Below are 72,089 nucleotides of genomic sequence, written 5' to 3'. Positions count from 1 at the left end.
AGTAGTTCAAGTTTAAGAGTTAATACATAAGATACCTATTCGATTCTCATTTAAAAAAATATTAAGTTAAAAGGCGATAACCATTCATATATGGATTACCTCTTAAAGTTTTTATTTATTTTAAATTTTAACACTTGTCAATATCACTCAAATATAAATATAAATATAAATATATATTTATTTTATAAATAATATATATATATATAGATAGGAAAACTAGAATCACATCACACCATCATGATTCTTTCATTTTTATTCAAAGTGGGTGGTTATCAAACTTTTATTTCAATGGGATAAACTATTTGATGGAGGAGATTACATCACTGAGACACTGACATCGCCTTTAATTTAATTTTTATTTTATTAAATAATTAAATATTAATATAATATATATAATAATAATATTTTAAGGTAACAAACACCACATTAATTCATGTTATCAAGTATATAATTCACATCATTAAATATTTTCATTTTCATACTCTCTTGATTTCTTAATTAAATTTTATTTTCTATTAATATATATAAATATATATATTTATCCTATATCATTTAAAAAATTATCTATATTAATATTAATTCAAATTATAAACAATTTTTTTCTTTATAAATGCTCATACTTTCATAATTTATATATATAATATATATATATATATATATATATATATATATATATATATATATAAACAATTTTATATGGTTATAAATGCGTCTACCTTCACAATTTTATATTTATTTGTTACATTATATATATATATTATATTATTTTTCATCATTAATTTTATATAAATACATTTTATCTTTTATCATACATTTTTTCTCTCAATATATATATATATATATATATATATATATATATATATATATATATATATATATATATATATATATAATATTTTGTTTATGAGTATAAATAATTTTTATATTAATATAAAAAATAACTAAATGATAAATATTAAATATACATACACAAAACAATAAAATTATTTCAACAATCATAAGTGGTCTAGTGGTTTAAGTGTTCAAATTTCATGCTTAAGACTAGGATTCGAATATCAAAACATGCAAATTTATATTTTCAAGAATATATTCTTAACTATAATATATGGTGGTGCAACTTTTAAACAAATGATAGACATCTGAAAGTGTGAGGTCGAAATTAATGGTTGGTTTGGCGAGCATTTGAAAGTAAGGTCACGAGATGAAGGTTGGGTGGTAGGTAGTTTGTCGAGTGTGATGTCAGAATTAGTGGTTAGTATGACGATCATTTGAAAGTATGAGGTCATGAGATGGAGGTCGGGTGGTCGGTTATTTGTATAGTTTGAGGTCGGGGATTAGTGGTTGGTTTAGAGAACATTTGAATGTGTGAGGTCACGAGATGGAGGTCGGGTGGTGGGTTGATTGTTGAGTGTGAGGTTAGAATTAATGGTTGTTTTGACAAACATTTGAAAGTGTGAGGTCACGAGATGAATGTCGGGTGGTGGTACTTTATATATATTATATTATTTTTCATCATTAAATATATATAATAATGCTTAAAATTAACAAAACCATATTAATCCACGTCGACAGGTATATAATCCACATCTAAGGGTGGGTAAAATTACCGATATTATAAGTATATCGAAAATACTGTACCACAATTTATCGAAAATATCGATTTTTAAGATATACTGAAAAAGGTAAGGTATGGTACCGATAGGGGTGAGCATAATTTGGGTTTACCCAAACTCAACCCTAACCCAAACCCAAAATATTAATTTGGGTTGGTTAATTGGGTTGGGTTGAGTATGAGTTGGGTTTAGTTTGAGCTGGGTTAAGGTTACCCAAATTACCCAAATTATATAAATTTAATTTGATTCTCTATTATTAATAAACTAATCATTTTCTAACTTTAAGTCGAACACGTTTTTCACATTTGTAACACATTTTTTCACATGTTTAACACGTTTTTAATATTTTTAACACGTTTTCACAATTATAACACGTTTTCACACATTTTTAACATTTTCACGTTTTTAGCACGTTTAATACGTTTTTGACATGTTTAACACGTTTTCACACTAATAACATGTTCTTCACGTTTTGTCACGTTTAACACGTTTTTGATATGTTTAACATGTTTTTGACAAGTTTAACATGTTTTTCACGTTTTGGCACGTTTAAAACGTGTATGACATATTTAACACGTTTTTTGATAAGTTTAACACGGTTTTCACGTTTTTGGCACGTTTAACACATTTTGACATTTTAACACGTTTAACACGTTTTTGATATGTTTAACACGTTTGACATGTTTTTCACATGTTTAACATGTTTTTCAGGTTTTTGATATGTTTAACACATTTTTAACATATTTGACACGTTTTTCACATGTTAACATGTTTACACATTTTGGCACGTTTAACACGTTTTTGACATGTTTAACATGTTTTTGGCTCATGTTAAACGTGCCAAAAACGTGAAAACGTGTAAAAAAACGTGTTAAATATGTTAAAAACGTGTTAAACGTGTCAATAATATGAAAAACGTGAAAACATGTTAAACGTGCCAAAAATATGAAAATGTGTCCAAATATGTTAAATGTGTCATAATCGTGAAAAATATGTCAAACGTGTTAAAAACATGTTAAACATGCTCAAAACATGAAAAACGTATTCAATGTGTCAAAAATGTGTTAAACATGCCAAAAACGTGTTAAACATGTGAAAACATATTAATCGTGTCAAAAACGTGTTAAACGTGCCAAAAACGTGAAAAATATGGAAAACATGTTAAACATGTCAAAAACGTGTTAAACGAATAAAAAATTATTAAATGAGTCAAATACATATTAAATGAAAAAATAAAATAAAAATAATTTGGGTTACCCAACCCAATACCTAACACAATCCATATCCAACCCATATTAGTAAATAATATGGGTTGGTTATGGATTGGGTAAATTTAATTTGGGTTGAATATGAGTTAGGTAATACGGGTTGGGTTTACCCGTTTGTTCACCCCTAGGTACCGATACCAAAATTATTGGTACGGTAAAGGTATGGGATTTTTAAAATTTCGGTATATCGAGATATACCGAAATACCGAAATAGTATTTATAAATTAAAATATAATATATATATATATAATATTTATAAGGAAATAATTAAATAGATTTGATATTAATTTAATTATAAAATATATTTTTTTTTTGAATAATATCAAAATATAATTATACTAAAATATTATTCAATATATACAATTTCTATCTTACCATGAGATTGATTTTTTTTTAATTTAATATGTTTTTTAGGTATCAAAGATATAATACCGATACCATACCGAAATTAAGGTATACCGAAATCAAGTTATACCAAAATGAAGGTAAGGTAAAGGTATGGATTTTTTGTATACCAAAATTTTCGGTAAGGTATAAGGTATGAATAAAACATTAAGGTATATCGTACCGACCCACCCATATCCACATCATTAGGTATTTTATCTCTCTTCTCTCCTACTCTCTCTTTCTTAATTAAAATTTGTTTTCCATTAATATATATATATATATATATCCTTACGATATATCATCTAAAAAAATTATCTATATTAATATTAAATCAAGATATAAACAATTTTTTTTGGGTTATAAATGCATATACTTTTGAAAGAGATGAAGGTCGGGTGGTGGGTGGTTTGTCGAGTGTGAAATTGGAATTATTGGTTAGTATTACAAGCATTTGAAAGTGTGAGGTCATGAGATGGAGGTCGGGTGGTAGGTGGTTTGTCTAGTGTGAAGTCAAAATTAGTGGTTGGTTTGACGAACATTTGAAAGTGTGAGGTCACGAGATGGAGGTCGAGTGGTGGATGGTTTGTCGAGTGTGAGGTTAGAATTAATGGTTGGTTTGACAAACATTTGAAAGTGTGAGGTCACGAGATGAATGTCGGGTGGTGGTACTTTATATATATTATATTATTTTTTATCATTAATTTTATATAAATATATTTTATCTTGTATGATACATTTTTATCTCATCATATATATATATACATATATAATATTTTCTTGATGAGGATAAATAATTTTCATGTTAATATAAAAATTAAGTAATTGGTAATAAATATTAAATACAAAGTATATATACATACACAAAATAATAAAATTATATCAACAATCATAAGTGGTGTAGCGGTTTAAATGTTCATATTTAATGCTTAAGCCAAGGTTCGAATCCCAAAACATGCACATTTATATTTTTAAGAATGTATTCTTGACTATAATATATGGTGACGCAACTTTTAAACAAATGATAGCCATCTGAAAGCGTGAGGTCAGAATTAGTGGTTAATTTGACGAGCATTTGAAATTGTGAGGTCACGAGATAAAGATCGAGTGGTGGGTGGTTTGTCGAGTGTGAGGTCGAATTACTGGTTGGTATGACGAACATTTGAAAGTGTCAGGTCACGAGATGGACATCGGGTGGTGGGTGGTTTGTCAAGTAAAATGTCGGAATTAGTGGTTGGTTTGACGAGCATTTGAAAGTGTGAGGTCATAAGATGGATGATCACGTGATGGAGGTCAGGTGATGGGTGGTTTGTCGAGTGTGAGGTCAAAATTACTGGTTGGTATGATGAGCATTTGAAAGTGTGAGGTCACGAGATGGAGGTCGGGTGGTGGTTGGTTTGTCGAGTGTGAGGTCAGAATTAGTGGTTGGTTTGACGAGCATTTGAAAGTGTGAGTTCATAAGATGGAGGTCGGGTGTCGGATGGTTTGACGAGTGTGAAGTTGGAATTAATGGTTGGTTTGACGAGCATTTGAAAGTGTGAGGTCATGAAATGGAAGTATGTTGGTGGTTAGTGATTTATTTGACGTTGGATATGAGATATGTGATCAATTGATATTGGTTGTTGATTTATTGAAATGAGAGTAAAAGAGAGGTTGACTAAGATTGACCAGTGGTTTATCTGTGATCATCTCTTAGGATTTTTGTAATAACTTTGTTCTATTACTCTGTTTGTGTCTTCATGGGAAAGGGAAAGAATAAAAGTAATAAATATAAAGAAGTCAGGTTGTTTGTACTGAAATGAATTAATAAATCAATAATCAAAGAAATTGAAAGAATTGTTGAAGAATTCAACAAAGAACAGTAGGATAACAACATAAGTAAGCTATTGGAAAAATTATTGTAGAAAATATTACAGAAAAATATGGGAATTGGGGATAATGAAAGAGCTTGGAAGATACGCTATAATGAAAGAGTTAATCTGTTTGGGCTTAAGAATCAGATTACAAAGCTCCTTATGCATGCCAAAAGGGGAGAAATTTTCATTAATAAGGAGAAATCACGACAGATTACAATTCAACTCAACATCCACTATCTTCAAGACTAGAATCTACTGAAAAATAAGAATATGAAGAAATCGTTCAATGGTCAGTTGCTACAATGAAGGAGCTGACGAAGGCTCCCAAATCTATGTCATATACTATCAGGAGCAACTAAATATGGAAAACTAATGTAATATGAAAAAACAACAATGCAAAAAAGAAAGAAGATTATGCCTATTAAAGGAAAATCTACTTGGGCAATACATAGACAAAAGTGGAGGTATTGAATTCTTTATTTGAATTTAAATTGTCTATTGAAGTAGAGTAAAACTGTATAAAGGAATGAGAAAATGTAGTTGTGTAAAATTACACAGAAAAAATAGAATATCATTCACAATTACTAAAGAGGCACTGTTGAAACAATGGGAAGGAAAATAGTAAGAGAAGATTTCAGCAAATGTCCATGATCTACATTTCCTTAAATTCAAGAAGGGATATAATCTGGAGAAAATTTTAGGAAATGGGCATACATATATAGGATTCAACTGAAGTTGGAAAAATGGTTTGAAAACTCGAACCTATTGAGTAACACAAATGAAACTACACAGATATGATTTAAGTTCTAGAATATACCTGTACATATGTATAATTCTGAAGCTCTTAGTTATTTTGTAGGTTTATTGAGTAGATCATTATACATGGACACAATTACTAAAGGAGGAGAGCACATATCATTTGCTAGAATTAGTATTGAGGTGCATTATAGAAATACACTACCGAAAAGTATGACAGTAGTAGACAAAAAAGAAAAACCTACTATCATGGAAATCAATTATGAGTGGTGGTCATACAAATGCTCTTTCTGCAATACCTTCCAACATGCAAGCTCAAAATGTGATTTGTCTAAGGAAGAAAATCAAAAAATTCATAAAGTTCAGAAAATAAATATGTAGGAAAATGAAATAGAGATGCCTATAATTAAAGAGCAAAATGTTGTTAAAGAACATGAAATATAAGATAAAAAACTCTGTATAAGAAGAAAACAGTGCGAAGAAGGAGGTGGAACCTCAACCTAATCATAGTGAATAGATAGTTGAGAATCACAATCAAATCAAGTTGAAGTGGTTGTTGATAAAAACAAAGAAGAAGATACTCATGATAATTAAGAGGAAGAAGGGAATTTCAAGGTTAATACAGAGGAATCCAAAGTTGTTGAGGATTTCAAAGTTGAAGATGAAGGAAATAAAGACAATGATCTAGAAATTCAAATTTAGAACAACAATGTGAAGAGCCCGGAAATCTTGAAGAATAATTTTTTCTATTAAATCAGAATGGGTTCATATAAAAAAGAAATCAAAATGAGAATAAACAATATCTATCAACCTATTCAGTTCATCCCCTTTCATTGCAAATGAAAGGGGAAGAGTGTTGGGAAAAACCTCGACAGAAACACAAAAGAAGAAAAACAAACTGAAAGAATACTAACAGAATTTGATAACGGAGTTCGTCCAAAATGTTGTCTACATATCCGAGCACTAAGGCTATCAATTAATAAGAAAGAAGAGATACAAATTTGGGTGCAATAAACCAAAGAGGGGAGAGTTTCTTTTATACACTAAGAAACTTCCCCAACTCTCATCATCTTCCGATGTGGGATTTATTCTAATTGTGAATATAATTTCTTTTATATGCTAAGAAACTTCTTTCACTCCCATCATCTTCCGATGTGGGATTCTAATTGTGCCAAAAACAACAAATCTCCACCTTGGCACAATATCCAAATACTAATCTTCAATATTAAAAATAAACCTTCAGTGCTTCCAATTGGCGCTCTTCAGCGCCGACTCAAACGCGGAAGATGTTTACCAAATCTAAACAATTAGATTTGGTTTTCCCCATGTCTTTCATCTCGAACTCTCTACTCAATTGAGCCTTCAATTTATCAACTTTATAATGGCTCTTTGATGCTATCAACATATCATCAACGTACAAGAGTAGATAGATGTAAGACTCATCTTGCAATTTCCGCAAATACACACATGAACTGAATATGCTTCTTGTGTGCTTGTGCTCCATCATAAACTTGTCAAGTTGCTTGTACCATTGTCTCGACGATTGCTTCAACTTGTACAATGATTTGTTCAACTTGCAAACCCAATTTTTATTTATCAGCAACTTTGAATCCATTTTGTTGATAAATGTAGATTTCCTCGTTCAAATGACCGTGTATGTCTGCGGTCTTCACATCTGGTTGAGCTAGCTCCAAATTCATCTGCGCTACCAAGGCCAACAAAATTCCAATGGAAGAGTGTTTAAAAATAGGAGAAAGTACCTCATTATAATCACCTCCTTCCTTCTGAGCATAGTCTTTAGCTACCAATTTTGCCTTGTAGCGAACATCAAACTTTTCAGGAAATCCTTCTTTCTTAGCAGAGATTCATTTACAACCAATAGATTTCTTCCCTTTTCGTAGATGCGTCAACTTGCATGTCTCATTCTTCTGAAGAGATTGCATCTCATCTTCCATAACACCTCTCATTTTTCTATTTTCAGTACTTCGACTGACATCTGAAAAGGTGGATGGAACATCATCTACGACTAGAAGTGCATAGGTCGCCATGTCAATAAACCGACCTGGTTTTTGAGTAACTCGTCTTGGCCTGTTTACAGCAATTGATTCACGTTGTTCTGAAGGTTCTTGGGTCAGAAACTCTTCCACATTTAACTCTTCGTCTATCGCCGGAGAGTCACTTCTAGTTGGGCTTATCTTTATCTTCTCAAACTCCATCTGTTGCGGAGTACAATCAATCTTGTCTGGTATTACCTTATTCAACATTGAATAATCATCAAAAGTAACATCTTTTCTGATAATGGTTTTCTTTGCATCCAAACACCAAAGGCGATATTCTTTAACTCTGGTATTAAATCCCATAAAAATAGCCTTCTTTTCTCGTGGATCCAACTTTGATTCAACTACATGATAATATGCAGTAGAATCAAAAATATGCAAAAAATCGTAATCAGTTGCAGGTTTTCCAGACCATACCTCTAATGGAGTCTTGCCACCAAGTGTAGATGATGGTAGGCGATTTACCAAATGTTGAGCGTATGACACAACTTCTGCCCAAAATTTCCTATCTAACCCAGCATTAGACAACATACATTGAACTTTCTCCACCAATGTCATGTTCATACGTTCCGATACTCCATTTTGTTGTGGTGTTTTTCTAACTATGAAGTGTCGAACTATGTCACACTCTTGGCATAACTTCTGGAATGGATCATTCTTGTATTCTCCACCGTTATCAATCTGGAGAATTTTGATCTTTCTTCCTGTCTCGTCTTCAACTTGAGTTTTCCATTTAAGAAAAATCTCAAACACTTCACATTTGTTCTTCATCGTAAACACCCATACTCTTCTGGAAAAATCGTCAACAAAAGTAACAAAGTAATGTCTACCTCCAAGAGAAGGAGTCTTGGCAGGTCCCAGACATCTGAGTGCACATAGTCCAAAATACCCTTGGTATTATGCATAGCAGTGCCAAATTTTACTCGCCTTTGTTTTCCCAGAATACAATGTTCACAAAAATCTAACTTACAAACTTTTGTACCTTTCAACAATCCTTTATTGACAAGAGTTTGCATAGATTTCTCACCAGCATGCCCCAATCGCATATGCCATAATTTTGTTGCCTCTAATTCCTTACTGCTCCCGGAAGTTGATACACATGATGTCCCATTAATTGTACTACCTTGATAATAATACAAGTTATTATTACTCTTCCTGATAGCTTTTAACATCACTAGCGCTCCAGATATTACCCTAAGAACTCCATTTTCCAATTTCACATGTAAGCCTTTCGACTCAAAGGCCCCCAAAGAAATGAGATTCTTTTTCATATTCGGTATGTACCGAACATTTCTAATAATTCTGGTGGATCCGTCATCATTCCTCAGCTTGATTGAACCTATCCCCTTTATTTTACATGTATTAGCATCTCCCATGTAAACAACTCCACCATCTAGCTCCTTAAAGTCAAAGAACCACTTTCGAACTGGTGTCATATGATAAGTGCAGACTGAGTCCAATATCCACGCATCAGGATGTGATGTTGTGTGTGACATCGATAAAGAGTATTCTAAATCTACATCACATTTGTTTTCTGTAACATTCGCATCTTCAGAATCTTTCTCTTTCTTCTTCAACTTTGGGCAGTTAATCTTCCAATGTCCTTTCTCACGACAGAAAGCACATTCATCTTTGGCAACTCTACTTTCAGATCTTCTTCCTTTACCTTTTGATTTGCTCCGCTGACGGCCCCTGACCATCAATGCTTCATTTACTGTACCTACTTTGCTTTTCCTTTTATCTTGCTTTCTCAATTCATGACTATATAAAGCAGAACTTACAGCATCAAGAGAAATATTTCCTTTCCCATTAAGTAACGTTGTTTCTAAGTGTTCAAATTCATCAGGAAGGGACGATAGCAACATCAACGCAAGATCTTCATCCTCAAACTTAACGTCAAGATTTAACAGATCTGCTACTAATTCATTAAACTTAGTTATATGCTCATTCATAGTAGTACATAATTGGTAATCAAACCGGAACAGTTGCTTCTTCATAAGGAGCTTATTTTGACCACTCTTCTTTATAAATTTATCTTCCAATGCTTGCCACAGTTTCTGTGCAAAAGTTTCAATCTTCATAACATACTTCTGTTCTCTAGACAGGCATGATCGAATTGTTCCGCACGCCAACCGATTCATGATACTCCACTCTTTTTCTTCTATACCATCTGCCTTTCCGACCTCAATAGTAACATCTAGACCCTGCTGAAAAAGACAATCTAAAACCTCACCTTGCCACATGCCGAAATGCCTAGTTCCATCAAAGATCTCCACCGAAAACTTCAAATTCGACATCGGTGCCCTCGTCCAAGATGACGAAGGAGTTGACGCCCCTTTTGAAGACTCCACCATGCCAAGGACGAACCTTCGGCTCTGATACCACTTGTTGGGAAAAACTCTGACAGAAACACAAAAGAATAAAAACAAACTGAAAGAATACTAACAGAATTAGATAACGAAGTTCGGCCAAAATGTTGCCTACATCTCCGAGCACTAAGGCTATCAATTAATAAGGAAGAAGATACAAATTTGGGTGCAATAAACTAAAGAGGGGAGAGTTTCTTTTATACACTAAGAAACTTCCCCAACTCTCATCATCTTCCATTGTGGGATTTATTCTAATTGTGAATATAATTTCTTTTATATGCTAAGAAACTTCTTTCACTCTCATCATCTTCCGATGTGGGATTCTAATTGTGCCAAAAACAACAAAGAGGAGGACAACCCATTGAAACAACATGTTGGTATGGAAATAAAAATTATGATTGAGATAATTACGATTTGATACAATTTGTAATCTCTATTTCTTGTATGTTTGATTGTTACTCATCAAATATTTAGGTTCGATTGATTGTCATCCTTTAATCATAGCTAGAGTTTGTCTATTTTTTATTTTTTACCCTCCCACTTTTGGAATTTTAATGAAATAGTTTTAACCGTTTTTCTAAAAAATAATAATATTTATTTATTGATAATTTAATCACGATAACATTGAAAAAAAATAAAAACTTACATAATAATAACTCAAAAAAAAAATTATTTGGACCACATTGTCAGCCAACTATTAACATATAAATGACATAATAATTTTCTTGTGCATACACCTAACAACCTTAGTTATATATAATTTTCAATTAACAATTTTGACCTTAATTCAATACTTTCCAAAAGTTATACAAATCTCAAATTAACCATCATATGAGTAGTAAATCTAATGAGCTCATTTGCTCACTTTTTTTTTTCCTTTTTTTATTCAATAATTTAAATCATTAATTACAGTATTTTATAAAATTTAAATTCAATCAATTTAAAAAAAACTCAAATAACTTTTTTTTTCTTTATCAAATAATTGTTTTTTCAAAGAAGCCCAATAAAAATCTAAAATAATTAAACATCAAACAAACTCTAAGATTCTGGTATCTTAAACAAATTTAATTTCATTTTATTTTAATACACTTATGTTTTTTTTTTTCTAGTATTAGTTAAAGAGATTTTCAACCCACTCCAATGACAACTTACCAATTCAATATTGGGTCATTCTATTTATGACTTATGAGTTCCATCTCAGAGCTTTGGTTTCAGTTTATTTGAAAACAATTAAAATTATTCAAACAATTTGATTCTAATCTTTTCTGATATTAATTTAATTATTTAAAAAATGTACCAGTTAGAAATACTATTTTCTCATTCTCTTCAGTCCTATTTTCTTTTCACTTTTTTTCCCTCTTTCTTTAATAGCCTCAATTATCCCTCCTCCTTTGTCTTTTTCTGTTGTGGATAAGATGGGTTTAGTATAGAGTATAAAAGGGTATAATATTTTTTTAAAATGGTATTTTATTAGAATTTTATATGTTCATGTGCCTTACGCTGTTGGGTTTCTTAGTGGTTATACCAGATTCTTCAGAGGCGGGATATGGGATTGAAACATATTTCAGTGAAGATTACCCTATTTCTGTTTTTGAAACCTTTGAAGACAGGAGCAGTAAGATGATGTTCGACTTTGTAGAACGTTTAGCTGTTGTTGTTAGAGATCTTCACCATTGGCCAGTCCTCGATTTATTTACTTGAGTCACGACTGAGCAAATTTCTTGATCTTTGTGGTCGCGAACGATCTTTCCCAAGGAAGACTCTCTTTTTTTTATAGAGGCTATTTTGATACCTTTATATAATTTATATATCATATTTGGTATAAAATTATAACTAGAGTATAACACTTTTCTTATATCAATTAATTTTTAATTTCTCATTATAACCTTTTTTAATATTATATATAACTTATTATTATATAATATATTAAATATATTTTATTTAATTTTATTATTATTATATTTAATTATTTTTAATATATATATTTTTAAATAGTTTATTATTTTAATTAAAAAATATTTATTTATTTTTATAATAATAATTTTATATATTTACTTATATTATAAATAATTATTTTATTTTATTACAATTATCAATAATATTTAAATTAAATAATCATCATTTATAATAATAAACAATATTATTTATAATATAAATAAATATAAAATAATAATAATAATAATTAAAATTTTAAATTAATATTTATATAACTTATACTATATACAACTTATATCATTTCTTATAATTTATACCAAACATCAATAACATATACAATTTATACTATCATATATTATTTATACCAAGTTACAATTTATACATCTATACAACTTATACATTATATAACTTATACCACGTACTACATAAGAAGAGATACAAAATAGATACATTTAAATTACAAAAATAATATTATTTTGTATTAAATTTAATTTTAGGCTAGATTTGATTTTAATTTGATGTATTGTTTATATATACAGAAAAAATCTAATTAGAGTTGAAAAAAAGAAAAAAAACATTTAAATTAAAAAAATTTTAAAATAATAAATTTTATAAAAATATAGAACAAACTAGTGCTAAAAAAAATAAATTGAATTAGAAAAAAATGAGTGACTGGGAAAGAGAAATTGGAGGTTGGAATGTGAGAGTGTTCCATCAAATTATTGGTTGAGAAATTTTATTCTTTTTTAGTCAATGACTTCGTCACGTTATTTTTTACTCATTGTCTCTCTCAAATTCTCTATAAATCATTTCTTTAAAAAAAATAATTATGAATAATAAGTTGATATTGAAAAATATATTTTTTGAAAGTAAATTTAAAATTAATAGAATATTTTAATTAAGAAATGTAATAGATAAAAATAAATTGTTGATAAGAATGTTTGATTGATAGATGATTTAAAGAGGATATATGGAATGGAACAAGTCCTTATGAAATGAAAAAACTCATTTATTAGTGTCACAAATTCTCAAAATCTGGTGAACTGTCAACATTGAAAAGTTTGGTTCCAATGCATTGAATTTTTTGTTGACAAAAGTTAAGATTATTGAGTTCTAGAAAATTGCGATGTTTTACTTTATTTTAAATGGTTTAGAAGTTGGAATTAAAGTCGACCATATTTAGGGGTTTTCCTTTTTATGTATCTAACAAAAAGCCTATTTTTATAATTATAAAAATTCATTAGTCAATCTTTAATTTTTATTTTTTTTTGTTGAACCACTCAATTTTCTCTCCTAAAATACGAAAAATAATATTTTTGCATCCGAATGCAAATGAAATAATCATATACGAGTTCAGTGATTGACTATATATTATTTTGCACTGTTATGAGAGTCTCTATTATAAATTATCGCTATTATTAAATACAATATTTTATATTTTTATTTAAAATCTTACATCCACCCATCATTCATCTAAGCTAAAAGAAATTCATATCCTAACATATGTCTAGGCTTAGATAATCTTCATTCCTATAATGTGACTCAAATAATATTCATTTAGGTATTCCTTTCATTTATTTAGGTATGACATATGTGTCTGGACCTCATCTAAGTCTACATCAAGTAAAATGTGCATAGGATAAAACATGAAATTCCAATTTTAAATGATAGTTCTCAAATAGAAATAGTATTTATTTTCGAGATTGGAATTCATATAATAAATCTTATTTTATTTAGGTGATATAAATATATTACTTTTATTTATGGATCTTCGAAATAAACACATTTCTTATTTTTTAATACCATTTATATTTATCTAAGATTTATTTTTTTATTTTATTTTTGTTATTTTTGGAGAGTAAGTGGTAAAAAAAGAATGAAATAAATAGAAAAGTCTTTTTATTTTTATTTTTTTCGGGTTGAAAAGATAATGTTTGGTAAGTTGGTTCGGATTAATGAACGAATACAGAGGAACATCGAACCATTTCTCAAACTAACCTGATTTAACATTCAACTTCTAAAATTAATCCATTTATTCGTGCATTCTCAAATTAACTTAATTTAATATTCAAACTCATTTTTTTTTATTAAATTTAAAATTCATTATATATATATATATATTTAAAATTATTATTTTTATAAATTTCATATATTTAAATTATAATTTGTATAAACTAAATTTTTGTTATATATTTTAAATTATTATTTTTAAAAATTTGATTATTTATACTTGGGTATATAATTTAAATTATTATTTGTTTTTTTTATAAATTTGATTATTTATATTTTAATATATATATATATTTATATTTATATTTATATTTATATTTATATTTATATTTATATTTATATTTATATTTACATTTCAATTATTTTTGTAAAATTTTCAACTTTGTTTTGTCTTGTCTTTTATTATAATAAGTAGTTTTATCAATTTTTTAATTGAGATATCTTTTCAAAATAATTTTTTTTATCAACTTTTAATGTGTTATTTTTTATTAGAATAGTTTTGAACTTTTTCATTGTGATATAATTTCACAACAAAATTTTATCAACCTTTAATGTGTTGTCTTTTATTAGAGTAGTTTTGTCAATTTTTTTTATTGTGATATCTTTTCATAACAATTTTTTTATCAACTTTTAATATGTTGTCTTTTATTGAGTAGTTTTGTCAACTTTTTCATTGTGATATTTTTTCACAACAAATTTTTATCACTTTGTCATGTGTTATCTTTTATTATGAATAGTTTTGTCAACTTTTAATTATTATATATTTTCACAATAAATTTTTATCAACTTTGTCATGTATTGTCTTGAGTAATTTTGTCAACTTTTTCATTATTGTTTTGTCTTTTTATAATAATTTTTTTTATCATGAATAGTTTAGTCAAAAAATTTTAATGTTTGTCTTTTTACAATATTGAATAGTTTTGTAAAAAAATTTATTATGTTGTCTTTTCAATATTTTTTGATAAATAATAAAAATAATGTGTGAGACTGTCTATATATATCTTCATTATGATCCTAATCAAACAAACGAGGCAATTACTCTAATTATGGTGATTATTATCTTTTTCAAATACAATATACTAATGCTGGTCCTAATCAAACTAATGAAACAAGAATTGACTTCTCGTCAAGTTTTCATGAGTCAAAACAAATTCAGATGGAAGAAATTATTAATGATGGAGTGACAAAATTTAATGCACTTTGCAATTTAAGTGAAGCTAATGGATTTAATTCAAACCCAGAGATGGAAAGCGATGGAAGTGATATTGATTATAATGCAGAGGACTCGGATTCAACAAGTAATAGTGACGGTGAAAAAGATAATATTCAGACTAATGACCCAACAAATATGGATGGACATATTCCTAATGTACCATGGTTTACAACAGAGGAGATCCTCAACAACGATGCCATGGATAATTCAGGTCATTTTCCTAATTTTTAATGTATTACAATAAATAATATTAAAATATATGTTTTAATGGTATGAAAGAACTGTTTTTTTTTTTATAATATGGTATAGCGGTGCCTCACGAAGATTCCTTGAAACCAAACGGGGACGGGAATGGTAGTAAAAAATCAAAATAGGTTAAGACGAGAATGATAAAAACATTCCTGCTCCATTGTGAACTAAAGAGAAAGTTACTACAGATAATTGATTTATCAAAATAAAATAAAATTATAATAAAAAAAGTGAAGAATAAAATGAGGTAGCTAAATTAAAGCACTTAAATTAAGTGGGCATAAGTTGGCTGGCATTATCAGGTGTAACCATAAATATTTAATAAAATAATGGCAGCATTTATATCATCCCACAAAAAAGATTAATGATTGTGTAAGAAATTGTGGAAGGGCAACAACTAAGAAAGTGAGCATAATAATATATATATGCTTCTAGGATGACAACTGTGTCCATACTCATTGAGTTTCAGTGTCATAACTGGAGCTTGTTCATTTGTAGGAAAATTAAAAATCATACAAAAACAACAATTAAAATGGAAGAGGAACTCACAAACCAATCATGTATATATAAAAAATTCAAAGATAACATCATAAAAAATAAAATAGAATTCGGTTTCCAATTGACGCTGATTTTGATGTCATCCTCTTGTGCATTCGTAGAACTATGCTCCTCTCGCGTGGACTCGCGTGGACTCGCGTGGTCATATTCAAATTTAAAGTTTACGCACTTTTATTTCATTATTAAAAAAAATCAATAACATCCAACCACTTAACATTATAATTAACATTAGCATTTTCACTCCACAAAGTGACCATTTTCACGATTTCATGAACATTCCTCAATAAACGTGTGTTTCTTCAATTCTCTCTATGAACAAATACCTCTATTGTTCTCCATCATGCTAAGTAAGAGAAATTGTCAACCAATACTCTTTAAATTTGAATCATATACCAAATATACATAATTTTAACTTTCAATTTTGTTTTTAAGTTATAAGGGATATTGTTGACAATACTCAATTACACATAAAAAAAAGTACCACAATAATGAATTTGATCCTTTTCTAAAAGACTATTACCGAAGGGACATCCTTCCCATCGCCATTGAGAAGAGAATATAGATTGATACATCGATAATAATCTAGGCTTTACCAAGGGTTAAAATGACCTGTGTCAATAATCTAGACTTTATCAACTGAAAAACAATATGACGGTAATAATTGATTATCACCTAAGTTTTAACCATCAATACTATTGTGGTTCATAAATGTCTTGTAAAAGTGGGAGGTGACGACAGTTTTGAGAGTATTATACATATTGTTTACAATTACTTTAAGCATCTTAATTCATAGATACACAAAAAAAAATTTAAAATTATTTGTGAAATTTAATTATCGAATTCAATGCTATTCTAATTTGACTTTTACTGAAAGAAAAAATAGGTTTACAATTGAAAATTAAGAGCTTTGAAATGTGTCACTAAATATGTAATATCATAAAATTTCTTAACAAATAATAATTTAAATTTAAGTAAAAAGAGTAAATTCAAAATTTTAGTTTAATTACAGTAGAAACTCAATAAATTAATACTTGATTATTTAATAAATTCTCTAAGATAATATTTTTGGTTGGTCCCAACTCGGGGATAGAGTGCTAAATTAATAATTCGCTAAAATTATAAGATAATACATTTTTGATAATTTCTTTAGACCCCATATAAAATATAAATTAATAATTCATTATATATATCATATTACATGAATGATTTATGGAGGTTTCTTGAAAAATGACTCAATTGTCTTTTGTTTTTTTGTTAAAATCAATTTCCCCTTGAATGTCGTCTCTAATTTTCTTTAGCATGGTAAGAACTTGTGGTGTTGTTTCTCATAGCTCAACAAGCAATTGTCCAATGTGATTGTCGCTTTAATAGCTTCGTTTCGCGAAGGGGGCTCCATTATAGAACTTTCAATCTTCTTCATCGATATCATCTTTATTAATTCCAATAACGCTTTCAATAATTTCTTCATCAGTCAATAACTGTGCAACTACATTTTCTTCTGGGTAAGTCAGAACATCTTCGGCATCTATTGCATTGCGATAACCCAACTCTTTGATCAAATTCTGGAGTTCTTGAGTGCTTTCACCACCTTCATCTGAGTTCTCAAAAGTCACATTATCTGTTGATCGAAGTTTACAATGACGAAAGCAGTTTGCAATTGTATATGCACGAACATCCATAGTCCATGCTGAAATTGCAAGATTCATTGCATCTAACACATTTATTTTTGTTGGATTTGGAACTCCTAATTCATAACCCTCTAAAGACTTCTATAAAATCGACGACGATAATGCATCTTAAAAGCTCGTATGATCCCCGCGTCACAAGGTTGAATTTTTGAAGTTGTGTTTGGTGGCAAAAAAAATAATTCAACATTTCGTAATCCTTCAATAATTTTTGGATGAGCAGGGCAATTATCCATAATCAAGAGAATTTTTCTTCCAACCATTTTTTTTATCAAGTTGGCGAACATATTCTTCAAATAACACACCAGTCATCCAAGCTCATTTGTTAGCACGGTACTCACAGTTCAGACTGTTCAAGTTTACATTCTTCAAGCACCTTGCTTTAGCATATTTCCCTATAATCCATAAAGGAAGTTTTTCTGAACCGTCCTCATTACAGTAAATAACAACAATTAGTCTTTCCTTGTCTTGTTTTTTCCCTTCAAGCTGCATTGTTGTAATGGAATGATCTAGTTGAAGTCTAAAAAACAAACATGTTTAAGATCAAAACATGTAAATAATTATATCCTAAAGTACAAAATATAAAATAAAATATAGGGCTGGTTTTTTTAATAAAAAAACAAACATGTTTCATCCATATTAAAGATGTCTTTCATTTCAAACTGATCAACTTTGTCTCTTATGGATTTTAATTTTTCCTCCATGCCCTCCATTTCAACAGATCCACTCTCTCTGAAACGCCGGAAACTTTTAATTCCATATCTTGCTTTGAACTTTCCAAGCCAACTAATAGAAAAGGTAAAGTCTGGAGCATCCACTGGATACATATCTTTCATGAACTTTTTCGCCTTCTCGATGATTAGTTAACCTGTCATATTCACATGTTCTTGATATTGAAGAATCCATTCATAGAGAGATTTTTCTAGGTCAGGAAATTTTGTCGGTTTGTGTCGCTTAACATCGCCTCTTTCGGGAGCAGGTGAGAGATACTCTAAAGACCGCTTAACTGTATTCGATATTGTCGCTTGACTCACCTGCAAACCATAGTTACTATGAACCCATTCTTGCAATTGATTTTGAGTGAGACTTGGATTATCCTTGTTGTGCTTGCATGATGCTCTTCGAATCTCGTCTGTCATTGTTGTTTTTTTCACACTTTTAAGATGGGAAGCCATGTTGTGTGTATGATTTGTTTGTGTTAACCTACAGTATTTTGATCTTGTTTATATAGAAAATATTTTTAATGTCCATAAAGTGATACATTGAACACAAGAAGCATGATAAGGTGGGAGATTGAAGGTTTCTTTCAAATTGGGCCATTAATTTGATATTACAGTACATGCATTGAATACAATAATTAAGTGGAAGTTTAAAGGTGTTTGTAAACTAAGTATTTTATTATAAATTAATAAAATATTAATTAATATATAAATTAATAATTATTAATTTATCGATTAATTAATAATTCTTTTAATTAATAAATTTGGATAGTCCAAAATGTATTATTTTATAGAGTTTCTATTGTATATATATTAAAACTATATTTATATTTGCACGTTTGTACTTCTTGAGTTGTGATTAATTTACATATTACCATATTATTGACAAAATTATATGATTAATTTTAATGTTAATCTATATTATTGTTTCATCTTTTAAATTTAAACATTATACTTTATTTTTATAAATGTATATAAGTTAGGATTATAATAACAAAAATAATGTAATAATATACAGTTATCATGTCAAAATAATAAGGTTCTCTACTCTCATCTTCTCATGCTCCTTCTCACAAGTGAGGAAAAAAACATAAATAATTTTTTTAATTTTTTTTTAAAAGGACTGTTTTTCATCTTTTCTTGTGAGAGGGACATAAAACAAAGGGAAACGGTGAAATTTGAGAGCAGATGATATGGCCCACTCCCCCAAACTATTTAAGCTATTTTGAGAATCATATAAAACATATTGATACAATATAAATTCTTTCCTTATCCTTGTGAGAGTTACTTGTGAGCATTTTTCAAGTTTTTGACTCGATTATTTATCTTGAAATTAGGTGATTGTGGTTCATATATTTTTGTCTAGTTCGATGTTATAGTTGTTTTTCTGTACTAAACTATTGTAGGTTTTGTTGTACCATGGAAAACATTCATCGTTGAAACTCTCCAACATAAACGTGAGACGGTGAAACAATTTTAAAGGAACTGTGATTTTCACGGGCCTTCAAAGCAAACATGGAGATTTTTCTTCATTTTATTTAATAATCTATTGTATTCTTCTATTATCATTTTATTGTATTGATATAATATTTTGTTTTTTTGGGAAAAACGACTTAGCGTCATTTCATTAAAAATTCCAAAAAATGGAGAAAAAAAATCACTAGTTTAAGTGATCATTCTAGACATATTGATATAATATTTATGTGTAATTGTTACGAAATAAGATCTCCAACAATCTTAAAACATTTATAATATTACTTATCTTGAGTTTTTACACGTTTTTGTTTTGTTTCAGAAATGAATACCGAAACAGTCGTTTCCAACATGATGATGCCTATTCCTACTAGTCATCTAGATAAACGAAAAATTTGACGGCTCAAACTTTAAGAGATGGCAGTAGAAAATGTTTTTCTACCTCATAATTTGAGTCTCACACGATTCCTCATGGAGGATCCTCCCACTCCTAAAATTGATGAGTCAAATGTTACACATTAACTTTTGGATGCACGTTTGCATCCAATGATAAATTCACATTTGGCTCATCAATTTTAGGAGTGAGAGGATCCTCCGTGAGGAATCGTGCGAGACACAAAATTGTGAGGTAGAAAAACATTTTCTATTGTCATCTCATAAAGTTTGAGGCGTCAAACTTTTCCGTTTATGTAGATGGTTAGTAGGAATAGGCATCATCATGTTGGAAGTAGGTGTTTCGGTAGTCATTTCTAAAACAAAACAAAAACGTGTAAAAATCATCGATAAGTAATATTATAACTATTTTAAGATTGTTGGAAATCTTATCTCGTAACAATTACACATAAATATTATATCAATAAAAAATGATAATAGAATAAATAAAATAGATTATTAAATAAAATGAAGAAAAATGTTCTCGTTTTTTTAGGCCAGTGAAAATAAAAGTACCCTTAAAAGTGTTTCACCATCTCACGTTTGTGTTGAAGAGTTTCTTCGGTGACTGCTTTTCAGGGTACAACAGAACCTGCAATAGTTTAGCACACAAAAACCACTACAACAATAAATTAGACAAAAATATATGAATCACAATCACACCGAATTTAAAGAAAAATAATCGAGTCAAGAGCTCGAAAACGCTTACAAGGATAAAGAAAGAAGTTTTGGAATTCTAGATTGAGAAATAATAAGATGATGTGTAGAAAGAAATTAGAGTGAAGAGAATATATATAGCTGGAATTTAAACACTAAAATCATTCATAAATTTTTAATCAACGACCACTAATTCATCCATCCAATGGTTAACCTTACTTGTCTCTTCCTTACATTGACATTTTCTCTTAATTAAGAGAATACAAGTTACATAAGTTATAACAATAAGTATTTTGCAGTTACAATATCAATTAACAACATTGGTTAATTGCTTAATTATAGGTATTTATGTTAATTGTAACAATTAACAAATTTATTTTTATTTGATATTTTCTCTTAACTAAGAAAATAGAAGTTACATAAGTTATAACAATAAGTATTTTGCAGTTATAATAGTAATTAGCAACATTTGTTAATGGCTTAATTCAAGGCACTAATGTTAATTATAACCATTAACAAATTCATTTTTTATTTGGATTCAATTTTACTTTAATTCATAATTGAATTTGGCGTGAATTTTATTTATATTAAATTTCACAATTATTTTTTATTTGTATTTGATGTGAATTTATTTAGATTAAATTTTTATTTTTCTATTTAATTAGTGGAATTTATTAATTTTAACATATGAACTATAATATAGCAAAAACCTGTTAGTGTAAATCTTTTAAAGTTCTGTACCTAATTATTATAACAAAAGGTTACAATTGATATTAGGAAAAAAAAGCTTATTTAAATGTATATAATTGTACAATTTACTTAAAAAATTGTAAAACTAATAAAAGTTTATTTAAACGCATGTAGTATCAAAAATTGGCTTATTTAGACACAATTTTTTTTTTAAATCTATATATTTATTAATTAAATATTTTTTTTCTCTCTCTTTCTTTTTATTAATAAATTAATCAATCTCTCTATTTTTTTAATTAATTAATTATTTATTTTCTTTTCATTTATCTATTTTTCTTCATTCCTTTCATATGTTAGTATTTGATATTTGATTATTTTAAATTTATTTATTTCTATTTTTTCTTGCATGTTCTTCCTATAAGAAATGATTATTTTAAAATTGTTTGATCTATTTAAGGAGCTAATACTTAATATTACAATGACTTATCCTTTTAACAATAAAAAACCATTGAATTTGGGATATTAATTCATCCAACACCAAAAGTGTAATAATCAAAATTATAAAAAAAATAAAAAATAAATAGTAACTCACTGATTTTGTTTACTATTATTATAAACATAAATAAAATATTAAATATAAAGACTATTAATTTTATTTTTGTTTATATTAACGAAAATAAAAAAATCACGAAAATATTACAAAGAAAAAAAATAATTAATTAATAAATAAAAAATAAGAGAGAAATTGATTATTTAATTAATAAAAATAAAGGAAAAAGAGATAAAAAAAAATGAATATTTAATTAATAAATATATAAATTTAGAAAAAATAACTTTATTTACTAATAAAGGCTAAATGAACCAATTTTGATAATACATTTAAATGAGCTTTAATTAGTTTATACAATTATACGTCTAATTAAGCTAGTTTTATAAGTACGCACATACGTCTAAATAAGTTTTTATTCCTTGATACTATGTCACTTATATAATTTCATATTTAGATTAACATCTACATATATTTTATACTTATGAATGATTTCTACATTATTAATATTTCATGTGAAAGTTTGGAGAACAAAAATAAAAGTTATTAGCTTGATTATTTGATTTGAATGTACATAAAATTTATATGTTTATGCTATATACTTAGTTGAACTAGAATTAACTTCTTTTTTTTTTGTCTTAACCTATTATTAACTCCATTTGATATACATAAAAAAATTTATTTGAGCCTGTCCATACAAATTAGAAAGGAAATTGGTGAGAATAGTTGTCTACAATTAATAAACAAACTTAATGTATACATAACCTAACTACCAATCAACTTTAAAGAATACAATACTTAATTTTTCTCATTAAGTAATCTACTTAATTGAAGAAGATTGTAAGGTCATATCCCGTTTATGTCTTGTTCCATAGCTTAGCACGTGTCTCTTGACACGTGGAAATATGAGAGACTACCATGAGGTTTGATGTATTTCAACCTTGGTTTACATTCTAGTCATCTTTTAAAATGAAATATTTAGTTTTTAAATGATTTTTTGAAAATACTTGGAGCGATAAGAAATTAATTATATAAAAATAAGTAATTCTTTGTTCAAATTTTAATAATTTGGGAGGCTAAACAACAATTTAGCCTAAACCCGATTTAAATTAATTAAACATAATCAATTTAAAGATTATTTATTTAAAAATCAGAGTCGCCAAGAGATTTTATGAAAATCAATAAATGATACGTGTACAAACGTATTTATACTAGAGTTTCTGGAAAAAAGGTGGTTCGTTGTTTGTTTACGCTCGGGAAAGGGCTTTCGTGCTATGTCTTCCGCGCCCGCCTAAGGACGGTTTTCAAAATTCTTTAAAATAAACAAAGTATGACTTTCATAAATATAATTATAACATTTCTTATCTTTAATTAGTAGTTCAGGTGTCCTAAATGAGGATAACCTTTAAATAATTGTACAAAATTATTTAAAGAATATGTGTGTACATGTTGCGTCAACGTTCAGATTTAACAAAACCAAAAGCTGGAGAACACTCTTGTAAGGTGTTGGAAGCTATCTAGTAACCCGGATTGAAGTTTGGATCACTAGAGAAAGTTTTGACAAAAACTGTTCTTGGTCGTAATCTTCAAATCTCCTTTTAGAGTGAATTGATGTGTAATTATTGGATATTGTTTGATAGATTGGTCTACAGACCTTGGGGGAGTATTTATAGGATGGATAAGTCGGTCAAAGAGGGTTAATTTGGAACAAATTTAACATATGGTGAACTTATCTCTAATATCCTATCTGGTAGCTGACAACCTTATCTATAGCGAGATAAGGCTGAAAGATAAGGGGAAAACGTAAGCGCTGACAAGAGGGTCACGTGGTCGAAAAAAATTAAGGGATTTGATCGCCCGTAGAGGAACCCGAGCTTTTGGAAAGTTGGACGCCGATAAGGTCGCAATTCCGGAGAGGTCGCGATTCCAGCGAACAAGAAAAGCCAAACATCATCGTTTCTTGTAATGGGAGGCCGAGTTCCGTTTGTTTCCGTCCATGGTCTGCCTGGTTTACTAACGGGGTTAGTATGTCCCGTTAGTTGATTAAGCGTGGGCGCGCGTGCGTGAGTTTTTATATCTGGCTGCGTGGGAGCGTCTAGATTGTTGGATGAGATCTAGGCACTCATCTGATGGTCCAGAATCCTGCTGCAGAGATTAAACATAATTTCAGCTACACGAGATTATTAGATTTTTTTTATTTAAAAGGTTATTAAAAATCGGTTTTTAATCTCTTTTAAATCCATATCTTCATCAAAAATTTCAAAAAAATATTTCAGGAATCATTATAACAATTATGATCATATTTTTTTTTTTGGAATATATGGGAATTTTTGAGTATTTTATTTAATTATTTTAAGTAATTAATTAAACATAAATAATGAATAAATCATAGTTATATATTTTTAGAGTAGTGATAGAGGGAGGGAATTTAATGAGGGAATTTGGTGAGGGAATGACGTGGCATCACCTTCATTGGTTGGAAAATGTAAAAGTCGGAGGAAAGAGAGAAAAAAGAGAAATTATTTGATTTTTTTAGCGAATAAGATTATGCCACGTCATTCCCTCACCAAATTCCCTCACCTAATCATTTCTCATATTTTTAACCCCTTCCTTGATCTAATTTGGGTAAAATAAATACAATATTTTATCCTCAAATTATTTTTGGAATGTTGGAAAATTTTCTTAATTAGGGTTTAATTATCACAATAGTTAAACCTTAATTATGTTTTAATTCCTTTCTTAAGTTATTTTAAATATAAAAATCCAAAATATTATTTTAATATTATTAAACATAATAATATTATTTGAAAATAGGGTTAGTCAAATTTTCATGTTTACAGAATGCCCCTCTCGAACCGAGTTTGAATAAAACTAACTTAATTTTTGGAAAATGTGGGTTCGATGTTTGATAATAAAAATTTGTACCCTAACCTACAGTGAGGTAAAAAGATAACACTTGGATGATACCGATGCTGGTGAGGAGTCATCACAATGGCTCATGGTTGGGAGATTAGTTGATATTCTTTTACATGTTGTCTTCTGTCGAGGATAGACTATCACAATAGTCTTATCATGCGCTGGAAAGACGATATGATGTTGATGGGGATGAGTCGTGACAATGACTCATTCTCTTCTTTGTTAAATCTTATTGAGGGTAAACTATTTCAATAGTCTTACCACTCTATGGAGTAAGAGGGACTCCAATTGGGGATGGATTACTACAATAATCTTGTCATAACAATGACTGATGGTGCCTATCAACAAATAGGATTCACCTGGGGATTTAAAAAAAACTCTTTATGGGGAAGAGTCTCATGTCAGTAAGACTACCTATCGAGAAGTAGGACTCTCATGAGGAATGCTCTCCTAGGAATAAAATCCTATAGGGATAGAGGTAAAACTTTCGGGGATAGTGATAATAATCATACCACGTCCATCAATAGATTAAAACCACTATTGGATATTAGTCATTACAATGACTCTCAAAGATGTATGTAATGCGATAGGACTTACTATAAGAGATGGTATCCACAACTAAGACTTTTCCGGGGATGAAGAGAATTCTCTACTAAGGATGAAGGGATCTCTTTTAGGTGACGTGACAACAATTCTGTGGGATGGTGATAACAATCACGATGTTTTGGGGAATGTAGCAACCGTCGCTCTGTGGGGATGATCACAATCGTGCTGAGGTTATAACAATGACCTATGGACAAGATGAGTGACAACAATCACTCTAGTGGGAATTGGTCATATCAGTTACCGGTATAAATACCTATAAAGAGATATGGATTAATCTTGTAGGGGATAGAGGAGAATACCCACTCTAAGGGGAATATGTTATAACAATAAACCTTATAGTCTCCAATCTATTGGGGATATGTTATATAAATAACCCATATAGATGCCTATCGAAATAGGGCTTTAAGAATCATAAAACGATTTTCTGTGCCTATTAAATAGGGCTCTAGAGAGGTCCTGTACGAAGTGACCTTCACAGCTGACTGAGGAATCTTGCTTCCGCTAGGGATTGTTCACGAGAATGGCCGCCCTGATTGGCAGCTTATCTTTTTTGAACCTGACAAAATTTCTTTCACAACTAAGTTAAAATCGTCGACTTTGTGGAGATTTTAACACTCAGGAAACTTTCCTACAGAGTTTTTTTCCCTTGCAAAATGTCATTCACATCTAGGTGAAGTTGTTGACTCTTTAGGGATTTAGGGAATAATTCAACAGAAATTCTTCCCTTTGGCTTTACAAAGTGTTATTCACATCTTGGTTGACACATCGACCAATTGTTTTATTACTTTGTAAGGTGGGGAGCTTTAACAAAATCTACTTGGGGAAGGGACTATTCCGAATTCTGTCTCGGACAAGTTTTTAAAGAAGAAGAAACCCTAGTTTTATTCATGTAATAGGGTGACTTGGATTCTAAACATGTTTGGGGTTAGGACACGAGCATTCCTAGGTTGATAGGGATCGTCTAATTTTTGAAAGATCCCGAGCTCCTTATTCTCTTATGTTAAGATATGGATGATAAATTCGATCTTGTGTAGACGATTATCAAAGATATTAACTCGCGGAGAAGGTGACCATATAATGTTCAGCTAAATTTTTGGGATTTTTAACTTTCCGGCTGCGGAAATTTTCTCTTTTTGTTTTTTTGACTTCCGGGGTATATCTGATAGAATCGATATGTTTTACTCTTGCGATAGTCATCGGGACAACCGCCCGAGTGAGCATAAACAGTGATTTCAACACCTCAACTTATATGAGAGTGTTTTATATTTGGTCCTTAGGGCATATCGGGAGGGATCAATACATTCTACTCTTGCGATAGTCATTGGTACAACCACCCGAGTGAGTATGAACGATGACTTCACCTCGACATGCATGGAATTTTTGTAGATATATATTTTTGGAGCCTTAAGTCTAGTTCACTATGTTCTCTTATACAAAGGGGAATGAGACGTCTTTTCTCAAATTGCGGCTTTGCCTAGCTTTTGGGGGTTTATTCTAATTCTTTTTCAAAAACCTTCCCTTGAGGGTTAATTTTCTAGATAAACTTGTAGCACAAAAATGAGCTTATTGAGGATATCCATCAATAGGAGTTTTGCGGAAACTCGGGGTTTTGATTAGGGAAATCAATCGTCATTTGATTGTAAGAGATGCTCTTGACTTTCGCCCTTACTTGTTTCTTAAAATCTTTATCACCGGTTCCCACTGTCCTAAGACCTTGTGGGGGTAGAACTAGAAATAGTTCAGTCATTTTGAGTTTGAGCTCATTGAGACCAGACCTATATAAAGGCTGCTTACGTATATTCCATTTTCCCTTGATATATTATTTCGTTTTCTTTGGAAGAATCAGACCTCACGTAGTTCTCCCATGTTCATGATGACGTAATTATACAAAACTAGAGGTTCGACTAGTCCTTTAGAGGCTAGGGACTAATCCTTGTGAATGTTGACATAGTCGTACAAGACTAGGTGGGCAATTAGTCCACTCCTAGTTAGGGACTAAGTGTCGGGAGTCATGTCATAGACACATACCATTGGAGGTCGATTTGTCCATACAAAGCTGAGGACTAAACTTGTCTTAATCCTAGTAAGGCTGGATTGGGATCCGTTGTAATCTTACTAAGGCTATATTAGAGTTGTCATAATCCTCCTAAGGCTAGATTAGAGCTGTCGTAATCTCACTAAGGCTAGATTAGAGTCGTCGTAATCCTACTAAGGCTAGATTAGAGTCTTCGTAATCTTGTTAAGGCTAGATTAGAGTATTCGTAATCTTGTTAAGGCTAGATTAGAGCCGTAGTAGTCCTACTAAGGCTAGATTAGAGTCGTAGTAATCCTGGTAAGGCTAAATTGGAACTGTTGTAATCTTGCTAAGGCTAGATTAGAGTCGTCATAATCCTGCTAAGGCTAGATTAAAGTTGTCGTAATCCTGATAAGGCTAGATTAGAGTCGTAGTAATCCTACTAAGGCTAGATTAGATTCGTAGTAATTATGGTAAGGCTAGATTGGAGCTGTTGTAATTCTACTAAGGCTAGATTATTGTCGTCGTAATCCTATTAAGGCTAGATTAGAGCTGTTATTTTTCATATTAGACATAATATCATTTAAACGCGTCTAGATTGCTTGGATCAATAAATTCTTCGTCTTCAATTGTTGAAAGGTGAATTGCACCTCCAAAGAGGATTTTCTTGATGAGGAAGGGACTTTCCCATCATGGTCGGGACTTACCACTAAGGTCTAAAAGTTCTTGGGTTACTTTGAGCACCAGGTCACCTTCTTTTAGGCTTCTGGGCTTGACCATTATATTAAAGGTATCGGCAATTCGTTTCTAGTAAGCCTTAGTTTTACATAACGCATCCAACCTATGGTCTTCCATCAACGTCAACTAGTTGTATCGAGCTTTTACCTAATCTTCTTCAACGAAGTGAGATTCCAACAGGACTCTTAGTGTGGGGATTTCAATCTCGATATGTTGTACATCGTCCATACCGTATAACAGAGAATAGGAAGTCTCGTCTGTCGATGCTCGAGCAGTCGTACGATATCCCTATAAGGAGAATGATAGCTTTTCATGCCAATCCTTATATGTGATGGTCATCTTCTTGATGATCCTGATCACATTCATGTTTGTCACTTCAATGCGCCATTAGTTTGGGGTCGATAGGGTGAAGATTTGTGATGTTCAATCTTGAACTTTGAGAATGGATAAAACTTTTCCTTGAAAGTGTCTTTGATTATCCGAGATAATAGTATGAGGTACTCTATACCTAGCTATGATGTTAACGGAGGATTTTTTCTACCTGAATAGACTTGAGAATCTTATAAGATGCTACCTCGACCCATTTAGAGAAATGGTCGATGACTATGAGTATGAACTCATGTCCATTGGAAGCATGGGGATAGATTTTCCCAATGACATTGATGCCCCATATCGAAAAGGGTCATGGTTATGTCATGTAGTACAATAAAGATGTTGGAGTATGCTTTAGATTAGCATAGATTTGGCATTGGTGACAACTTTTGACATAGTTGACACACTCTTGCTCGATTTTTTTCCAATAATATTCAAGACGGAGTATTTTATTTTCAAGGGCTAGTTCATTCATGTGTGGACCGCACACACATGCGTGCACTTCTTCTACGATCCGTTGTGTTCTGGGACCATCGACGCAAAGCATATTTTGACCATCAAAAGATCGTGTGTATAACTTGTTATCTATCCAAGTATAGTTGGTGGAATACTAGTGTGGGGCTCTTCATTCCTTAGCTTGGAAACAAGACGGATACTCTCCATACATGATGTAATTTTGAAGGACATCGAACAATGGTTTGGCGGGCACTTGAACGGAGGCTACAACTCCAACTTTGAAGTCGTATTTCCGTTTCTGACGGATCTTTAGAGATTTAACCTTAATTCCAACAGAAATTTGGGTTATAGATACTAGATTAGCCAAAGCATCGACAAATCGATTTTGGCTTCTTGGCGCGTGTACAAAAGACACATGATCGAATTTGTCGATAAACAGAGTAGGCAAGTGTGATAGGGTTTGAGAATTACCTGTTTGGAGTACAGGGTTTCGAGTACCTATCTTAAGCGATAGGGTTTGAGAATTACCTATTTGGAGGATAGGGTTTCGAGTACCTATCGACAAATAGGGTTTTAGAATTACCTATTTGGAGGACAAGGTTTTAAGAAGCTCGAGGTTCGATGCGTTTCAACCTTGGTTTGCGTGTTAGGCATCTTTTAAAATAAAACATTTAGTTTTTAGAAGATTTTGAAAATATCTGAAGCGGTAAGAAATTAATCATGTAAAAATAATTAAACATTTGTTCAAATTTTAAATAATATGGGAGGTTAAACAACAATTAACCTATAACCGATTTCAATTAATTATATATAATCAATTTTAAGATTATTTATTTGAAAATTAGGAGGAAACGTAAGCGCTGACGAGAGGGTCATGTGAACGAAAAATCAAGGGATTTGACTGCCTACGGAGGAAGCTAGAGCTTCTGGAAGGTTGGACACCAGTGAGGTCGCCATTCTAGCGAGATCGCGATTCCAGTGAAGAAGACGAGCCAAACAATGTCATTTCGTGTAATGGGACGCCGAGTTACGTCTAGTTTCGTCCGCGGTCAGCTTGGTTGACCAACGGGGTTAGTCTGTCCCGTTAGTTGATTAAGCGCGGGCACGCGTGCATGGCTTCTTAACATTCGACTAGGTGGGAGCGTATGAGCTGTTGGATGAGATCTGGGAGTTCATTTGATGGTTCAGAATCCAGATGTAAAGATTAAACATAATTTCAACTACATAGGATTATCAAATTTTATTTTTATTTAAAAGGTTAATAAAAATTGGTTTTTAATCCATTTTAAATTCATTATTTCAAAAAAAAATTTGGAATCATAATAACAATTATGTTCATATTTTATTTTTTTTTGGAAATTTTGGGGTATTTTATTTAATTGGTTTAAATAATGAATTAAACATAAATCATGAATATAGTTAAATATTTTTAACCACTTCCTTCGTCTAATTTGAGTAAAATAAATACAATATTTTATTCTCAAATTAATTTTGGAATTTTGGAAAATTTCCTTAATTAGGGTTTAATTATCACAAAAATTAACCCTTAATTATGTTTTAATTCTTTCTTTAAGTTATTTTGAATATAAAAATCCAAAATATTATTTTAATATTATTAAACATAATAATATTATTTGAAAATAGGGTAAGTCAAATTTTCATTTTACAAAGATCACAAAATCTTATGAAAATTATATATTAATTACATATTTATCATCAACAACTTAAAAATGAGTTCATTTTGAAAATAATTCATTTCTACTTAGGTTTTATGATTATTTATATATTTTTTAAAAAGTTCATTTTGAAGTTACAATTTTGACGGGAATTAGAGACAATTCATCTTTCGTTCTTTTGACAGAACAACAGAATAATTATTATAAAAAATATCAAAGCGTCCAAAATAATAGCGACAACTAGTAATAATTAGCAACGGCTATAGACATTTTATTTATTGTCGCTATTGAGTTTTAGACATGGTTTTTTGAGAAATAGCAACGCTTTGTTCGTCGCTATTTTCCTCCTACATAAATACTATATTGCTTTTTAGTTTATTAGAATTGGCACGATTAGGATGAGTACTGGATGGATTAATCTTAAATCCAATTTGATCTGAAGTACTAGTTCGGATTGGATATTTTGGATTGGATAGTGTAATCATGAAAATTTGACTTACCTACTTTAAAATAATATTATTATTTTTAATATTATTAAAAGAATATTTTAAATATAAAAATTCAAAATAACTTTAAAGAATGAATTAAAACGTAATTAAACCCTTATTAAGGAAATTATTCAAAATTTTAAAAAATAATTTGAGGATAAAATATTGTATTTATTTTACCCAAATTAGACCAAAGAAGAGGTTAAAAATATTTAATTGTGATTTAATCATGAATTAATTTTTTTTTGTATTATGACTTAAAGTAATTAAATAAAATACATCAAAATTCCCTAAAATACAAAAAAAAAAAAACAATATGATCATAATTGTTATTATGATTCTAAAAATAATTTTTATGAAATTTTTGGTGAAGAAATAAATTTAAAATGAATTAAAAATCATTTTAATATAAATAAAAATAAATTCGGATGATCTTGTGCTGCCAGATTTTTGTTAAAACCTTGTAGCAGGATCCTGGACCATCAGATGAGCGCTCAGATCTCATCCGACAACTCAGAACGCGTCAGACCCCCGCTACAACGGATCCAGCGCGCAACTGCCCAGACCGAATCAACTAACGGGATTGACTTACCTCGTTAGTCAAGTTGTTGACCACCCAACGGAACGCGGACATCGTTAGCTGAAACGACGTTGTTTTAGTCATCTTCTTCATTCGGACGCGGCGCTTATCGGAATCACCACCTCGCCGATGTGCGATCTCTAGCTTCCTCCACAAGTGATCAAATTCGTTGATTTTTTCGGCCATGTGCTCCTCTCATCGACGCCTACATTTCTCTCTTATCCTTCAGCCTTATCCTGCCCTAGATAAGACTGTCATCTACTAGATAAAACTTAAGGGATAAGTTCGTCGGAGGTTAAAATCATCCTAAATTACCCATCCTCAACTGACATTTCCCCACTATAAATACTCCCCCATAGTCTGTAGACCAAATCATCATAGAACAACCACGAATTACACACTAAATTAAACCTTGAAGATTCCGGCAAAGAACAGTTTTTTTCAAAACTTCCTCCATCACATCCAAGCTTCAATCCAGGCTTTTAGATAGGCTCCAACACATTCCAGAAGTTTTTTTCAAGTGTTGGTATGAATCCAGAAGCGCTGTATTTTGTTTTGAAATTGAAATTTTAATTTTTTTCAAATTTTCCTACTTTGATCAAGTTTGATATGTTCTAAGCTTTGATTATGTGATTTATTTGTTGAGAAAGATTATATATATCATGTATGAATTTTCTGTTGAAAGAGAATCGAACAAATCAACTTGAATCAAAATTTTGAAAAATTAAGTTTGAAAACTGATTTTTTGAATCTTTGTGTTCTTGGTTTAAATCTGGATTTTTTGATTCAGTTAGTTTCTATACATGTTTGTTAACATGTTAATAATTTCCAAGCAACTTTAATCATGTTTTAATCATGTATTATACAAAAATTTTAAAATTCAAGCTTAAAAATTGAATTTTGAAAAATTCCGTTTTTTTTTTGTTTTATTTCGGATTTTTTGATCCAATTAGTTGTTATAGATGTTTGTTAACATGTTATGATGAATTCTAAGTAATTGTTTCATCAATTTAATCATGTTTGTTCAAATATTGATTTTGAAAATTTTTAGATTTTGATTCAATCTTCAAAAATTGTTTTAATGATGTTATGATGTTCTTGTTTTAGTTAAGATCAATTATATTCATCATTTTAAAGCTAATAGAATAAAAAATCAAACCTTGAAATGACCTAATTTGAAAGATCCCAAAATTTGACTTAGAAATGGTGATTTAAAATTGATCCTTGTAAGGACTTCAAAATCGTGATTTATATTAAGGCTTTTTTTCTTCATGATCATATGAATTTATTGTAGCTTACGGATAATGATTTCATGATCCCAATAAAAAGTTAAGAACTTCTGAAATTTTGACCAAAATAAGAACACTCGGTCTTAAGGTTTTAGCATAAAACCAAGAAAACGAACACTGGGTCCAAAATTAGGACCGAGAAAACGAACCTTAGGTCGAACCCCAAGTCAAAACCCATGACCGATAAAATGCACCCAGGTCCGAGAATCCTAGGACCGAGTTTTTTAACCTAGGACCGGTGTTCTTCAGCTAGGACCAAGGACTAGGACTGGTGCTCTACAACTAGGACTGATGACTAGGACTGTGTTTTCTAAACCTAAGACTGAGGACTAAGACCGAGTTTTCTAACCCTAGGACTGAGCCCTCACTTAGCCTAGGACTAATAAACTTGACCTTAAGCCTAGACCTAGGATTGAGCCCTCACTTAGCCTAGGACCGGTAAACCTAACCATAACCCTATATCTAAGACCGATAGCTTTCTAAACCTTGGACCGATCACCTACCAATAGACTTGACTCGGGATCGAGCTTCCCCGGTCTTCGACCGAGCCACCCAAGTTTGGGACCGAGCCTCCCAAGCCTAGGATCGAGCTCTTATGTCCTTTGACTCATGCGATCGAGCCATGGTTTGGACCACCCTAGTCTTGATCGAGCCTAGACGAGCCTAGATCGGCCAAACCGAACCCAGAACCTAGGACTCTGATCCTAAGGCCTGTTTGGTTCCACTTTTTAAAATCCAAAATTATTATTGTATGTTTGGAACCCGAACCCATTTTCAAATAATCCCGAAAGGTCAGAAAATAATATTTTTTTATATTTTCGGGATGTTTCCTAAAATAATATTTTGGATAAGGCCCTGTTTGAAATTTATTTTTTAAATTTTAACATTTTCCTATGATATTTTCAGGTTTTGTTAAATCTGAATACCAGATCAACAGGTACACACACCTTTTTAAATATTTTTGTACAATTATTTAAAGTCTATCCTTACTTATGACCCTTTGAACTACTAATTAAATGTAATGAATGTTATAATTGGATTTATAAATTCAAGCTTTGTTTATTTTAGAAGAATCCTTAGGTGGGCGCGGAGGACATAACACAAAAGCCCTTTCACAAGCGTAAATAGACAATGCACCACTATTTTTTTAGAAATTCTGGTATAAATACGTTTTTACACGTATCAATTTATTGATTTTCATTGAATCTCTTGGCGACTCTGATTTTCAAATAAATAATCTTTAAATTGGTTAGGTTTAATTCATTTAAATTGGGTTTAGGTTAAATTGTTAATTAGTCTCCCAGGTTACTTAAAATTTGAACAAATAATTTATTAATTTTACATAATTAATTTCTTACAGCTTTAGGTATTTTCAAAATTTTTTAAAAACTAAATGTTTAATTTTAAAAGATGCATGGTACGCAAACCAAGGTTGAAACGCATGGAACTTTGAGTTTCCCCGCGATAGTCCCTCCATATTGCCACATGTCCTCAACACGTGTTAAGCTATGGAACGAGACAAAGATGAGTGGGGTGTTACAGATTGAGATCGGATCAGATTAAGTTTGATTAGATTAAATATAGATTGGATTAGGATTGTCCAAATTATTCAAACTATCTAAACAAAAATATATTTTCAATTTATTTTTTTTAATTAATTTTCATCTAAATATAATATATTTTTTTATTTTGCATCGTTTAGTCAAAAAATGTTTTTTTTAATTTTTTATTCAAATCATAAATAAACAAAATTAATTAAAACATCAAAAATTTAATAATATATGTTTTATAATTAAACATATCACTAGTGGAAAATGCATCATTAGCGACAATAGAAATCGTCGTTAATAGCCTTAATGTCGTCGCTACTGAAACCACCGGTTAAGCGTCGGAGACCCATAAGTCAACAACAACAACAAGACAATCAAGGTTCGGAGTGAGGAAAAGAAGGTTTTTTTTCTTCCGCAATCATCGAAAAAGAAAGAAAGACTTGATAGCAATTCGCTAATCCAATCACCAGAAAGAACGAAGATAAGAAGAAAAATAAAATAGAAAAGAAGACTCCAAATATCAGGGACGACGAATAAAACCGTCGTCATTCATCATTGAAAACGTCGTCCCTGAAAGACAATGAATTTTAGCGACGACGAATTCCGTCGTCGCTGATATTGTTAACTATCAGCGACGACAAGTCCCCATTCGTCGTCATTGATAGTTAACAATATCGACGATGTCATATCCTCATTCATCGTCGCTGATAATCCTTGGGGTTTTAGGTACATTTTTGGCATATTTTTTTGGTGTACCTTTAGATTATGTTTAAAGTTTGAGTTTCAAAACAAAACAGATAACTCGATCTGCAAATCTAGAAACATTTCAGATAACATCATAGTAGGATTAATAAAGGAAAACAAAAAAGAATTCATTTGTTAAACAAACAATCGATCTTCAAACGCACACCAAACTATGAAACAAAAAAAGAAATGAAAAGAAAAACAGTCATTATTTGGAAGAAGAAGACATAACACATACCAAAACATAGAGAAAATGAACAAAGTTTCCTCCTAACTTAAAACAACCAAGAAACAAATTGAAACCAAAATATTTTCTCCAAAGCCTAAAGGATGTCGGTTTTTAAGTTCTCAAAGTCTTCAACTCTAAAACTGAATCGAACCAAGTTGTTTAGAATCCCATATTTGCCTCTCTCCGATTGGCTAAGATCCTAATATATATATATATATATATATATATATATATATATATATATATATATATATATATATAATTAACAAACAAACAAAAAACGTATTTTGAGATTAAACTTGAAAAAACAAACATACTAGTAAAACATAATTACATGCTGATCCACTATGCTCTCACAACCACCAAATGATGGAGTAATGCATGGGATTCTTAAAATACTCAAATTGAGAAAATAGAGAGAAAAATAAGGAATTTCAGCATCGTCGTCATGTTTGTCATCGAAAATGCATAAAGTTTGCAATGAAGGAAGATAGATACCTAAAGAAGCTTCTTAAAGGCAGGCAGATGCAACAAAAGAGAAATTGTATTTGGGCGCGAGAGAAGAAACACGGTTGATGAAGGAGAAGAGAGATGAAAGGAGGGAAAGGAAAAGAGAAAAGAAAGAAAGAAGAAAGAGCGTGTTATTTAATGAATATCAGTGACGACACACGACAATGTCGTCGCTAATATTATAAATTATCAGTAGCATAATGCTATCGCTGATAATCGTTCAAAAAATATGGCGAGAAAACCATAAATTGATAATAATTATCAAGGACAACTTACTTTGTCGTCGCTGATAATAATTATAAGGGACGCCATTTATAATTAAAATCTTCGCTGATAATAATTATCAAGAACGACGTTTATAACTAAAATGTCGCTGAAAATAATTATTAGGTATGACGTTACTTTACCTTCACTGATAATAATTATTAGGGACGGCGTTTATAACAAAAATTGTCGCTGGTAATGATTATCAGGGATGACGTTACTTTGTCGTCCATTATATTTTTAATCAACGAAGGTTCTTTGGTCGTCGTTGCTAATAAAAAATATCAGTGATTGAAAAGCAACGTCGTCGTTGATATTGGTCGTTAATGACCCTTTAACCACTAGTTATATTAAACATTAAATTATGTAGTTAATTTTTTTAATCTAAGAGGTAGCATTTGACGGATTATTCCAAACCGAATCTGAATTACAAAATTGGATTAACTATTTCGGTTTGAATTAAATTCAGATTGAGTTTAATTCGGATTGAATTTTAATAATCGAATTAATTTAAAATAATTTGAATTAAAAATTTTTTTTTTTCTTCCTACTTATGGTTTCTTTCTTCTCTAACCAAAATTTCATCGCTTAAACGAGTTTCTTTTTTCTACATATCTCGCGATAACAAAAACAAATTTATGTTTTTATAATATTAAATTTTAGAATATAAATAATTTTTTTTAAATAAATTATAGCTTTATTAATTTATATATATATATATATATTTATATAATATACTTAATTCACTTTTTCATAACTTAATTAAAAACAAATAAAATAAATTAATTAATTAATTATAAAAAAATAATTATTGAATAATTTCAAATTTACATTTACAAATATATAAATATTTTTTATTTTAGATTGTCCAAACTATATTAATCAAATTTAGTTTAAATTTAATATTAATCAAACAAAATAGATCAGTTTTACTCGTTTACAAATCTCATGCAAGATTAACCACTCGACGTGGCTTTTGTCCCTCTAAACTAATGTTTGAAAATATTAATATTCATATCAAACTCTATTTTTACCAAGTTATTACATTTAATTTTATAACATTGTTTTCATGGTATTCTTGAAACTTCAATCTGGAATGAAGGTGATTTTAAGCTTAATTATATATATTAATTGTAGTATCTATAAACTATATGGGTAAAAAAAGTTCTTATTTGAATATTTGGTTAGTTTAATAGTATAGCAAGACTCCCAAAGAAAATAGAATTTAATGTGTCAGAAAATGAAAAGCATAATAATAAGAAAAATGGATTTGAGGTGCTTTGTTTGGTGATTAATTAAAAGAGTGTAAAATAATTACTTTCACAAAATAGTTTAAATTACATAAAAATATCAGCGAAAAAGTAAAACGAACTATTGGGTTTGAAAATAGAGAGAAAAGTATAAGTTTGGAATGGTAATGAAGTGGGGTATATTATAAATCAATAAATATATATAGAAATAGAGAGGCTCAAAGTATTCCTATGTATATCTTATTTTGGATTAGATTAGACTTTTAATTGGAAGTGGCTCAAACTTTTAATAACTAATTAATAACATTCTAAGTTCTAACAACTCTTAAAATGTTTCAAAAACATAGCTCTAGTTCTAAATTTGTATATTTTAAAGTTAAATAATAAAAAACCAGCTAATTAGAGATGATGATTAAATTGCAATCTCCCTTAGGTTCCGATATCTAAATCTGGTAGAGTAACTCTATCTAGTCAAATCTATATTTTATAGTTATTTATTAAAATATCATATGATCATATATACATAAATGCTATTATTAAAATATAAAAAAAATCTTGAAATTAGTTAAGAGTAAAAAAAAGGTAAATCGATCTATTGTTATTCATAGTACATGACTATTAATGTTACTTTTTACAAAACGATTGTTAAAATATACCTATCCCCATTAATGCCATGGACCTAGGCCTAGTAGCTAGCTATCTATATATAACATCAAGACCTACTTATCACAATTCACAACTTGTTACTATACATAATTCTCATCATTTTCTCGGCCAAGATTAATGGATCAAGCTGTGTTGATTGAAATTGGGAGCATCGATTCTCAAAGGTTTTCCAGTCATGATGATCAAAAGCCACAAAAAACTCATCTTTCCTCACGTCTTATGGAGTCCTTAACCGCTCTCTGCGAAGCCTTCCTCCCTTCCATCGATGTTTCAGATAAACTAAACCTCGACGACTCAACCGTTGCATTCTTCAAAACCTCCGCTCTAATGACCGGGACCCCTCTTCTTGTATGTATATAAGCCCGAATTTTAAAATGAACAAAAATAGTATATAAGTTAAACAATATTATTGTGTTTTAATACAAACTATAATAATTTATTTGTAATGTTACGTGAATATTTTGAATTCCTATTTTAGGTGGCGGAGCTCATAGAACGACGAGTGAATCACCCGAAGAAGTACTTAATGTTATTGACCTTATGGCTTCTATCAACATGGATAGGCACTTTCTTGCTATGTGGAAGGCTTAGTTTATCGACTAAATATCCTTACTTTTTGAGGCTATCGCAAATTTCTCAAAGAAAGAGGGAAAAGATATTACAAAATTGGGCTAACAACTTCATTCCCCAGCTTAGGATGTTCTTTACAAGCGTGAAGTTTCTCATACTCCTCACTTACTTCACCCAGGTTAGAGACATTCTTATCATATTTTTATTTTCATTTTAGTATTAATAATGAAATAGATTAATTATAAGAATATCATAATAGTAATAAATAAGTACAAAATAAAAATCCCAATATCAAATAACCAAGAAACTTGAAAAAGGAAAAAAGAAAAGGAAGTAGACAAAAAAAATGGCACAATAGACAAAATATGAATACTATTAATTTAGATGTTTTTATATTTTCTCTTCAATTGTTTTATTATTCACACTCAATTTATTTTTAATATGCTCTATAGATTTTATTTTTATATATAATAGTCAATCATATTAACAGCTCATCACACTTCACACAATTAATATGTGAAATATTTTAATAATTAATGTCTAATAACCTTAATATACTGCCATACTGGCCATAGGTTTTTATGTCCTACATCCTTAAAAAGTAGGTGCACGCATGGACATATTCAGAAATTACAACTCAGGGTGTGTTTAAAAAAATATTAAAATGTATTTAAAATTATTTTAGGATGGGTGGAATAAAATAAAGAAAAAATTATGAACAAAACGTGAATTTAACCCCTTTTTTTTATTAAGAAAAAAATAATTAATATAAATAAATTAAGAAATGATGTGACTTTTCTATTGCATCTTTTTTAACCCCACCTTTGCCCTAACCTTAAAGCTCCCGAAAAAAAGTCACTATTATATTTATATGTATAAAATGAAATATTAAAAAATATATATGTTATGAAACCAAAGAAATTTAGTAAAATAAAATTTTAACTAAATTTCTATATAATTAAATATAATAAAAATCTTTCAAATTCAATTTTGGACAGATAAAAGAATAAAAAATCGTCCAACAGAATAAGTGATTACCGCAACTATGTATTAACATTTTAAATACGATTATAGCAATACATGTTAGGGTCGACTCGTAAATAATAAAGATAATATTTAGAATGAACTAAAAAAAATATGTAGTTGAAAATCATCAATGATATATGATTTATAAAATTTGTAAAAAAAAAGTAGCTACTAGATAAATAATAATAATAATAATAATTTTAAAAGATTGGAATATACATTTTAAAGTTAATTATTTTAAAAAATAATTATATATAATAAAATATTATTTAAATCTAACGAAAATAAAAAAAAAATTAAAAGATAAAAGTACCTATAAATTATAAAAAAAAAAAACTAAAATATTTATATCAAATAAATTCTAAAAAAATTAAAATCCAAAAAATCATAAATTAACCAAAACAAAACAAAAATAAATATATATAATCTCTCCTTCTTTCACTACCAAATTAACAATGCCAAAAAAGTCAAAATTTCATACACAACAACTTTCTGCGTGTACCATCCATTGGGATCCATAATTTCAATATCCTGAATATTGTTAATGTTTTGGTCCACTAACCTAAATGTATAGGTGATATACCACTTGTTAAAAGATCCTATCCACAATTCTTAATTTTGGATTAATTTTGTTTTATAATTTCATTTAATAAAGATAAAATAAAAAATGTTATAAAATCAAGAAAGAATAATAATGAATGATAAGTAATTTATTTTGATAAAAATACTTAAAATTTATTAATATATATAAATAATAATAATTTAAAATAAATAGTATTTTAATATTTTGGTTAATAAATTGAATGATGTAATTAATGAGTGGGGTGAAATGATGTTTGATTTGTATGGAATTATTTGAAAAACTCATACCGAACAAAAACGAGTTTACTTTATAACTAGCATGTAAGAGTCGGCTTAAGAGACCAAAATATTCACGGATTCGATTTCATCTATAAACTCTTTAAGTTTAAGCGGGGCATGACTGAGGGGTCTCAAGTTAGTTCTCATTTAATTCTATAAAAAATTATTTTATAAAAATATTATTATTATTATTATTATATATATATATAATTAAGTATTTTTATACTTCTATCATTTTCAAAAATTAATAATTAATAAATAACGTAAAAAAATATATATTTATAATATTAGTTACATTAATTTATTTTTTTAGATAAATAATAAAAAAATTAAGATTTATAAATATGATTCACATTTTTTTTTCTTTCCATATAATAATATAAAATCGTAAAATTAAAATTATTTTAAAACGAATAAAATTGTAATATTTTATTATCGTAAATTTAAAATTGTAAGAATTTGTTTAGATTAAAATTTATCTAGATCAAAACTCTTTAAAATCGTAAAATTTTAAAAATAAACACGAAGAATTTAACGAAATTACATTAGACTTTTAGTGTTATCGTAGTTTTGGACTTGTTATCTTCTATTGTTTTTTATTATTCATCTTTGTTTAATATTATTTTTCTTATATTGTTTAAGGTGAAAATAATAAAATAAAACTAAAAATAGGTGAATAAATTTTATTTTATTTTTATTAATTTATTGATTAAATTTATTATTTTTTAAGACATTGTGCTCAACTTGATTATGTAAACTGATTATTATACCAAATTTTTATTCAGGTCAACTATGCCTCTGTTTTATGTAGTTTTATTTTAAAATACATAAATTTTAAATAGTTTCAAAATTTGAAAATCAACTTAGTATAATATTTTACTCTCATAACTCCAAGACAACTCTTTATGTAAATAAAAAAAAATGAGACTTTTGATCATTTTAGTAAAACTCTTTGTAAAGTTATACTTAAGAAAAAGTAACATTACTCTTTGTACTAATGGATTAAATATGTTTTTATAAAATCATTTTTAAAAAGCAAAAATTTAGTTTAATTAGGGTCTTAAAATATATTTTCTTAGAGCTCATGTGAATTTTTTTATGTGATTTTTACTCAAACTTTAAGCATTTCATCATATTTTTTTAATTATATATATTAAATCACTTAATTTATCAATCAAAATACTAATTATTTTTATATTTTTTTATAAAATTTAAATACATAAAGACAATATAATAATTCAACATATTAAAAACTCCAATATCATAATTTTTTATCAAACAAAATTTTTATTTATAATACACCTATTAAAAAAATTTCAAACAAGTTCTTATGTATTTCCTCAAAACTTTATTCCATAAGCTCCTCCACTTAATCAGACCCTCCTCAGTTTTGGATATTCAAATAACTAAAAAAAAAATTAAATATCATTTTCCTCCCTTTATTAAAATTAATCAATTCATTAATCAAAATATTAAAATATAATTTGTTTTAAATTATTATTAAAATTTTTTTTATCAAAAAACATCTCCACCTCCTCAAAATCATCACCAATTATCATTTTTTATCTATAAGTTATTTAAATAATCTCTACCGAACAAGACCCAAGAATTGTTGCACCTAGGAATGGCAACGGGTACCCTACCCGCCGGGTAGTGAAGTATCCATCCCTGAACCCAATTTTTATTTTATTACCCATCCCCGACCCCAAACACGACGGGTATATCTATTTGTATCCCCATTCCCGATTCGCCGGGTACCCGATATCCGACGGGTACCCTATTACCTGATTAAAATATGAATTTTTATTTATTATTTTCTAAATATACTAAATACTAAATATTAAAAACACATATGAAAATATTACTTACTTGTATAGTTATATTGTAAAAGTTGAACAATATACATACACGCACTTCAACAAGAATTAGAGAGAAGTTCAACAAAAATTAGAAAAAAATGTTGAAACAAAATAAAGATAAGAAAAGTTAATCTTTAAAATAAGAAATGAATAGAGAGGGAAACTATTTTGTTATTAAATAAATAGAAGATTAAGAGTAATGAGGAATATAAATTAAATTAATTAAATTAATGATGGCGTGGTGGAGTGGGTAGATCGTTGGGTGTTGATATAACTAATTAATTAATATATTTAATGTAAATTTGTAATGATGGTATTGATTGAAATTTGAAAAGCCATTTTAATTTTAATATATATATATAATATTAATATCTCGGGTATCGGGTTTGGGTTTTACATACTCTCCATCCCCGATCCCGAACACGATCGGGTAATCATTTTCACTCCCCAGCCCCGACTTAAACCCCGATTTAAAATACTCAATTCCGAACCCGACCATCGGGTACCTACGGATATCGGATATACGTGTACACATTGTCATTCCTAGTTACACCACGAAATAGGGACCTGCTATGTTTTGAATTTGCGGGATAACATTTTAATAAATATGAAGTTTTATATCTAAATCTATTTTAATTATTATTTGATGCATCTATATTTAACATAAAAGACTTTTTATATGTTAGATGGTAAGGCTGTTTAATTATATGGTGGACAACTTGATTGTTCATGTTTGTTGATGTGTACGTATACAAATTTAAGTCATCCTCATCTATATTTACATGAGACTTTTATTTCTTATTGTGGGGTAGATGCATGTTTGTTCATTAAATTCGCATCTTAGCAGAAGTAGGACAGTATGCATTTTTAGCCACGGTCTAGCAAGTGGTTAGTGGTTAGCCACATATACATATATAAAATGATCAATAATACATGATGCAATAATTGTTAAAAATAAAACAAATTTGTAGTTTTTTCATAATATTGGTTATTTTTTACCAACATGAAAGAAAACTAATGCTTTAAGAGACTATATTTTATTGACCATACAATAGTTTTGAAATGCCTTAACTAGGGTTGAATATGCGATTTTCTTCTTAGAAAATATGCATTTTTAACCATTGTTTTATATTATATTAGCTATAAAACACAATATAGACAATAATTTATATGAAAAACATGGAGAGAAATAATGATTTTTTGTGTAATGATTATGTACGATTCCTAACAACCCCTTATCATACGAGTCCTAACAATTAACGGTGGGTCGGTACGGTGTACCTTAATATTTTATTCATACCTTATACCTTACCGAAAATTTCGGTATACAAAAATGCATACTTTACCTTACATTGATTTTAGTATACCTTGATTTCGATATACCTTAATTTCGGTATACAAAAAATTCATACACTTACCTTATCTTGATTTCAGTATAGCTTAATTTCGGTACGATATCGGTATTATACTTTTGATACCTAAAAAATATATTAAATTAAAAAAAATTAATAATCACATCGGTAAGTTAGAGATATCATATATTGAATAATATTTTAGTATAATTATATTTTTGATATTATTCAAAAAATATATTTTTATAATTAATTTAATATCAAATTTATTTAATTATTTCCTTATAAAGTATTATATATATATATATATTATATTTTAATTTATAAATACTATTTCGGTATTTCGATATATCTCGATATACCAAATTTTAAAAATTTCATAACTTTACCGTACCAATAATTTCGGTAACGGTATCATACCTTACCTTTTTTTCGGTATACCTTAAAAAATGATATTTTTAATAATTTGCGATACGGTATTTTCGATATGCCTATAATATCAATAATTTTTATCACTCCTACTAACAACCCCTAAATCATAGAACCCTTAAATTGTGATGGTGGAGTGATGGATTGTTTGTAGAATGAGTCCCTATTTGAGATTATACCATTCATATTGAATGAGTGAAATGTATGGAAAAAACTCACATTTGTAAGAATTATGGTATCAATATTTCATAAAAGAGTCGTTAAAGAGGATATCAAATTCATATTCATCATCGTGATAAAATCAATAATAGTCACTTTAACGCTTAAAAAGAATGAAAACTCCTAATGATATCAGACAATATTCAATTTGACTTAACTTTTAATATGAACTTCGAACTTTAAGTTGTTTTCAATCATTTCAATACTTTTGACTTAGAATATTATTTTTGACTTAGAATAGTGGTCTTTTTGCATTTTTATGCCAATTTGATTAGTTTATCAATAAATAATTTAATTATATATATTTTTAAATTAGAAGTTAACATTTAAAAAAATAACAAAATATTGTTTTAAATAAATGTTGAGATAACACAAAACTATATATTATAAGGAAAACAAAAATTAAATTAGATAAGAAAAAGACATAATCAAAAGAAAATAATGTAGTTAGAAAAAAGAAAAATAACATTTTTTAGAACAATAAGCACCATCCAATTAAGAAAAAACTAAAAGAGAAAAAAAAACATGAATTTGAGGTAAAGACAAAACAAACATTTGTCTTACTTGAAAGAAATCAAATACATCAAAATAAAACAACATTCACTATTTTGAAAAAAAAAATTCAAACAAACACTATAAAACAACCTTCACCTATCTCGCCTTATAGTCTTTAGTTTGCATAATTCCATGAAATGAGATTCTCCAACTTTCGCATAAAACTCAATTGAGCTCACTTATAGGGATTATTCTCCATGTGTGCATGAATGAATAGCCATCAAATATCATGTTCTTCCACACTTGCTGCACATCAATTCTAACTCTGGTAAACACCTTTGCATTTTGCTCTGCCCAAATATGATAGACAATAAAATATTAGAGAAAAATTGATTACATTTTGCCTTTAAAAGCGCGTGATCCATGATGTTTTTCCATTCACCCATAATATTTGGAATACACATAATCTTGACAAATTTCCCTATAACATAGAGACAAAAGGGCATCAACCAAATAGATGTTCATAGTTTCTTCCTCTCCTACATATAAAAAACATTTTATATCAGGAATTTCCATGTATATCTTTATTCGATCCCTAGTGGATAGCCTTTGAGAATAGCAAAAGCACCACTTGATGCCTAGGGATAACTTTGGGAGACCAAACACAATGAAACCAACTAACAGCCTGTCCACTTTCCCGTATAACATTCCAAGCTAAGTTCGCATTGAATTTTCCATTAAGCTCCACAGTCCAACTATGCACATTAATACGATCATAAAATAGTAGGATATTTAGATTTTCAAGAATTCTCACACCTATTGGAATCAAAAGTGTGTGTTGCATTCACCATTCTTCACTTCGCTCATCCTAGCATCAATACATTCTCTTCTAATATGCGCTCCATTGAACTCCATCATAATTAGAATCGGTTTCCTTCAAACTATGGGTCATGCCAAAAGAGAGTACAATTCCCATCACCAAAGAAAATATCAATCATTTGTCCCGCATGCTTTTGTAATTTAAGAATTTTCTTGAGGGACCAAGCCATCCCCTCTTTAATTTTGCAAGTCCAAGTGCTGTTTTCATGTTTTAAAAATCCTGTATGAACCATAAAGAATCAGTTTTCTTTGCTAACGCCCAGAAATACCGAAATATGATCCAATAAAGATAAGAATATTACAATAAAGTTATATCGCAATCACTTTCTAAGCACGATTGTGTCAAAAACAAATGAATTGAGACTTCTTTTTCTTATGTCATTAGTAAAGATGTCACCATCCCAAGAAAACGATTAAGCTCATTCCTTAACAAGCAAGACTAACAATGAATAACCTTGAATTTATAAATGTCACTCCTCCCTCAAATGTCCTTCACGTGAGAGGGTGAATACTCCTTCCATGCAACTTAGAGAGCAATTGATCCTTCCATGTCAGCCAAAGTTCTATTGAAGTGAACATTGTATTGAAAACCCTCCTTCTCATATTATACATGGTTCCAACAACTTCATCTATCTTTTATTTTTTTACTTTTTTTTAGATCGTTGAGTTATATTTTTACTTCGGAGTGCGATTAATCTCCGCGAGTTGAGCACATAAACATCAAATCTACTTAATCAATTTAACCAGACGAGCGGAACTTGTCATCTGACAGACTCGAACCCAGAACCTCAGAAAGACTTTGATATCAGCATCATGTTGTCGTTAGGCTAAAAGAGAGGAGAACTCATCTATCTTTAACATATCTTAAAATGGAACCTATTTATTATTTAATTATATTATCATAAATAATAATATTAATTGTAATTCAATATAATTTTATTAATAATTAAATTTTAATATTTATAATTATATAATATTAAAATAAATATAATTTGTTATATAATAACAAATTATATTAATATTAAAAAGGGTATAACTAGAAAATAGAAACTAAAGAGTGTAAAAAAATCTTATATGTTGTAACTAGGGAGACTAATTTCAAACTTATATAACATGAGGTAAAGTTGGACCTAATTTTGTTTATCTACTATTAAAATAGCTTGTACTAGTCCAACAATGTTATACCCTTTTTTAAAAAATAATCATTGTGCATGATCTTTTAGTTTCACATTTATTATAGATTTCAAATAAAATTAAATTAATTCTATAATATTCACTACAATTAAACTTGTAACGACAAAAACCAAGTTTCTTTTAGTTACGATAAATATCATAATTAGACCTCTAATCACAATTTGTTTTTATAACCACTATGATTTTTTAATAGTTAAACACGTTTTTTTACTAGTATAAAATAGAGTGAAGATTAAAAATACTACTAAGAAAGTAAGATAGGGTTCATCTAAACATAAGTTCCGGTCTTGTAATTCCTTTTTAACACTTTGTTAATTTCAAATCCATCAAATAATCACTCAATTAGATTAGATTATTTAAATAATTGTATTTGATAAGAGATTAGGAAAAATTAAGTTATTGATAAAAAAAAATACTTAAAATGTAATAATGTTTAATATAAAATATCTAACTTTTTTATATAAAATTATTTAATATTTATAATTTAACCGATGAAAAGATATGTGAGAAAATAATGAATTATTTAAACAACTAACTTATTTTTCAAATAAACCTTACCAAATAAGTACAAGGTACAAACATATTTCTTCTCCCATGATATGTAAATCTAACAAACTCTCATTTTCAAAAATTTTAAAAGATTTCACAATTTAGCAGTAATGATGGGATCTTAGTCTAAATTATCCCCAAATAATTATTTCCTAACAACAAGCCACACAATTTTTTCAAAAAAAAAAAAATCCTTAAAATGTCTTATAAGATCCCACAAATTAAATTAGAAAGTTACAGGCCAATTGTCAATGTACCAGGAGGTGTAAGTGACTCCTACATTTTAGGTATTGTCTTTGTCTAATTATATATATATATATTTATTGTGTATTGATATAAAGACATATACTCAAATAAATGTTAAATTAAAACTAAAATAGCAATAAAGATAGATAAAGTTTCAATCAGAACGTCCTTATGTAATTAATACTTGTCGAATTTTTCTATGAGCAGCAGACATATAATAACCACATGGAATTAAATATTTCAAATAATTTGATAGTGAGATGAAAGGTATTTTTCACTCAAAATTAAATGTGGGCAGCTGCATAATTAATTATGAATTCTTTCTTATTCAATATGATGATGGGTGGCCTATAATTGAGTTAATATAATTAAAGGTTTTTTTATTATTAAATTTTATATGAAGAAATTTGTACACTTTCCAATGAAGATAAAAATACTGAAAATTGCTGATGGGTTTTGTTTAGACTAAACATATAATTTAACACTTAATTTGATAAATGAAAAACTTATTTAAAATAAATTATTTAAAATCATTTAGTTCAGCTCAAATTAATTAAGCTAAACTTGTTTTTGAATGAATACACGTCATCCCAAATTTGTACACTTTGAATGAACCTATACAAATATTGAAAACTTCTGCTAGTATTTTCTCTTTTCAGAATAAACACATTGTTAATACTTAATTTGAAAATTAAGTGATTAAAATAATTTGATAAATATTATTTAAAATCACTTAAATTTTTTAAATTCAGCTAATTGTTCTTGGTAATCTCATAATATAATTAAATTAAGTCAATATAACAATAAAATAGTCTTTAAGTAACTTTCTATTATTAGTTTTACATTAATTTGATCAAATCAACTTTTATATACCAATTTATTTAGTTTATTCTAACACTTATTTTTCCTTTTTAAATTAACACTAAAAACTAAGTATTAAAATATGAACACTTCATTTTTTTTTAATTTATCAAATTCACCTTAAAAACTTTTGGTTAGAGTATATATATTATATATATATATAATATATATATATAATATATATATATAATATATATAATATATATATAATATATATATATAATATATATATATATATATAATATATATATAATATATATATTGTTTTTATATGGTATTTGATATGTTTTTCATGTTAGAACAAATTTATAGCCCATATACAATTTATATCTTATACAGCATAAAATCGTATCTTAGCTAATTTGTTTTACCACTTAACTTTTAATTTTGGATTATACCCCTTTATTAATATTATTATTATTATTATTTATAACTTATAATTATATAATATATATATTATTAATATAATATATCATATAATAATTTTAATTTCATTATTAAAAATTATACTTATAAAAATAATGATTATTTTATTAATTATTATTATAATTTAATTAAATTATAACTAATATAATTTGTTTATATATATTATTAATTTTATTCTATTTATTACATCTAATTAATAACATTCCATTTAAATAAATATAATTCACATACAAGTTTATATTATAATTTTTTTTTATATTTTAATTAAAATATAATTAATTTTTAAATATAATAATTAAATATTAAATAGTATACACTAATTTGTAATAATAATTAATTAAAATAATAATAATCTAAAAAATAATTTCAATCTCATATTTTTACTTTATTTAACTAAAACATAAAATTATATTTAATTCTTATACTACATCCTTATATTATTAAAACAAAATTATAAATATATAACTTTTATATATATATAATTCAAACCAAATAAAAATAACCTATACAACATACATTATAATCTTATCATTTATATAAATATACTATATACTATTAAGATTAACTTTTTTTCTAAAACAATAGATTGCACTTCTTCTTTGGAATGCGACTAATCTTTGCGGGTTAAGCATATAACCCGTAAATCTATTTAACCAATTTAAATAGACGAACGAAACTTGTTGTCTGACGAGTTCGAACTCGGGACCCCATGAGGCTAGGACTTGAATATCTACCTTCTTTTGTCCCTAAAAAAAGAAAAGAAAAGAAAAACAGTTTAAATAACTTATTGAGGAGCTAGAATAATTCTTTATTTTATTTTTTAAAAGAAAATTGATATTATGCCAATTTTGTTTTGGCACATAAAAGATAACATTTTCTGCCAAGTTTATATAGTAACTTATATCTAGTTGAGCCCATAATAACCATAAAATTGAATCACTTAAAAAACTCCAATTCCCTCACTATTAATTAATACTATTTCTTTCCTCAATGTTCTAATAAGTTTAACATTAATATTCAGGATATTTTTTTATCAGAATATATTTTCAGATAGAGTAATAATTATGAATCCCAATTTAATTAGAAGGTTTTTAGTGAGAATCAATCTGAAATTTATACACTACCAAAATAGTCCGGTAGTAATAGTCGGCTTAAGAGACCAAAAAATTACGGGTTCGATTCTATCTGAGAGTTTGAATTTAAGTAAAAGTCCATAGTTATAGGAGTCATTCTAGTTTTCCTTCAATTCAAACAAAAATAAAAATTAAAATAAAATTTTACATTTAACCATGATTAATTTTACTAATTGAATAATATGACAACAATTTAAATAACAATTTATTGGAGTTATATAAATAGTTATTAAGAAGATAGTTGATGTAACAATTTAGGTCAATGAGTGATCCATTATTTCTTTTAATACCATCATTTTATATAAATGTCATAGAAAAATTGATAAAAGAGTTACAAGAACATATTAAGCAAAAGCTCTATCTAGCAATTAGGTAGTCTTGCATGTATCAAAGATTTTTAAATTCACTAAAGTGAAATGGACCATCAAATGATAATAGGAGCAGGTTGTCACCTTTTATCACGAGAGATCTTTGCCTCAATCTAGCTATCCAGTCGATTTAGAATTCTTGAATGGAATTAAGAAGAACAAAAAAAAAAATAGAATTAGGAGTTGAACATAGTTTAAACACAAATTTTAGGGGTTTTAAATTAATGTAAAAAAAAATGCATTTGGGAAAATGAATCAAACCAAAGACAAAATATAAAACATTTATCTTAAAACCCACTAGAGTACTATTAGTATATTTTAAAAGTTTTTTTTTTAACAATATAGGAGTACTATTAGTATATTTTAAATGTTTTTTTTTAACAATATATAGATTGGTTTTTAAGTCTAAATTAAGTAATTTCTAAAGAAAAACCAGAATGACACCCTACAATCATAATTTTCACTTTAACTCAAAACGTTTTCAGATAAAATTGAACTCGCGACTTTTTTAGTTTTTAAGACAAATTTTACCACTGAACTATTTTAGTGGGGATACATGGTGAATTTCTTCCTCGACATAGCTAGAGTACTAAGCATGTTGATAAGATATTTTTGGGAGATTTCGTATAAATTTCATATTATAGTGAAAACATGTCCATTGGGTACTTGAGTGAAAAAATAAAATTATTTTTATTTTTTATTTCAATAGTATATTTTAGGTTATATTAAAAAATAATAATAGTTCAAATTATACTAACAGAATTGACTTATTTTAATTGGTTAAATGTCATATTAATATATGATTATATGATGATGTTGGATTCATACCTTGTTATTACAAAAAAAAAATTATTGGTACCATGGCAGGCATTAGTGTTATTTTGATTATTCAAATATAATCATATCGATCCTCTACCAATTTCTTATTTCTTTCTTATTTTATTACAGGTGAATGAGAAGAATGAAAACCAATCTTGGAAAGCAATAGGCTATTGTGGGCCTGATCCAGAACAAAAATCAAAATTTCAAAAGTCCAAAGAATCAGCTCCTCCATTACCAAATCTCATACAAAATCAAGATGAACAACAAGAGCATGATGAACCTATCAACAAAGAAGACCTCTTTGGACCCCTTTACAAAGGCATCATAAATCTTAAACAACCCCACCAAATAGTAGCCGAAGCCCTCCGTCATTCCAAATTCCCCATATCCTTCCCAACTCCCCCAAACCAACCAAATTCCCCAACTTTCACCATCAAATGCGACGCAGTTGTAGTTGGTTCAGGATCAGGTGGCGGCGTAATCGCTGGAATATTAGCCAATGCTGGTTACAAAGTGGTTGTCCTTGAAAAGGGTAAGTATTTTGCAAGACAAAGTCTTTCCCTCCTTGAAGGAAACACTATGGATCAAATGTACCAAGGAAATGGCTTACTTTCAACAGATAACATGAGCCTTCTCGTTCTTGCTGGTTCAACAGTTGGTGGTGGATCAACCATTAATTGGTCAGCCTCCATTCCAACTCCTCAACATGTTATCAAAGAATGGAGTGAAAACTATGGCCTTGAACTTTTCGATAGTAAACTCTACAAAGAAGCTGTTCAAACTGTTTGCGACAAAATGGGAGTTCAATCTAGTGTTGACAATGAAGGGTTCAATAATGAAGTTTTAAGAAAAGGATGTCAAGAATTAGGTTACCCGGTTAAAAACATCCCTCGAAATTCGACCTCTGATCATTACTGCGGCTGGTGTTGCCTCGGCTGTAAAGATGGAAAAAAGAAAGGTACATAAAAAAAACACCTTATTTTAAATGGTCATGGTGTGAAGAATTGAATTCATTTTCTTTGTAAGCTTTACCACTAAGTTATGAGTCTCTATATATCGGTATATCGGTAAGATCAAGAGGTGAATCTATGTAGGGGTTCGGGTGAGCTGAATCTCATTAAAATAATTTTTTGGTACAAATGTGACATTACTCTCAAATTTCTTAAATTTTTAATTTAATACAATAGTTCTTTTTATCTTTTTTTTTAAACAAAAAGACAAAATTTACATTTATACCTTCTAGTTTTATCCATAATTTTCTCCTTAATTTTTAAGCGTACTCAACTTTTTTTTTTCAAGTTCACAAAACTCGAATTTTTAAATCAGTTCATTAGAAAATCTATGTTAAGCTCACGTGGATTTTATCTAAAAAAAAAAAAAAAGAAAAATACAATATAATTTTCTAATTTTTTCAATTTTATTCTATATTTGATTCTATAATTAAAAAAAGGACAAAAATCAACAAGTTTTATTCATAATTTTCCCTTAATTTTCTTAATATCATACACAAATATTTTCAACTCATCGTAACTCTAATTCTTGAATCCATCTCTCTCTATATATATAGGTACATCGGAAACTTGGCTTGTCGATTTAGTAAAGTCAGGAAACGGCGTAATTCTTCCAAGATCCGAAGCTATAAAAGTTATACAAAAGAGAGACAAGGGATTGAAAAGAGGAAAGGCTTGTGGTGTTGTGTTTGAGTTTAAGTACAATGGAGTAAAAGAAATATATAATGTGGAATCAAAAGTGACAATTATAGCTGGTGGAGCTCTTAATACACCTTATTTACTCAAAAGGAGTGGTTTGAAAAACCCTAATATTGGAAAAAACCTTCATTTACATCCAGTTTCTATGGCGTGGGGTTACTTTCCTAACACATGGCCCGAACCGGGTAAGAGGAGCTATGAGGGTGGAATAATGACTGCAATGTCAACTGTAGCCGCCGACTTTGATAAGTCGGGATATGGAAGTTTGATTCAAACACCGGCTCTCCATCCAGGTATAGTAAAATTTAAATATATTAATTTATGAGACTAATTTTAAAATTTAAATATATTAATTTACTAGACTAATTTAAGAAAAAGTAAATGTTTGATAAAATTTTAAATTTATTTAATAATTTCAATATTTAATATATTAATTAATAATTTCAATAATTAAATAAAAATAAATACTAATATTTGTTAATATATATTTTTATCTATTATCTATATTTTATAATTAGTTTAGATATAATTATATTTTTATTTTTTTAGATAATATTTAAAATTAATCCAATAACATTAAAAATTTATAAAATTATAATTAAATAGAAGAAAAACAAGTTAGTTGTACTAGTATGAAAAAAAATGAAAAATACAATAATTTTGTTAAATTTAGAAAGATAATTTTCCTTATTTTGGTGATTTTTTTTTTTTAAGAACATATTTATTTTTCTTTTAAAAGTTGATATTTTATCTTTTCATTTTGATCATATCTTTTTTTCTTTTTATGTTTATAGAAATAAGTAATTATAAATATACGTTATCAAATATACTTATATTAAATAAATTCTTAATATATTAAATTATGTGATAAAAGTTATTAAATATTACTTAATTTAAAAGTATTATATATTTAATTTTTAATTAAAATCCTTATAATAAAAAACGTTAGGATGTGATATTAGTTATCTACTAAATAAATAAGTATATATATATATATTATAATAAAAATAAATTGTCAATAACACCCATCTTTTCGTTTTTCGGTATTCAATTTCCTCGGTTTCAGTTTTTTCTTTTTTTAATTTTTTAATTTTTTATTTAATTCGTAAACCAAACCGATTTCGAATAAATTTTAATAATATTGAACTCAATTCGATCTAATTTGTTTATTTATTTATTTATTTATATATAGAATTAATTAATCATATGTAATAAATTATATAATATTTAATAAAATATATAAATAATAAAAAATAATTTCGGAAACCGTATTTGAATCGAAATAATTTAAAATTCGATTTAAAATCGAAAATAAAATTTAAATTTGATCGGATATTTGGTTGAAACTAAATATTAAACAGTACTCTTACGTAGAAGAGTATAAAGAAAATATAAATTTTAATAAATAGTATCATAAAATAGAATTATATCACTTATTATAAATTCAGAACTGCTAATAATATTAAATACAAAATATGTAAATAATCTTAACTAAAAATACTTTACTATGTTGTAAAAAACATAGATTACAATATGATATTAAATAATAATGACTTAAAAAATTCATAACTAAGACCTTAGATTTAAAAAGGTATTATAATTTGAGTAATCAATTCTAAAATATCTAGGTTTTTTCTTTTATGGTAATTTGGTCGGTTTCGATCAAATTCATTGAGGTCATCAAGACTAAGAAATTGTATATATGGTAATGTAAACATAAGACTTATTTTCCCTTATATAGTTAATTACAAGATTTAAAATTCAAATTGAATAACATAGTAAATAGATAATTATAACAATAGATCAAACATAATATTTTCTTAATTATATTAATATTACAAGTTTTGTTTTAAGAATTGAGACGTTTTTTTTTTTTTTTTATTTTAACATCTGACTCGTGGAGATTGTAAATATTAATGTCAATATAATCCACCAATATAAATCAATTTGTGGCATGACTTGTCATACATTTAACAAAATGAAACTTTAATATCAAATTCTAAAACGTACGTAAAGAAATATAAACCGAATCAAAACATATCATGATAACTAAAATTGATATTATTCTAATATCATAATGCAATATATTCCAATAGGTATGTTCTCGGTTCTTATGCCATGGATATCCGGAGCCGACTTCAAGACGCGAATGCTAAGGTTTTCGAGAACAGCCCATGTTTTTGCTCTCGCTAGGGACACGAGTTCAGGGACAATATCATCTCCGAGCTCTATAACTTATTCGTTGGAAAGTTCCGATGAAGAGAGGCTTCAGAAAGGATTGGAGAAGGTTTTGAGGATATTGGCTGCAGCCGGGGCAGAGGAGATTGGGACTCACGATAAAATCGGAAGAGTTTTGAACGTGAAGACTTCGAGCTCTCACGAGTTTGAGAGGTTCGTGAAGGAGGAGAGTATGGAGGCAGTGAAGGGTCGGTCTTCACCCATATGTTCGGCTCATCAGATGGGGAGTTGTCGTATGGGGTTGGACCCGATTAACTCGGTTGTGAGTCAGACGGGGGAGACTTGGGAGGTGGAAGGGTTGTATGTAGGGGATACAAGTGTTTTTCCAACTGCATTAGGTATGAATCCTATGGTTACTGTCCAAGCCATTGCTTATTGCACTGCTCAGTCTGTTCTTGGGTTCTTGAAGAGGAAGAAAAGCACATGATGTGAAACACTATTTATGTGCCTATTTGTTCTTATAATGTGTGCTTGAATTTTAATTGTTTTTCTTTAAGGTGTTGACGTTATTATTATTGCACTACATAAGATTATCACTACTACTTATCTACCTATTTGTTAATATGATGCATTGGATTGGTAATATGTATGAGATGAATTTGTATTTTCAAATTTCAATATGTTTAAAAATATCTAAAATAGCTTCTTTAAGAAAGATTTTGTGTCTCAATTATAAAAAATTACAAATACTATTGAGATACAAATTTAGAAACATTTGGTATAAAGATGTTTATGAGAGGATAAAAAAGCACATCTAAATGAAGACCTGATTTTGCATACTTTTGTATGTTTATTTATCAAAATCAACTGTCCAACAAAATAATGTTAGTATGCATGTCATTCCAAAATAAATAATGGTTAACTATATAAATAATTTTTTTTTTTAAAAAATGGTTAAAACTATTTCATTAAAATTTTAAAAGTTGGAGAGTTAGAAATCAAAAATAAACAAACCCTAACTATGATTAAGGATGACAATCAAAAAAACTCTAAAAAAACTGATTAGTAACATTCATACATTCAAAAAAATAGAGATTATAATCAGAAGAGATTACATTCAAATCTAACAATTTCAGCCTGAAGATTTTCGCATGTCATCTATCTTCATTGAGAGCCCTTCTTCCCCTTTCTCACATAAATATTATTGTCTTAAATAAGGGGTAGCTAATATCCATATAAAAGAAAAAGAATAACATAAACAAGACAAATATCTATTCATCAAAATTATCTAAATATTTACTTTTTAGTGACGAGGCAGTCTCCCCAATCACTAACATTGGTCTCGTCGCCACTTTTTAAAGCGATATACATTATTTATCGTTGTTACTCGTCAATAAAAGTTTGACAAGTTTAAATGACCACTACAACAAAAATAACATTTCCGGCAAACAAAATATAGTTTTCCGGCATATATATATATGCGCCAACACAATTTTTACCAGCACTTAAATTAGCGCCTATAAAAATGGAGTCGACAAAAGTATTTTCCGACACATACATTTATGCCGGTAAGGGATACTAATGTGTCAGTAAAGAGATTCACCATAAATTTATGGCGGTAAAAGATAACTTTATGTCGGTAATAATATTTACCGACACATAAAATCACGTCTATAAATAATATTCATGTGTCACTAGATATATTTTCCATTAATTTTAAATTTATTATTATTATATATTATAAATACATAAATTAATATTTAAAATCAAAATTATAAATTTCAATTATCAAAATATTATATTCTTTCGTTAGACATCTTCTAAAAGTTAATTAATTACATATTATTAATAAATTCAATTCAAAATAACAAATTATTAATTCTATGTAACATAAAAGAGTGATGAGTGATTCTTAATAACCATGAAATTCAAATGATGTCAATAGTTTATGCAGGGCCACAGGGCCGCTACCTCGGGCAGTCTATTTATTAAAAATAAAATAAAATATTTAATTAAATTTATTATTTATTTAATAAAAAGTGTTTAACATAGTAGTTGAGGATGAAAAATAAAAATTAATTCGTTATGTGTTCAAATTTCACTAAAACATTTTTTTAACAATTTTTAAAACTGAAATTATGGTTGAAAAAAAATCACCATTTTATAAGTGTATGGACTAGAGGGACCAGAGATGAATAAATGACTTCTCACTAGTTGGTGCAAAAGTAAACAATAAAATACATATCATCATTCAGTATATATCTGAACAAAATTAAAGTAAATTGTTAATAACTTTTTGTTCTTGGAAGTAAGCTTATCTATCAACATTAATGCATCCAAGCGAAAACAAATGCTAAATATCACTTGATACTAGTGAACCAAATAAAAAAAGTATTATACTCACCTTATCATTTATTATCCTGTCAACATATGCTTATAGGTAATTTGCAATCATTTTGACAAATCAGGCATTATTTATTTTTAATTTTATATAATTTTGAGTGGAATTGCTTCTATGGAAAAAATTCTGATAGGGATAGAGAAGCCTTACACAAAGTTTATAGAATTAATGTCGTGGTTTAAATCTAAATCACTTATTCAAAATGTTTGTAGTATAGAAAATTAATAAGGAAAATAATATACCAACCCCTTTTGCTAATTTTTAACGATTATGGTATAATCAAGTTACTTCTAAATTAAGGCTGAACACTAAATACTTTTTTACACTAGAATGTAAGAATAAGTTTGAGCGGTTCAAATCAATTGTTGACCTTAGGAAGATGACTCATTTTGCGGGTTCATTGTAGAAATATAAGAACTTCCTGTTTCCCAAGAAGAGAGGGAGTTAGTTCAATGAAACAAATGAGAGAAAATATTACCTCAATAGTAGAAAGTTGAAACAATACCTTGATATTTTGTGGATCCATTAATATCATTACTAGTCTATGACATCTATTCCCCAACAACTAGTTGGGGTAACATGTACTCCAAACCTTACAAAATGTTTCATTCAAAGCAATCGCTCCATCGTCACCCGATTGTCTTGTCGGTTACAAAATTTAACCATCCTCAACCATTAAATATTTCCACACAAAATTATTATTATACAAGATCAACACAAAATGTATGAATACATAGAGTTGACATTTGACCATTTAACGCCGAACTAAAAGATCATTCAATTTAGTATATGAATTACAAATACCGAAACATGGACAATGCAATTAAAATTAATAAGAAAATTCTCATTATCTCAATATTAAAACCTCTTCCATCATGTTTTTTTTTTTAATTAAAGAAGAACAAGAATGACACCCTACAGTTATGGCTCTTGTTTAAACTCAATATACTTCCAAATAGAATAAACCCGTGATAAAAATATGACCACACTTCATGTTTGTTTATTGTCAAACAAATCAAAGCATTTTATAAGTCCAACTGTCAATTTATGCCACTTTGCCAATAGACTCATTTTCTATGGACGTCGGATTGACACAAGTTTGTGTTGAGAATAAAGCGGAATAATCACCAAACTTGTGATAATAAACTATTCCTCACTTGATTGGATCTTTAGGAGCGAGAAATAACAAACATAAAAAGGAAATATAAATGAAACAAGAACACCAAGAATTTAACGTAGAAAATCTCCTCAAATCAAGGAGTAAAACCACATGACTTTTGTCCAAAAGAAGCTTCACTATAATCAAATGTTAAACACGAAACAAATGAAGATAAGAGCTAAACAAAGAAGAGATCTCACAATCTCTCTACAAGTGTATGCTATATGACTTTCAGATGTGTTTTGATAAGCCATTTCCTCATCCTTTTATAGTAGAACATGGACAGCTCAAAAGTCTTTTTCCAATAAGACAACCCTACTCCTATTTAATACAAAAGGACTCTTGAGCTTCTGGACTCCTAGGCTTATGGGTTTCTGAACTTCTGGACTTCTTAAACGTACTGGGCTTTTTATTTCATAGTTGGGAGCCCAATCAAAATAACTCAACAAACTCCCCCATCACAACTATGGAAGGGTTGTTGTCAAACCCGCAGTTGAACAACAAAACTCGAACTTTCCTTTTGAAAGTGCTTTGGTCAGCATATCAACGTCATTATCATCTGTATGCACTTTCTCTAAAACTAACAACTTTTCATCTAGAACATCACGTATTCAATGATACCTCACATCAATGTGCTTCGATCTAGAGTGAAATGTTGAGTTTTTAGCAAGGTAAATCGCACTTTGACTATCACAATAAAGCACGTATTTATCCTGCACAAAACCAAGTTCAGATAATAATTTCTTAACCCAAATTAATTCTTTACAAGCTTCAGTTGCTGCAATAAGTTCATCTTCAGCGGTTGACAACACAACATATTTTTGAAGTCTGGATTGCCAAGCAACAGCTCCCCCTACAAAATTAATCAAATAACCAGAAGTAGATTTTCTCGAATCAACATCACCTGCCATATCAGAGTCGGTATAACCAACTAAATTCGGACTCTCACTCCCAAGGCAAAGTCTCAAACTTGATGTATCTCGAAGATATCTCAATATCCATTTGACAGCTTCCCAATGTTCTTTTCCTGGATTGGAAAGGAACCTACTCACAGTGCCAACGACATGAGCAATATCTAGTCTTGTGCTAACCATGACATACATAAGACTTCCAACAACAGAACCATAAGGAATATTCTCCATATCTTCTTTCTCATCATCGTTAGAAGGACAAAGTTCCGAACTCAATTTAAAATGTGCTGCAAGAGGTGTGGAAACACAATTGGCCTTCTCCATATTGAATCTCTGCAACACTTTTTCAATATATCGTTCTTAAGACAACCATAATTTCTTTGTCTTTCTATCACGACTGATTCTAATTCCAAGAATCTGGTTCGCTGGTCCAAGATTCTTCATCGCAAAGGACTCCCCTAAGTCTTGTTTCAACCTATTAATTCGCACATCACTTTGACCAACAATAAGCATGTCATCAACATAAAGTAAAAGAATAATAAAGTCATTAGGAGATAATTTTTGCACAAACACACAATGGTCGGAAGTAGTCTTCTTATAGCCATGTTCCTTCATGAACAACTCAAACTTCTGATGGAAATACACCACAACGGTAAACTACAAACTGCGGAATTTATCCTTCGTTTGGCAATACTTTCCCAAACTGTTTAAACCTGTGAGGAAGATAACAAATAGGTATGCACAAATGCAATAAACACAGCCCCTAAAACAGTGAGTAACACACCAAGCAAGCACACACAAACAACACAGAATTTTAGCGTGGAAAACCCCTCAATGGGTAAAAACCACGGGACACCTAGTGCCGCTTAAAATCCACTATCACCAGCAAAAGAGTAATACAAAAGTATTCTCTAGATAATAATAGAGGCATACAAATTCATAATACCCTTGGAAACATGCACATCAAGGATATAGAAACAGTCAAAGAACAAGAAAAGAAGAATATCACTAAAAACAACTGCTACTGTTCCGGAAACGAAACCCCGACCTCTAGACCTCAGAATCCGATCTCCACCGTCCAGAATGTTGGCCCAGAAGTTGTGAAGCTACTGTCCAAAAATTAGGACGATCCAACGGTGCAAACTCCGGCAATCATCAAAATACTAAGGCTGCTGAAATTGAAGTTTTTTCCCTCTTTTCTTTCTTGATTTTCTCTCTCTTTCTTTTGCTCTTATTTCTTGCAAAAGAAGATTTCTCCCCTTTTATATTACTCCCAAATAAGTGAATCAAGTGGGGGCCCAAGATGAGCCTATTTGCTGGGCTTTTCCTCATGGACTAAGGAAACAAAAAACCCAACAAATCTCCCCCTTTTCCTGACTATGAGGAAGAGTTCGCCATCCCGGCGATCGAACAACACACCTTCAACTTTTCCATTGCCAATGCCTTTGTCAACATATCGGAACCATTATCATCAGTGTGAACTTTATCAAGTTCAAACAACTCATCTTCATGAGATTCTCTAATCTAATGATACCGCACATCAATATGTTTTGTTCGCTTATGAAACATGGAATTCTTAGCAAGGTGTATTGCACTTTGATTATCACAAAGAACCACGTAGCGCTGTTGCTTGAAGCCAAGCTCCTGCAGAAATATTTTCAACCACAATAGTTCTTTGCAAGCTTCCGTTGCTGCCATATACTCAGCCTCTGTTGTCGATAAGGCCACACACTTTTGCAATCTTGATTGCCATGAAACAGCTCCCCCTGCAAATGTCATCAAATATCCAGAAGTGGATTTCATGTTATTCTTATTTCCAGCCATATCAGAATCTGTGTATCCCATAAGCACCGGCTTTTCATTTCCAAATGTGATACCCAATTTGGAAGTACCGCGCAAATATCTGAGAATCCATTTAACTGCTTCCCAATGCTTCCTACCAGGATTTGATAGAAACCGACTAACAACACCAACTGCATGAGCTAAATCCGGCCTTGTAGATACCATAGTATACATCAAGCTACCAACCGCTGAGGCATATGGAACCTTATCCATATCTTCAATGTCCTCCTTTGAAGTAGGACAATCTTTACCTATTAGATTAAAGTTGGTAGTAAGAGGAGAACTAACCACTTTAGCTTTGTCCATGTTGAACCTACAAAGCACCTTCTCAATGTATCGCTCTTGTGACATATGCAACTTCTTGGCAGCTCTATCTCGAGTGATCCGTACCCCAAGAATCTGTTTCAATGGCCCCAAGTCTTTCATTGCAAAAGACTTGCTCAACTGCTGTTTCAACTTAGCAATTCTTCCTGCATTCTTGCCAACGATAAGCATGTCATCAACATAAAGCAATAAAATGATGAAATCATCATCACCAAACCTCTGAAAGAAAACACAACGATCTGAAGTAGTCTTTCGGTAGCCTTGCTCCCCCATAACAGACTCAAACTTCTTATACCACTGTCTCGGTGCCTACTTCAGTCCATATAGACTTTTTTGAAGTCTACACACATAGTCTTCTTTACCTTCTACCTGAAACCCTTCAGGCTTCTCCATATAGATTTCTTTATCCAATTCACCGTGAAGGAAAGCAGTCTTGACATCCATCTGCTCAACCTTAAGATCAAGACTGACCGCTAAATCAAGAACCACCCGAATAGAACCCATCTTCACAACCGGAGAGAAAATCTCATCGAAATCAATACCCTTTTTCTGGCTGAATCCTTTGACCACCAATCTAGCTTTGTATTTGGGTTGTGAGGTGAACTCATCAGTCTTCACCTTATAAACCCACTTGTTCTTCAATGCTCTCTTGCCTTTAGGCAACTTCACCAACTCATAAGTATTGTTCTTATACAAGGAATCCATCTCATCTTGCATAGCTTCAGCCCATTCTTTCTTGTGCTCATCTTCAATAGCTTCTGCATAGCACTCAAGCCCCCCCTCATCAGTGAGAAGAACATACTCATTTGCAGAATAACGTACAGAAGGATGACGATCTCTCGTAGACCGTCTGAGTGGAACACATGGTGGCATGTCTGGAACTGGTAACTCTGGATGAACAACTTCATCTACATTTTGCTCTTGAGCATCAATATCATCAGCACCATGGTCATCAATAAGAACATCATCTCCAACTTGTGTGTCAACATGTTGTAGAGGAACTGGACCCAAATCAATAAGATCATCACTATGTCGAGGAACTGTCTCTATCTTCTCATCATCCTTTAAAATCTGATCTTCAATAAACACAACATCCCAACTTCGAACAAGCTTCTTCTGAACTGGATCATAAAGCCTGTATCCAAACTCATCATCGCCATAGCCGAGGAACGCACAAAGCTTAAACTTCACATCAAGCTTTGACCTTTCATCTTTGGGAATATGCACAAATGTCTTGCATCTAAAGACTCGCAAGTGACTGTAAGAAACATCTTTGCCGCTCCAAACCCTGTTAGGAACATCAAACTGCAAAGGAACACAAGGGGTTAGATTAATAACATGTACCGTCGTGTTCAACGCTTCACCCCAAAAGGAACGCGACAACCCTGAATGTGAAAGCAAACATCTGACTCTCTCAACCAATGTTTTGTTCATCCGCTCTGCTAAGCCATTCAACTGTGGTGTCTTTGGAGGAGTCTTTTGATGCCGAATACCATGCTCTCTACAGTAAGCATCAAATGGCCCAATGTATTCACCTCCATTGTCTGTCCGAATACACTTGAGCTTTTTTCCAGTCTCTCTCTCAACTGAGGCATGAAACTGCTTAAACACATCTAAAACTTGATCTTTAGACTTCAAAGTATAAAGCCATACCTTCCGGGAGTGATCATCAATGAATGTGACAAAATATGAGCAACCACCAAGTGTTTTTGTCTTCATAGGACCACAAACATCGGAATGAACAAGATCAAGTATGTTCTCTCTTCTGTAGGGAGGATGACTCTTGAAGGAAACTCTGTTTTGTTTACCTGCAAGACAATGAGAACACCTCTTCAACTGGACATCATTTACACCTAATAACACTTCCTTCTTTGACAACAAAGCCATGCCTTTTTCACTCATATGACCAAGTCTCTTATGCCATATCTCAGTCATGTCAGCATTCTCCACAGCATTAAAAATGCTCTTAAAGATCTTCGGTTGTACCACATACAACTTTGAGCACCTTTTACCCCTTGCCACAATCAAAGAACCACGAGTGAGTTTCCACAAATCATTACCAAAGTAGTTGTTGTACCCATCATCATCAAGTAAACCTGTAGAAATCAAATTTAATCTCATATCCGGGACATGTTTTACATTTTGTAAAGCCAGCTTCATCCCAATATCAAATTTCAAACAGACTTCCCCAATACCAACAACCTTTGATAGCCCACTATTACCCATCTTGACATCTCCAAAATCACCTGGAGTGTAAGATGAATAAAAATCTCTTCGTGATGTAACATGACACGAAGCTCCACTATCAATAACCCAACTCGCCTCATCATGTGCAAAGTTCACCAAATTATCATCACAACAAACAAAGAAATCATTAGTGATAGTATTCACTTCAACCTTGTCACTGCCATCGTCATCTTTCCTTTGATTGTTGTTCTGGTTGTTGTAGTTTTTCTTCTTGTTCTCTTTCTTTGCCTGTCTGCAGAACTTTACTGTGTGCCCCTTTTTACCACAATAGTAACACTCAACATTATCATACTTCCCTTTACCGGAGCTGCTAGTACCACGCTGATTTCCTTTGTTACCCGGACTTCTACTCTGACTTCTCCCCCGCTTTTCAAAGACCAAGACATCTGATTGTGAAGAGGAACCTTGTGACTTTCTTCTCATCTCTTCATTCATAAACACGCTTATAACCAAGCTCTAATACCACTATGTTGGGAATAAAGCGGAATAATCACCAAACTTGTGATAATAAACTATTCCCCACTTGATTGGATCTTTAGGAGCGAGAAACAACAAACATAAAAAAGAAATATAAATGAAACAAGAACACTAAGAATTTAACGTGGAAAACCTCCTCAAATCAAGGAGTAAAAACCACGGGACTTTTGTCCAAAAGAAGCTTCACTATAATCAAATGTTAAACACGAAACAAATGAAAATAAAAACTAAACAAAGAAGAGATCTCACTATCTCTTTACAAGTGTATGTTAGATGACTTTCAGATGTGTTTTGATAAGCCACTTCCTCATCCTTTTATAGTAGAACATGGACAGCTCAAAAGTCTTTTTCCAATAAGACAACTCCGCCCCTATTTAATACAAAAAGACTCTTGAGCTTCTGGACTTCTGAGTTTCTGAACTTCTGGGGTTTTTAAACGTACCGATTTTTTTTATTTCATAGTTGGGAGCCCAGTCAAAATAACCCAACAGTTTGCTCAAGAATGTTCCCAATTAAAAACATTAAGAAAATATAAACCATGATTATTGACTTCCAATACTTGTGAGACAAACTAAAAACCGATAAAAATATATACTTTGTTCAACAAAGCTGGCAATGGAAGTGTAGATTGTGAGAGAGACTTCTAAATTATGTCAATATATAGATCTTGTCTAATCGGTTAGCAAGTCTCTAGTCATGTTCAACTATGAAAGATCAAAAGGTATTTAAATAAAAAGTTAATTAAAAAAATTATTTAAACAAAATGTCCAAAAAATATATTCATAAAAAACGTTTTTTCTTTTTATTTTTTCTTTTTCTTTTATTTTATTAATTAAGGTGGAATTATATGATAAAACACCTGTATATTAAGTATGATAAAATCTTTATATTTTTATAACTCAGACTAATTATTATTTTAACTTTATTGAAATTTGAATAACTTATTCTTAAAAATTCAATTATTTTAAAAATAATTATTTATAAACTATAAAAATTGAAAATGAAATATACGTGTCTCACATAATTTAAATTTATTGATATGTCATTTGGTTTATTTTTATTTTGAAAGAAACATAATAAAAACTACGTTTTGTAATGATAGTACCACGAATTGTGACTTAACTAATTAGTCTTTTTTTTAGTTTATATATGTTTAACTAATTAGTACCACTAAATTAATAACGTTATTAGTACCACTAAACTAAGACTAATTAGTTTAACTAATTGATAATATTATTGCTCGAGTGATAAAGATCTAGGATAAAAACTACCATGCGAATAAATAACGTTATTATTATGACCATAGAGGAGCCATGGTAAAACACGTGTAGACAATGGGTGGACACAATTATATTCTTGAGTATCTCTTGAACATGTTAATACTAATTTGGGTGGACACAATTATAATCTTGAGTATCTCTTGAACATGTTAATACTAATTTTTATGTTTGTAGGTTGATTATTAAAAAATTCATGATCGCTTTAAAGTCCCGGATAAATGACATTTTATGCGCCGCCAGAAGTGAATTTGTTGTAATGCGCCGAAAGTGTATTTTTTGGTAGTGATATGATCCGCAAACGACCCACCAATAGCTCTGAAAATATTATTCAGATTACAAAAATTCTCGATAAAAAATCTTAAACGCTTAAATAACGTTATTATTATAACAATAGAGGAATGTTTTCTCGGGAAAACAGGTGGAGACGGACACAATGATATTGTTGAGTTTCTCTAAACTTATTAATACTATTTTTTTTATGTTTGTTGGTTTGTTTATTAATAAAATAATCACCAACGCTTCTAGGCTTCGGTAAAGGTCATTAAGCACTGTCGAGAGTGTATTTTGTGATAATGGTATGAACAGCAAACGACCCATCAACAAATGAAAATATTATTCGGATTATAAAAATTCGGAATAAAAAATCCATTCCAAATAAATAACGTTATTATAATGACAATAGAAGATGTATCCTCCATAAAACGAGTAGATAAGGTGGGTGAATACACAATTATATTCTTAAATATCTCCGAACTTGTTAATGCTAATTTTATGTTTGTTAATTTGTTAATTATTAATAAAATTCACCAACGCTTTTAAGCCCCGGTCAATTTAAGCGCAATCAAAGTGAATTTGTTGGAGTGGGCCGAAAAGTATATTTTGTAGTAGTCATATATACAACAAATGACCAACCAACAATTGAAAATAGTATTGGAATTGTAAAAATTATTATGATAATAGAGGAGGCATCCTTGGAAAATCGGATGGAGACTGTTGGTGATTATTATTTTGATTTTTTTAAATGGTTATCTAATTGTATTTTGAGTGAGTTTTGTGTTATTTTGAACCCTCGTCTTTTTCTTTTAGTTTTATTTTTATATTTAAATGATTTTTATATTAAAAAAAATACAATTAATAATAATTATTATTATTTGACTGTAATTTTAATAGATTAATTTTATTATAATTTCAAATTTCAAATTGCATGCAACTAATTGTACTTATCTCATATAATATAATATATATATATATATATATATATATATATATATATATATATATATATATATATATATATATATATATATATATATATATATAGTTTTTGTTCACAAAGAAGGAACATTATTTGACTTAAACTACAATACTATTATATGGATACAAATACTTAATAAAGCATTGCCGACCTTCTTCATCTCTCGAATATCGCAAAACTTTATTTATAATTTACTTTTTTTTTTTTTTTAAAAAAAACGACTTAGCGTTATTTTATTAAAAATTCCAAAAACGGGTCACACTGGTTTATTATTATTTGAGAAAGTCCGTCCTATATTAATAAATGCAATCTCACGTATATATATTATGTCTAACATTTTATATCATACTTCATGCTTTTTTTTATTTAAAAAAAAGATATTTTATTTATATACAATATATTCACTAGTTTTTATATTTGGTTGCCAACTTAATATTTTTATTTTGTGATAAATAACCAATATTTGTCTTAATCATTATGATCTTTAAAGTGTTCAAGATAATAAAAATTAAAAATATAAAAAAATTAACCATACAAATTAACATGAAAAAGTAGAAAGAAAAGTTAGTAAGAAAAAACTTAGGTCTTTAATTAAAGTTTATATTTAAAAATTCTTATTTAATAAGGTACTTACCGCAGATCTCTCTCTCTATTCGAGGTGGACTTTGCCATGTGCTTGCATCTTCTTCCTTAAAATACGTTTCTTCATTTTTACTACCTCTCATGCAAATCCTTTTCCATCGCCGCAATTAATTAATTAATTAAAATTATATAAATTTGATGTTTTTCTTTTTTATATTAAATATAATTTAAAAAAATAAAAAAATTTCAGTTGTTATTTGAGACTCAGAATTTTAATCAAATGAGATTTAATTTTAAATCATTCTATATTCTATTAAAATAATGCATGTGTTCTTATTCTAATCTATAATTTTAATTTTATTTTTGAATTAGTTTGTTACGTTCATAAATAAAATAATAGTTACTAAGGTTGTGGATGATCTTTATAAAATTGTATTTATTTTGAGATTTACAAATTAGTTTCAAATGTATGATTTTCATTTTCGAATTAATTTGTCAAAAGTGTTTAGTAACTTAAAAAATGTATAATCTTCGAAAGAATTTGAGAAAATTTGAAAAGAAAAGATAGATTTGATGTTTGTCTTTCACATATTTTCGTAACATAACGTAACATAACTGTTGATGTATTTGTATTTTAAATTGACTACTTAAAGATATAGACGCCTTAAAAATTGTATAATGTATACTAATACTTAGTAAAATAGAAGAAATATAAAATTGTTATTTTTTCAAAAATGATAAAATTAAATATGGAAAAAAAATCTATATTAAAGTAAGAAGATTAACCGTTAGTGAGAAAGTTTTAAATAAAATTTTGATAATTTAGTCTAAATATGGTAAAAAATCAAAATTCTATTTATTAATATCATATAAATTCGAAACTCAAACAACAATTTAGCCTAAATAAAATATTTTAAGTAACATTTTTTATAACATTTTTATAACATATATAATTACCAACATATTTTATATTTTTTTAATTTAAAAAACAATCAAACAATTACTTTATGGTCCAATTGCTATTTTAGGCTCGAACTTAGGTCATTTCATTAAATGAGACTCTAACTTTGAATTGTATCATATGAGTTCCAACTATAGAAATTCTAACCCTTTAAAACTTTTTTACAAACAAATGAATTTCCCACCGTCATACTTTAACATAAAAAAATTATTTTCCGAATTAATTTACCGTATTTGTATAAACTAAATAGTAATTCTTTATATTTTTTTTTGTGAGTTTCCAATTATTTTCACATATTACACATCTTTTAAAAATTGAACTGTATTCGACCACGTACATCCCAAAAATACACATTTTAAAATAAAAAATACGTCCAAATTGATAGACCATTTTCGACAAATTAGAATATGTAAATTAAAAAATAATGCTTAATTTAAAAAATAAATGTCTCTAAATATCATTTATGTAAAATCGAGACAAAACTTATGTTCTGAATCACCTTTGGTGGACGAACCTTTAAGTTCTTTCACCAATGTTTGATTTACTCAAACCTTCGTTGACGAACTCGACATTTTCACTTCCATTTCATCTATCAATGTTCGCGCACCCACATATAATAATTTTTTAGAGGGATTTGAACCCTAATCTTAAATATGAAATGTTAACACTTAAACCGCTAGACCACTTATAATTGTAGAAATAATTTCATAATTATATATATATATATATATATATATATTTATATAAAAAATTATACCGATACAAAAAAATATAATAAAATAAATTAAATCTCTTATCCTAATATTAAATAAAAAATATTTTCGTTAATAATGTTATATATACAAAACCTTATATATAATAAAATTAATTAAATTTCTTAACCTAATTTTATTTATTAAGTATAAGACACCTTAAGTAAATATTTTAAAATTATTGTAATTTTTTTATTGTTAAATTTATTTTGTTTTTTATGTTTTTCGTGTGCAGCCCAAGATTCAATAAATATAGCATTTTTTAATTTTATTTTTAATCGTTTCAAGTTTATGTGCGGGTCAACTGACGATCCGACCAAAAAATATATTTATTCTCACATATATATATCCAAATTAACCATAGTTCTCGACCCGACAAATTCAAATTAAGCATTATTATATAGATTATATTATTATAAAGGTCGCAGGTTCATTAAATTTTGTGTATAATTTAAGATATAAAATCTTATTAGCTTAGTTGGTTTAAGGGTTGTAATTGTTTTGTTAGGTTAAAAGTTCAAAACATACCTATAGCATTTTTAATTTTATTTTTAACCATTTCAAATTTATGAGTGAGTCAACCCACGATCCGACCCAAATATCCATTTACTCGCTCATGCCGAAAAGTATAATCGAATGTTAGGAATGTCAGCTCGAGTAAATCGTTCGTCAATGAGGCTGTAAAATGCTTAAGTATAGCCGGAATTGAGAATAATTATAGTTAATAATGTTTCATTGAAAGATAATTTAGATTATATATAAATTCAATATATTTTAATATTGTATTTTAAAACTTTATATACTCCATTAAATTAAAGTTTGTATTTTAATATATTTATAAATAAACATTGAATTAAATTTGGATTGAATTTAATTTTATAAATTAATAATTAATTTAATATAATTATAAATTAGATTTTAAAAATATATTACTTTAATCTTTAATTCAAATTTACAAATAATTTATTAAAAAATATTTTTATACCTTCACTGCATATTTATTATTTATATAATTAATTAAATTTTCTTTTATTCATTATATATTATATCTATTATTAATTAACAATAATTAATTATTTATACATACATAAATTTTAAATTAAATTCAACAATCACAAGTGGTTTAATATTTTGAAACATGAGTTTGAGTCGTAATGTGTATGTGAATTTGTGATTGATGGGGAAGACCAAAAGTAAGGGTAAGATGTCATATTTGAGTTCCTACGTAAATGCGTGTGTGAATTTGCGGTGAGCCAATGACGGGGAAGGTCAAATGTAAGGGTAAGATCTCTACAAATTACTCATCGAATGGAGGTTTATAATGAGAGATCAATTAAAGAATGCTTAAAGTGATGTCATAATATTAGTAAGTCAAAATTTATTTTGGTGGAATATTAGTTGTTTTTAAATAAAAATTTTAAATATATTTTATTTAGTGTTAGTCACAAGATTAGTAATATGAGAGGTCGATTGGGAATGTCAAAAGTAAGGGTAATATCGGTACAAAATGCTCGAAGTGAAGCCTAATGAGAGATCAATTAAAGAATGCTTAAAACGATGTCATAATATTAATAAGTTAGAAATTTAGTTTGGAATATTAGTTGTTTTTAAATAAAAATTGAACTATATTTTTATTTAACCATTATCAATATTATATTTGAAAGATAAAATATATGTGAGTCAGAATTTGAGGTATGGAGAAATTATGATTCGAATTGAGAGAATGATTGTTAGTCACGAGATTAATAATACAAGAAGTCGATTGAAAAAGACCAAAAGTAAGAATAAGACGGATACAAAATGTTTGAAGTGAAGTTTAATGAGAGATAATTATAGATTGTTTAAAACTTTAAAGTGAGATCACAAATAAGTCGAAGTTTGTTTTGATGGAATATTAATTTTT

The 72,089-nt window shown here is 29.0% G+C and overlaps 1 protein-coding gene and 1 pseudogene across 1 annotated transcript; one reads left to right on the top strand and one right to left on the bottom strand.

Annotated features, from left to right (window-relative positions):
- Positions 1-17,496: 17,496 nt before the first annotated feature.
- Positions 17,497-19,258, bottom strand: LOC124923619 (annotated as a pseudogene).
- A 19,648-nt stretch (positions 19,259-38,906) lies between these two features.
- LOC124926737 (long-chain-alcohol oxidase FAO4A-like) lies at positions 38,907-56,706 on the top strand. The gene is made up of 5 exons (XM_047467021.1): positions 38,907-39,167; positions 39,298-39,567; positions 52,235-53,066; positions 53,676-54,110; positions 55,914-56,706. Exons 1-5 carry the CDS (start codon positions 38,937-38,939, stop codon positions 56,480-56,482), a joined length of 2,337 nt encoding a protein of 778 aa, XP_047322977.1. The 5' UTR covers positions 38,907-38,936; the 3' UTR covers positions 56,483-56,706.
- The last annotated feature ends 15,383 nt before the right edge of the window (positions 56,707-72,089 follow it).

This window comes from Impatiens glandulifera, chromosome 2 (genome assembly GCF_907164915.1).
Source record: "Impatiens glandulifera chromosome 2, dImpGla2.1, whole genome shotgun sequence".
Lineage (NCBI taxonomy): Eukaryota > Viridiplantae > Streptophyta > Magnoliopsida > Ericales > Balsaminaceae > Impatiens > Impatiens glandulifera.
This window is presented reverse-complemented; position numbering and strand designations above follow the sequence as displayed.

Excerpts from the sequence above, each read along its gene's own strand:
- LOC124926737 (XM_047467021.1), top strand. The coding sequence starts at position 38,937 with ATGGATCAAGCTGTGTTGATTGAAATTGGGAGCATCGATTCTCAAAGG. Across the intron at positions 39,168-39,297 it reads TGACCGGGACCCCTCTTCTT|GTGGCGGAGCTCATAGAACG; the intron begins GTATGTATATAA and ends TTCCTATTTTAG. Across the intron at positions 54,111-55,913 it reads AACACCGGCTCTCCATCCAG|GTATGTTCTCGGTTCTTATG; the intron begins GTATAGTAAAAT and ends ATATTCCAATAG.